The sequence below is a fragment of the Episyrphus balteatus genome, chromosome 3 (genome assembly GCF_945859705.1).
Source record: "Episyrphus balteatus chromosome 3, idEpiBalt1.1, whole genome shotgun sequence".
Taxonomy (NCBI): domain Eukaryota; kingdom Metazoa; phylum Arthropoda; class Insecta; order Diptera; family Syrphidae; genus Episyrphus; species Episyrphus balteatus.
In genome coordinates, this window is record NC_079136.1 from 84,194,385 (window position 1) to 84,266,473 (window position 72,089).

Below are 72,089 nucleotides of genomic sequence, written 5' to 3' on the forward strand. Positions count from 1 at the left end.
ACAAATGCATTACAAAAAAAATAATTTTTTACAACTCTGACTGTAATTAAGTTGATAAGCTTTCTTTGAAAAAGAAAAGTTAAAAAAAATATTTAACTTATAAACCAAACATAGTTTGAATTTATAAAAATCAAAATCAATTTCATATGTGTCCAAAAAGGCAAGGTTCAGCATTAGTGATTCTGCACAGTTATGCCTTACCAAAAACATCTTCAATAATCATAAATGCTCCAATTATTATAAGCATTATATGTACATTTTAAAAGATGGCAGATCAATAAAACCTTGAAGCAAGTGGCCCATAGTTTCTTCGAAGCATACATATAAGCTTAACACTGAATATTTATTTTGAACAAAAATTTCAAATGTCCTGCATCAGTAGACTCAATGGAGAAAATCGAAATTATTGTTTTCATTAAACTCTGCCAACAGATGTGGCCAATGTCGATGTCGATGTCTACGATGACGATGTTAATGATAATTCCAAGAACTTTAAGGAGCACGTACACAAACACACAAAATTTGGAAAACATGTAAATTGGCTTTAATTTGGTATTTTGTGAGATAGGGGGAAACATTTAATACATTACTGTGAATAAGTAGACATTTTTTTTATTATTCAACGTTCAAAGCTTCGGAAAAAAAATCAAAAGGGTATGATGTCATTTAATTTAATGATATTTTTTAGCTCTCTCTCCCCATCATTTTTAAAACAGATAATTATTATTGGTGGTTACAGACTTCGACAAACAAAAAACATAGAAATACATTTCCTTATTTAGAATATAAACCATTATTTTGTCTCTCTTTAAGACAATTAAAACAATGAAAAACATTAATAGAAATTAAATTTTGCACAGCACAGAACTGAAATGAAATGTCCTCATACCTACTTTGATTTCTGCATCTAATAAAATACCTAACTTATAAACATAGATACAACAAATATCAGAGTAAAAGTAAATATACTGTTTGTATTTCAGCAATGTTTGAAAATTATATGACTCGTTCACTTGGATGCCAAGGGTAAACATTTGAAAATACTCTTAACCCAAGGGGAATTGGGTTTGTTTTAAGTGGCAAAGGTATACTTCAAACCAATTACTCTATAAAGGATCAGTGGAAAATTTAAATCATGGAAAGAGAGCAATACCTATTGAATAAAATTATGATTCTTGGAACAACTGTTTTTCTTCAAGAACCTGGAGTAACTATTTGGAAATGCTTTGCATGAAAAAGTATTTAATTTCTAAGAAAAAGTGAGGAAGAATTTTTCTTATAATCTTAAACTAAAAGAACTATTTAATATTTAAATTTAATATTAAAAATTTTTGAACATAATCGAATTGGATTGAGAAATGAAATTGTTGAAATATTCTTTTACCAACTTCTAGTGAATCAAAAAGGTTTTTAACAAATGCAACTAAATTTTTAATTAACCTTTTAACGTTTTTTCCTATTCCAATAAAAAAAAAACTTTTTCGACTTCAAGCTCAGCTTGAATTCAATAAACTTATCCTTAATGTATGTATGTAATCGTTTCAATTCTACATTTTGGGAGCAAGGATGTTAAGCTGGAAATATTTATTAAAGAAGCTGAAGGTTATTTTGTCTGCAAAACATCTAAGTGGATATATCGCAGACAAAATGGAACCCTGGAGCTAATTAGCTATTATGAAGTAAATATTAGATTTAAAATCATCCAAAACAACTTATATTGAACGAATACAAATGAAATTTTTTATAAAATGAAAAAAAAGATATCAATTAAAAGAACATGTTGCTAGACTCTATTAATCTTTTTCCAAAGCAGTACCTACCTATTCGAATTGATTTCACTTTTAGTGAGATATTTATGTCTCGAGCAGAGGCGGATTTACCAGAAGGCTGAGTAGGCTGGAGGCTAGGGCGGCAAATTTGGGGACCGATCTGTTCACCTCATAGAAGTCAAAATAATTTTTCCATGACGACTTTCTGATGTCTTGCAGATAGAATTCTGTAAAAAAAATTTGCAATGACTCTTTTCTCCCATTAGTCATTGCACATTCCATATTCTAGACTAAAACAACAAGTTCGCCGCCCCTCAACTAGTAATCAGCATCAGCGCATTTTTCTCATACTTTGTATGAGAAAATTCCCCCTTTTACGTAAGTCGTTTGTACGACTTGCTCTGGGAGCTACAATTTGTCTTAAATACGAAATTTATCTTGGCAGTCCCCTTCTCTCTTCGCCCCTCCTTCCAATGACACGATAATTGCTTTACTTAAGCCTCAATTTTGGCGTTCAGAGCGAGTCGTTTTTTGTATCGTTTTAGTACAAACGACTTAAGTAATAGGGGTGAATGTATTCCCCTTTTCCCACTAACACCCTATACATGCCAGTCCAACTACTAGTTGGAGGCTACGAACTGGCTAGTTTATATATAATTTTATGATTTTTTTGTGTGATTTTTAACCGTGATTTCAATTGTTTTTGTTTTTTTTTTATGAAAATCTAAAAAAATACGCTAAAATAATAAAACAATTACACGCAACAAACCATATTTTAACCTTCGTGTTTTTTTTTTAATAATCACGTTCCTTACGAGTTTTCACGTGAGAATGAGAAGGACTAATGAAGCTATCATATATGTAATATGTATGTACAATTGTACATATTCGAAAAAGTTGAGGTGAAACCCATGGTTGTACAAAAAAACCAGCGATTTACCAAACCTATCCGTGTTTTACTGGCGAAAATACACCATAGATTCGTGTAGAAACCGTGACTTTTAAAGAGGAATCTCGAGATTTTAAGGGGGCAACCAAATCATTAATTTAACCGAACTAACCCTATCCTTGGTTTTAGTGGCCAACTTTTGCTTTAAACGACACGTTCCATTATTTCTGTTTTTCCCGGCTACCGAAGATTTTGCCAAAGCATTACGTGATTAGAAGATGATTTTAGCAAAAACAATAACACAATCGTACAGCAGCGACCCATTCTGAAAGTGTAGAGATATGTAATTTTTCCAAAGTAATTCGGGATGTTTTCGGAGTGATCCGTTTACCGGGGAAACCCGTGATTTTACTGACGCGACATTGTGATTTTAGGGTTCGACATATTGCCCGTACATAGGGCAATATGGTTTTTTGGGACTATTTTTAATTTAATTTATTTTTTGTTAAAAATCTTGAATTTTTACTCTTAAATAATGAATTTATGTTACGTTTTTATAAAATTAAATAAAAATCAATGATTAGTTAAAATTGTTGTCCGTATTAAAGTTATTTGAGTTTGTGCTTAGGTATGCCATAATGCCCTAATTAACCTACTTGTAAAATACAAAAATTATTAGAAAATAACCTCCGTGGGTTCAATTCTAATCTTGTATGATTTTTAACATCGCTGTATTAGATTTTAATTTTTTTGTGATACATTTTAATATATTGTATTACAGTTTAATATAATTGTATTACATTTTAATATAATTGTATAACATTTTAATATAATAATTGTAGATATTACATTTTAATATAATTGTATTTAAATATAATACAAATTTATTTCAAACTAATATAAAAAGTATTAGATTGTATTACAAGAATATTAAATTTTTTTTTTATTTTCAGTAATGAAGTTTGGAAAAAGAATACATTTTATTAACTTTCAATACATTTGGTATTGAATTGAAATATTTTTGAATTATCTTTTAATAAAATTCTTATTAGAAATTAATATAAAAAGATTAAATTTTAATATGGAATACTTGAAATTTAATACATTTGGTATTAAATTCTAATATGAACTGAATTATTTTTAAATACAACTATATTAAGTTTTAATACATTTTGTATTAACTAAAAAATTTTAATATTTGTCATGTATTAAATTTTCAATACATTTTTGGTGTAGTGTAGACCTATATGTAACCCAAAAAGAATTATAAAATACTCCAGAATTTTTAACCGTGTATATTAGTTTGTTTGTAGATTTTAAGAGCTGTTTCTATATAAATTTAAAAAAATTCTTGATGTTGGGGAAGAGCCGACATTTAGGATAAAATTTTATAAAATGAAAATTTTTTTTTGTTATTTGACTTTTTTGAGATTGCTTTGAGTATTACGTCTGCCGTTTTCGAGTAATTTGCTATAATGTGAAAAATTTGTATGAGAGGTTCACTTTCTAAGCGAGATATAAATTTAAAAAAAAATTAAGGGACAAGATCAGCAAAAACTGAAAAGCCTAAACCTTGAAAATTTGTAAATCCGCCTCTGGTCTCGAGCTACAGTGCAAACGGCTTAAGTGTTTTGTTTTAAATTTGCTAGTTAAGGATCTTAGTTGATTCCCTAGAAGAGAAATTTAATATGTATTAAGGAATAAAAGATACTTGCAATATGACCAAAATTGAAAAAGTTTTTTTTTTATAAACAGAACTGAAACGATGTTGATTAAAATAGTACGTCCACTCTAAAAAATAACATACTATGTACTTTTGAAATAAAAAATATTCGTTTTCTTGATTTCTGACTTTCGAGTGAACTGCATAAGATTTCAAAAAATATTTTTTTTTTATAAACGTTTAAGTCCCCTTAAATTAAAATAAAAAAATTAAAAAAAAAAACTGTTAATATGTTTAGATCTGCTAAAAAAATCAACTTTTGTTTTATTTTGATAAGCCACTCTTTTTCGCTTATACCACATTACTAAAATTCTTTAAAAAATTCTATTTAATTCTGGATATAGGTATTTTATTTCAATAAGAATAAAGAAAGACTAATTTAGCTTGAAGTTGTAAGAATTAAAAGAGACTACGCTTTCGCAAGTGGGTTTTGTAGGTGGCCTCGAGGGGAGTGTCCATTGAGATGGCAAATTTAAAAACAAAATCTCGAAAAATTTCATTTTTGATTAATAAATTTAAAAATAAAAGTTCGCCGTGAATCTTGGCCATACTTTGTCCACAAAAAAAGTTTATAGCGGGACTCGGTACGATAGATAAGGATAGTTTTCTGGATAAAGATTTTAGACCAGTGACAATATTTTTTGATTTTGAAAAAACTATTAGCTGCATATGGGTGGTGGTAAAATTTAGGATAAATGGTACATGAAAATGGAAAAATAAATTGCCCACAAACAAGTTGGGGGAAAGGGGGTGGGTCTCAAAAATAGTGTTTTTTTACAATTTCTGTCAAAAGTAGACCTCCTATCGAAAAAAGATAAATCCAAAGGTTGTAAATAGTAAAAATGTCTGCAACTTTTACTCAAACCATTTTTTTATACAACCTCAAAAATATTGAGAAAAATGCAGAATTACGATTTTAATTTTAAAGATCAATTTTTCCATAAATTACAGTAATATTGGCGAGAAATATTTTTCTCTAGAAACCAAATTATTCTTTTCTAATGGCCTTGGATCTTATGAATTAGAATCTAGCATTTGAATTGCTCTAACGTGCTACGTTTTTGAGATATTAAATTTTGAACTTCCAAAACACTATTTTTGTGATGTTTTGGCATGGTAATATCCCAAAAATGTGATGTGGTAGAATTTTTGATTTCGGATTCGAGTTCAGCGCACAAAAAACCATTAGAAAAATATACCTTGATTTCTATAAAAAAAAAAAACGTTTTAACTATTGAAATCGAACAGTGCTAAACTAGAATCCAAAGTCAGAAAAATTCTATCACATCACGCTTTTGGGATATTACCATGCCAAAACATCAGAAAAGTAGTGTTTGCGAGCTTGTATATATTTCCGTGTACGGTTACACGACCGACGCACACTGGGGTCAAATGCATGAATTCTTGGCAGAAATTATTTTATGTTATTAAACTGTTGGAAAATGAATAAAAAGCACATAATAATATTTTATGTTTAAATGCGTGTTTTTGAAATGAATTCCTTGAAATTTGAAGATTGAATTGTTAGCATGACATCGCCTGAATGCCTCGCATATGAATTCAATAAGTATTTTATGCAAAAAATGTGGATAACAAAGTCCATACTTTACAATTTTTCAAGTAAAAGTATTAACTATTTTTAGTGCATATGACCCAATGTTCGCATCGTAATAAAAATCACTTGAACCTGATCCTACAAAAGAAAAAAACATAGAAACACATATGTCTGAAGACCTAAGAAATTCTCATGGTATTGGAAAAAATTAACAAAAAATTGAATTGTCCTTTAGTTTCAAAAAACATAAGATCTCTTAAAAATATAATCTTATGTAGGTGCATATACGTATGTTTTCACTTGTTGTCCCTAAAAAAGGTGTCCTGACAATATTGTATATTTGTGTATCGAAACAATTTTAAATAGATACTACCAAACTATGTTTGTATTGCTACAAAAGGTGAAGGACATTCCATTTTATAATAAAAAAAAAACTTATCCTCTCACCATTAACATACACATCACACCAAATTTCAAAGAAAACCATATTCACAATGGATACTCATACTGCCAGTAGTGTAGTTTATGTTTTTTCGCCCGAGGCATCCTCCCAAATTTAGACCAAATATCCTAAATAACAGTACATATTTACAAGATTTGATGTTAAAAATCAAAACAAACAAAATCGTAACATTTAGATCCTTTTAATATAAAGAAACACATATTGATAAAAATATTTTCTTAATTCAAAATTTTCCGTCCTTTACCCAGAGGCAATATCTTTCCTTAAGGGCCTCTTGCTACGTCACTGGATAATTTTTATTCTTCGTCATCCTTCAGTATACAGCTAAGCTTCTGATGGAAAATTCCTTTTGGAGAATCTGTAAAAACATGCATAGGTAAGTTAGAAATGGGTAAATATCTAACAGCGCTTCAAAGAATGCCAAACTAAAATGAAATTCGTTGATGAAAAACATACACATACCATCAGCAGGTTCTAAACCAAGACCAGAAAGGAAGATTCTCTATATATATATAGAACTCTAAAGAGACGAACGCAAGTGTATATGAATGTATCTATCTATGCGGAGGCTATTCAAGAGAAATTAATTATTACAGAAATTTTCTATCCCCTTCTTAAACCAACCCACACACTACACACACACACACAAAAGATAAAATGATGTAGATGTAGACACTCTATTATGGGTACAACATGGACGCAAAAGAAATATTCATTAAAGAGTCCAAACGATGATAGCGAGGACGAAATGGTTCAAAGGTTTTAATATGGCCGAAGGCGGGTGACAAGGGCATCCAAGGGCTGTCGTCAAACTGAAGATTGATAGCTTTACAAAAAAAAAAGGGTTGTCGTTCGAGAGAATAGGTGGCTGGAAATTAATTTACAGAAATCTCTGGATCCCTCTGCATACTTTGGTTTGACCGAAGACATTTTTCTTCTCGTATATTGTTATACCTACCTACGAGAATGAGTAGGTTTTTTGAGAAGAAAAGTGCGGCTTTTTCCGGTTCCCTTGAGTTTGAGACATAATGTGAATTTATTACAAGGATCCATATAGTAATTAGAGTGTCAACGGATATTTACAGTTAATTTTTTTCGTTGTTCATAGTCTTGGGGGTCATATATTGTTTTTCTTGTTTTTTTTTTTTTTTTTTTTGAGTGAACTTTACGATTGAAAATTTGTTAAGACGATGAATGGGGTTGTGGCAATTGAGAATTATTTATTGGTTTAATGAGTTCACTTTATGACAGAAGCTTATCGTCCGATGTACATTCATGCAATTGAATAGAATTAGACACCTTGCAGTTGCAAAATTCTGATCTTCTTTATCAGTGGACTATTTCAGGAGAAGTTCTAAAAATGGGTAAAATTCATCTAGGGATATACGCATTAGTTGAATTTTGATGAAACACAGGCGAAAATTAGTGGTAGCGCACCCAGCAAGGTAGCTCCTTCAAGCAAGATGTCTCCGAATCTTACGGACTAGGAAAAAACGTTGTGACTTTTAAATACCTAACCTAACCTAACCTAACCTAACCTAACCTAACCTAACCTAACCTAACCTAACCTAACCTAACCTAACCTAACCTAACCTAACCTAACCTAACCTAACCTAACCTAACCTAACCTAACCTAACCTAACCTAACCTAACCTAACCTAACCTAACCTAACCTAACCTAACCTAACCTAACCTAACCTAACCTAACCTAACCTAACCTAACCTAACCTAACCTAACCTAACCTAACCTAACCTAACCTAACCTAACCTAACCTAACCTAACCTAACCTAACCTAACCTAACCTAACCTAACCTAACCTAACCTAACCTAACCTAACCTAACCTAACCTAACCTAACCTAACCTAACCTAACCTAACCTAACCTAACCTAACCTAACCTAACCTAACCTAACCTAACCTAACCTAACCTAACCTAACCTAACCTAACCTAACCTAACCTAACCTAACCTAACCTAACCTAACCTAACCTAACCTAACCTAACCTAACCTAACCTAACCTAACCTAACCTAACCTAACCTAACCTAACCTAACCTAACTACCCATGGTAATATAATAAGTGAGATATCATTGAAAGTGTGTTGATTGCCCGCGGATTCTAGGTCAGGCTAGTGACTTCACTTTAAATTAGAACCCCTTTTTTAAAAAACTTAATTTTCTTTAAAATTCATTCTTAACATTTTTTCTTTAACAAAAAAAAATCAACAATTTTTGTTACTAAGTTAAGTGTAATTTGACATTTCAAGAGTTAATAAACTTTCATAATGCCAGAAGGACAATGTCTCATCCAAGATAGTTAGTTACCTATGTAGGTATACGGCTACCATTTAAAAACAACCCGTAAATAACCTATACCGTTTCCATATCAAAATGTATTAAAACGAGATTTTCATATGTAGGTTGTCGTAAGTTCACAACATGTGAGAGAGTTTGTATACGTTCATACGAGTATATCCATGAACAAAAAAGAAACCTCAAGTCTGCCTACTAACTCATACTCAACTTTCTCTTCTTTCGGAACGTTATACAAAAGCCATTGCCATGCCCATAACCCCCAAACCAAACTCAATATCACAGAATATTGCCCATAGGTTTATTTACCAACGTGAAAAATAAATTCATTTCGCCGAATATTCCGCGTCACTGAATAAACTCGCAGTAAATACTACCTACCTACCCGATATGTGCTTGTGCAGGCTGAAAACGTTGGATGACGTCGATGACGATATGACGATACAGGGCAATATACAGTTAACCCAGTATGCACCCACCGTGATGTCCGTGTCCATGTCCGTGTCCACTGCATCATATCGCTTCAATATCGATCATCAATGTGAGTGAAGCAAATAAACCACCATCATCATCAGCTACCGTATAGAGGTAAGGTACATTGATGTTGCATCTGGTAACCGACCCAAAAGGATGTCGAACTCGTATTAATAAACCCTATACCAAAGTTGTTGCCCTTCCATGCTCACGGCTCACCAGTCTTTTCTCTAGCACACCTGCACCCTTAGAACACATCATATGGAGTTGAAAGAGCCTTTATCATTTATCCTTTCCATGTATGCATAAAGGTACATAATAGTATGCATATATGTATAAGTTGTGCACTTGGTTAATGCTACAAAATTTGTGGGGAATATTTTTCCTATAGGGACTTTTGCTATATAAGACCAAATCCGTCCTTCCGTCATCGTCATCATCAACATCCAAACACTTATATGCCAAAAACGACACACGGATTATGTCCAAGAATCCAACTTTTGCGACAATAGTAACGACAACTCTATGCACAGTGCCTGATGATTGCACCTGGACGACAGTCATCACTTCAATTATTTCTGACCTTCCAACAAATTCCAACCTTTCTCTACTACTTCTACTACCTATACGTTTCCAACCTTAAACCAAAACCAAACGAAAATGCCAGCCAACTCCCCTCTGGCTTATAAAGGACGTTAAGTCTCCTTGGTTTATTTGAATGTGTGTTGTGTTGCGCAAAATTGAATTGGCATCGGTCGGACAACTGATTGATTTTGGGAAAAAAAATTTCGTTCGACATGGCCAAACGGTGCGAATGGGTTAAACTTAAAGTAGGCCAATCAATATAACGTGCCATGAATGTTGAATGGATTCGCTCTTCATGATAACTGATGGATGGAATATTATTGGCAATTCAAGTTCTGGGTATAGTTTTTTTTTTTTTTTTGTATGTGTGCCAACTACCTTATGATTTTTTTATTAAGGGTAAACTCAAGAGGATGAGATTTTATTATGGATTTTTAGATTTACGATTATAGTTTCCACATTTTGAACTTTTGTTTTTTTTTTATAAAATTTAATGTTTTAATGATTAGGCATTGGTTTTTATATACAATACATATATAATAAAGGTTGGTGAAGAAGTGCCTATTCAATAATTTGAGTGGATGATTGATTGATGTTTTGGTATGAAATACAAATCTGTCATATTTAAGTATGACGTTGTAAAGTTGTCAATGGAAGCTTGAAATTTATAGATATTTAAATTTTAGAACCAAATTTAAAAAAATAATAAACACAAAAATAAACATTTTTTAAGCATTACAAAAATATGAAAATAGTTCATTCTTTTTGCCACAGAGGGCGCCAAATTCAATTTATTATAACCTATGACCAGCGTACAACCAACACGTTTCTAAGGATACCCCACTTGATAAATTACGATAGGTGGTTTAGAAATAACGATGGAATGGGTGAACTTGCCTACGAAAAAAATTTATAACTCTCCTTTGTGCTGAACATAAAAGAAAATGTTTGTTTTGCCATAAATATTATAGAATAAAAATTATAAATTGTAAATTGTAAATTGTAAATTGTAAATTGTAAATTGTAAATTGTAAATTGTAAATTGTAAATTGTAAATTGTAAATTGTAAATTGTAAATTGTAAATTGTAAATTGTAAATTGTAAATTGTAAATTGTAAATTGTAAATTGTAAATTGTAAATTGTAAATTGTAAATTGTAAATTGTAAATTGTAAATTGTAAATTGTAAATTGTAAATTGTAAATTGTAAATTGTAAATTGTAAATTGTAAATTGTAAATTGTAAATTGTAAATTGTAAATTGTAAATTGTAAATTGTAAATTGTAAATTGTAAATTGTAAATTGTAAATTGTAAATTGTAAATTGTAAATTGTAAATTGTAAATTGTAAATTGTAAATTGTAAATTGTAAATTGTAAATTGTAAATTGTAAATTGTAAATTGTAAATTGTAAATTGTAAATTGTAAATTGTAAATTGTAAATTGTAAATTGTAAATTGTAAATTGTAAATTGTAAATTGTAAATTGTAAATTGTAAATTGTAAATTGTAAATTGTAAATTGTAAATTGTAAATTGTAAATTGTAAATTGTAAATTGTAAATTGTAAATTGTAAATTGTAAATTGTAAATTGTAAATTGTAAATTGTAAATTGTAAATTGTAAATTGTAAATTGTAAATTGTAAATTGTAAATTGTAAATTGTAAATTGTAAATTGTAAATTGTAAATTGTAAATTGTAAATTGTAAATTGTAAATTGTAAATTGTAAATTGTAAATTGTAAATTGTAAATTGTAAATTGTAAATTGTAAATTGTAAATTGTAAATTGTAAATTGTAAATTGTAAATTGTAAATTGTAAATTGTAAATTGTAAATTGTAAATTGTAAATTGTAAATTGTAAATTGTAAATTGTAAATTGTAAATTGTAAATTGTAAATTGTAAATTGTAAATTGTAAATTGTAAATTGTAAATTGTAAATTGTAAATTGTAAATTGTAAATTGTAAATTGTAAATTGTAAATTGTAAATTGTAAATTGTAAATTGTAAATTGTAAATTGTAAATTGTAAATTGTAAATTGTAAATTGTAAATTGTAAATTGTAAATTGTAAATTGTAAATTGTAAATTGTAAATTGTAAATTGTAAATTGTAAATTGTAAATTGTAAATTGTAAATTGTAAATTGTAAATTGTAAATTGTAAATTGTAAATTGTAAATTGTAAATTGTAAATTGTAAATTGTAAATTGTAAATTGTAAATTGTAAATTGTAAATTGTAAATTGTAAATTATAAAAAAAGTGAAATAAGTGAAATTTTCAATTAAAATGAAAATATGTATGTTCCTAATTACATAGGTAGGTACTTTGACATTTTTGACATGATTATAAAATTTCCATGACAAACTCTCTTGGCTTTCATTTTTACTCATAAAAACCACTTAAATATATTTTAATACATCAAAGAAATTAATTTAAATACATAGAAAACAATATAAACACAAATTTCAATTTCAAAATGTGTGTGTAACTTTTCAGAGCCAAATAACGTTCAATTGCATCCAAGGAATTTTGAAAACTTTCTCCTCTTTTTCAACTTCTCTTCATTTCTATTATCTCAACATCCCACATAAGCTTCAAAACAAAATACATTTATTGTGTCTTTTTGTCTTATAAAGTACAAAAAAAAGGAAGAAAAAACAAAAATTTGGTCAATTTGTTTACGTTTGGGAGACTATACCATTCGGTTTAGAGAAGGCTTCAAGAACAAAATTGAATTTGATCCTGAATCCTTAAACAGAAGGTACTTTATATTACCTTTTTTTGTGGGCACAATTGAAATTTATGTACAGAGAGAGAGAAAGAGAGAGTGAACGGACAAAGGCAAAACTTTTAAACAAGCTTTGCCTCTTCGTCTTCATATACATAGATATCCTGAGATGAAAAACTAATTTTGATGTGTAGACGGTTTTAGCTCTTTTTCAAACTAAAAGCATATCAAGCCAACCATCGAAGTTTAAAGAGTTTCTATATACACATAGAACACCTAAAACGTTGTCCATTCAGCCTGTGAATCCCCAAATGGATACCGAAGTATTTTTGAATAAATATACTCGATATGTGAATTCTATATGAGAACAATCCTCGGAATACCCAAAGCTTGTGGCCTTATAGTCTGTTTTTCGTTTGTTCAAGTTGTTCATTGATGATGGCCGTTGTCATCATTGAAAATGGTCAAATAGTTTGGAATGAGTTACAAATACTTTTTGAAACCAATGAAATGGCATCAATTTGTCGTGTTTCTTTATTTAGAAAGTATTGTTGCTTCAAACTAAATATATTTGTATATGGAATGGGATGGAATTGGATGGAATGGCAGAAATGTGGATAACCTTAAACAATCTCTAATACATGCTCTTGGGACCCTTTGAGCAAGGACTTTTCCCAAAATGCTATTGTTTGAGATGTTTAGATGAGATATTGTTTAGGAAGATAACATTTTTTTTTTTTTTTTCAACTTGAGTTGAGGAATGAAGTCAACAGTTATAACAACAGGCTACAGGTACAGCATACCAGCGTTACACATATTTAAGTGACAGTGAAAGTGACACATTTTGATAGAAGGTCATTGTCAATATAATTTTGTAATATTTCATTTCTTGAAAGAGTTGATTTAAATAAATTCCTGACTGGATACAGAATACCAGGGTTGTGAAAACTCATTTTTTTAATTTATTTGTTTTCCACTATAAAATTAAAAAAAAATATTTATTGCAAAAAAAAAAAATTTATTAAAAAATAATATTTGTTGCAACTGAAAAATTTTTTTGAAGTGAAAACTTCTTTAGTATCGTAGTGATTTGAAACAAGATGAAACGAAAACGCGACACGACTTCAACTTGTTATAACTTTTTTGTTTTAATAGATAGATGAATGAAATTTGTACTGTAGATAGGTAATTAAATAACTTATAATTTTACAAAATTTCAATTAATTTCATATTCAAAATTCGGAGATAACGGTAAAAAGATGTTCTTTCCCAACACACGTTATATCTTTTGATCTAGTGCACATACAAATTTGATTTAACTCTAATACGCATGCTGATAACATAACCTTTTATTTAATATATCACACATAACGTTACGTGCTCTACATGTTACACACAATTTAAAAATACCTCAAAACACCTGTGGAGATCTGTTGGCGATGACCAGCTACCAGTGTAGGAAGTACCGTAATCTCAGTCTGGAAATTGGACATTGTTGACTTTAAAAAATTCTAACTTCTCTTGTAGACATCTTTGAAATAAGATTTATCCATCATTAACAAGGTGAAACAATAAGCTTTCACATGGTATAAAATTTTGTATAGGTTGTCAAACAAAAAAATTTAATTAATAGCATGAGAACATAAAAATAAATGTTTTTTTTTTGCTTTTTTTGATGAAATTTCATCGAGTTTAAAAAATTTTAGCTCTTTTTGTAGATGTCTCATAGACTTGATCAATATATATATTTTGAGCTAAGACAATAAGCTTTTAGATGGTGTAGGTTGTTATAAGTTGTTAAGGAAGAAAATGGATTTAATAGCGTGAGAAGATAAAAATACGTGTTTTTCGCTTTTCTTGATGAAAATTGATCGAGTTCAAAAAATTCTAGCTCTTTTTGTAGATGTCTCATAGACCTGATCGATATTAAACAATAAGCTTTCAGATAATATAAAATTTATATAGGTTGTCATATAAAAAACATGGATTTGAAGGTGATAGAATAAAAATAGGTAGATTTTTTCTATTTTTTTTTTTTTTTTGCAAGAAATATGATTTTTTAAGGTTTCACTTCTACCACGTGTGAATTGCACACATGATTTTTTTTTATTGCAACTGAAAAATATTTGCATTAAAAAAAATATTTATTTCAAATAACAAAAATTGTACTTAAAAACAAAATGTCATTGTAACTGGAAAATGTTTGCATTGAAAATTAAATTTTTATTGCAAATAAAAAGATTTTGCATTAAAAATAATTAAGTGCAAACAAAAAATTCTCTTCATTGAAAAAAAAAAAAAAAAATCAATGCAAAATGTGTGCATTAAATATATTTTTTTAAAGCTATTTGACCATACATTAGCTATTTCAAATAGAATACATAATATCGAATCTAATGTACGGTCAAATAGCCAAAATTGTAAGAATTTCCACGACTATCTATTAAAAAAATATATTAAATCATTTTGCATTGTTTATTTTTTTTTTTTTGTTTCAATGCAGAAAGAGTGTTTTATTTGCAATAAGCTTTTTGTTGATGCAAATTTTTTTCCAATAAAAAATTTGTTTATATAATAAATATTTTTTTTATGCAATTTTTTTTTTATTTGCAATAAATATTTTTTTTTTTATTTCGAATGCATTTTTTTCAATTGTTATTTTTACAACATTGCAGAATGCACATAATATATCTATCCAAGGAGAAACATTTCTTCATTACTTTAAATTGTATCATTTTTTACATTAACAAATTAATTTTAAAGTGATTTTATTAATCGGCTACATTTTTAATTCGTCAAGAATCTTTCTCCCAGTTTCATAAAAATAAACCTTTGATAGGAAAATAAAATTAAATTTGATGTCAACATTTAATGATAGAGGTACATTCGCCATTTTTTTTTTTCAAGTCAAGTAAGTAGGTAAATGTGTATCAACTTTGAGTACTTCCACTTTATTTTAATTTTTTTTTTTTAATAAAACCGCCCCTGAAATGCAATTATTTTTTCGCTTAAATGTGGACACTTAAAAAGCCGCTCATGAGTCTTTTATCTCCATTATTATTTCCATACACTTACACTCTAAAGCTTACACAAAGTTGCATCAGAGGAAAATCTAGAGTCTCCAATCTCCATATATACTACCTCAGTATTAATAGCATTAAAACTTTAATTATACAATAAAGAGCAGCAAGAGAAGAGCTCTGTAAATTGTAGTAGGTACTATATAGTATTTACTATCGAGCATATAATATGTTACTAGTATACCCTACCGATGACCACTTAAATGTACATTCAAAAGCATTTGTGCATGAAGCCATTGCACTTAATGTTCAGATTATGAGGCAAGTGATTCTGAGAAAAAAATAAAAAAAAAAAAATAGTCCTTCATGTTCATAGGTATGCTTTTGGTCAGAAAATTTGCAAAGAGTGCCGAGCCGCGTTGTCCAAAGTAAGCCAAAGTTCTGACCCGTATGTGGTTGTGTGGAAGCCCAAATAGCTTTTAAGTTGCATTAATTATTTACCAAAGGTATGTGCGGTTGCATTATCCATTGTTTCCAGTTTGAAATAAAAAAAAATAAAATACCAAAGATCCTTAGAATTCCTGGAGTCAGATTTATGGTTTGAATCGAGAATATAAATTTTTAAACTAAAGGCAAACAAACTCAAATTTTTTTTTTGCAAATTGGAAATGTGTAAATTTTAATTAATTAAAATTAATTTTAACTGCGGGTCACTGTGGTGTATGTGTAACTTTTTTTATATTGAAATATGTATCTTAGTGGTTAATACATATTGAAAAAAATGTAAAATGTGGCAATTAATTTTTGTGATTATTAGTGGAGTAACTAAAGCACAAAAATTGGCAATATTAGGGAACCCGGCCGAACAGCTTAGATTTTGATGATCTTTTTTTTTAAACGTCAGTAATTAAAAATACTTTAAAGTCTATAGATTAAAAATTGCCGGTGTTGCTTTTTTTTTTGATTTTTTAAATTTAATTGAAGATTTTTGTGAACAAAAAAATTTTTTTTTCAAAAATTTTTCTTAAATTTCATAAATTTAATAAAGCCAAAAGATTGTCTAATCAATTCAAGGAAAAAAAATATATGGGAGTGAGAGACAATCTTCCATCGTACAAGCGATAGATGCACTTTTCTTATTAATTGACTTCAAACACAAAAAAAAATATTTGAACAAAACGGCAACACCTACAATATTAAAATATACATTTTTAAAAAGCTAGAAGCCTAGTCATATTTGTAAAATTAAAATTAAGTTAATTGAATTGAGGGCTTTTAAAAGAATGGTAACTGAAGTCAGATTTTATTTTAACATGTCGTTTTTTAAACTTGTTCGTAACATAAAATGCATTTATTTTCAATTTTTTTTGGCCACATTTATTATGATTTGAAATTAACAAAGGAAATGTCAATATGTATTACGGTTTATGAAAAATATTAAAAAGTATTTCATTTTCGAAGAACTTTTTTTAATAAAAGTTTTGAAAAAAAATTTAACTTATTTTTTTTTTAATGTTCAACATAAACACAAAAAAATTATTTTTTATTCATTTAATAACTCTTACTGTTGAAAGTTAAAAGCAAAAATTTAAAGTTCCTATTTACCAAAATCTTTGAGAAAATTAATTATTTTTTCAGTTCTTATTAAAAAAAAACCCATTGAAATTGAAGTAATTTTTAATTTTTTTTTTAAAAGTGTGATATATATTACCTTTTCTGCTTCGAAATTCAACTGATAGTATTTATTCCCAAAATTTTTTTTTAAATTAATTTACATTTTTTTAGAAAAAGTTTGGAAAAAACTCATTTTAAATTTTTGTATTAACATTTTTTTTTTTAATTCTGAGTTTGAGGACCATTTTTTCAAAAAACTCTTAATTATATTCAGTAGATTTAAATTTAAGAGATAAGAATGAGCTTCTGCCTTTTTAGAAATGTATTTTAAAATATTGTAGGTTTTGCCGTTGTTTTCAAAATATTTTTTTTGTGTTTGAAGTCAGAATGTTAGAAAATTGCACTTATCGCTTAAACGATGGAAGATTGTCCCTTACTACTTTATATTTTTTTTCCTTAAATTCCCTAGAGAATCTTTTGCCATCATTTGTTTTATGAAATTTAAGCAAAAAAAATGGTTTTGTTGAAAAAAAATTTAATTTTAATTTTTAAAAACAATACGGCAACATCGGCAATTTTTAATCTATAGACTTTAAAGTATTTTTAATTACCTACGTTTGAAAAAAAAAATCGTTAAAATCAGAGCTGTTCGGCCGGGTTCCCTAATAATTTGCTTTAGTTACTCTACTATATTAATTACACTTTTTAAGAAAACTATTTTTTTAAATACCAACAAATAATTCTGATCACCTTTTTGGGTAAAATCTATGTACATACGTCTGTGCTTTCATCTGCAGTTTCGAGTATTTGAAATTTTCTCGAAATCGGCTGTAACAGCTTCATTAAATTTAGTAAAAAAAAGTGTTATTATCAACAATTACAAAAAAAAAAAAAGATATTGGTGTCAATTTAAAAGTAATAACATCTTCAGAACAACTCAATTCGGAAAGTCTAGTTCACCAATTTTGACTTCTGTTTACCAGTTTTGGTAGAGATTTGCTAGTTTCCCGTATTGATATCACTTAAAATTTTAACAACTAGTGAAAAAAAACACACAGCTTTCTATTTTTAATGGGATCTTTTCAGCAGAATAAACCTTTTATAATTTGCAGACCATACACGTTTCTGTGAATAGACGACCCATCTACCTCCTACAAGTTCAAAGACCTGAACAAGTTACTGTAAAATTATTATTTTTTTAACGTAACCAAAGTTAAGTATGAGTAAGTACTCAAGTAATTGCAAACAAAATATAATATAATAACAACAACTTTTTCTACACACACACTCACAACAGTTTCTTTCTTTTTTTTTTCCAAATCCTATCGTACAGTGCAAAATAGAACTGCTGTCCTCGTTTCTAGGAAATATCAAATCAACTTCTTCGCCATTGAGTTTACCTACACACGAATGAAGCAGAAACTGCGCCGTCCGCCACCGCGGCGCTGCCGCCACTCTGTCTACCCACAGCCTGTAATGTAATTATTGTAACATCGTGAAACAATTATTACATGACACTTGGCTGATACTTGAACAATTTGCTGCCGGAGAAACGATGAACGACTTTTTTTTAGAGAACACTTGACTTCACCCATGCAATTGGAGCAGTAAAACAGTCCCAGACCCTCTGCCATGTCTTCAATCGACGACGACGACCGACGACGCCTCCTTAGAGCACAATTAGAGGCCATGTCCCTGTCTCCTATCGACCTGCCTTGCCATGACTATGATGTGATGTTGTCACATCATAAAGTCAGTAGAGAGTAACAAAGCTTTGATGTTTTTTTTTTTTTTGTATTGTTCCTTTTATTGTTTTCTGAAGTGCGGTGCAGTACGGTACATTAATTCACACCTATCTAATACAAACTTGTTCGCATAGGGGCCACATCCGTCCGCCATTATTTGCCACCCATATAATAGAGGCGGACAACAAACATTTCGCGAATAATAATGCAGAATGCACCACAGTTGGCCACTGTTTTGTGGAATCATAGTCATTACATTGGAGCTATGGTGTAGTAAGTGTCAGCGCGCTCTATTATCCTCTTCGTCCTTTCTCTATTACGACGATGGGTGAAATCAGACCGAGTTGTTTGCGACATCATTACTGTGTGATGTATGTTGTTCGCCCAATGCGCACTATGATGCGACCTCACATTGTTCTGTTTGTTAAAGTACTTCAAGCCCTTCTTTTTCTTTCTCTCTTGATGCCTCTGTTTTCTGCCAGTCTTTCTACAATCTACATTTTACATACAATACTTATGAAGTGTCGTTAGAATTAATTTTTGTTTCCCTAATCTTGGTGACAAAACTGTCGACATTTGGAATATACGAAGGTATGTCAGTGACAACAAAAAACAAGCTTAAGATACCAGCACACAGTCGTCGTCATCAGTCGTATGAAAATATGCTCACGCATGGGGAAGCTTTTCAATTTTCTGCCTGTGTCTAGACAGGATATGTAATTTACCAAAGATTAAGGATTTCGCGTGTGATGGTGGTGCTGCAAGAGTGTTAAACGGTATGTTGGAACTTTGAGATTGAAAAATTAAAATGCGTAGGGCCGTAAGTACAGCAATTAAAATTGCCGTTCTTTAGCAATGACGAAGCGAGACGGCCGAAGGCGGTGTATTTATTTATATGAATGCATTCGCGGGACAAGTAGGTATGCATTTTTCCAAAGCTTTGTGAATGCATTATACCTCCTCCAGATGTTCGCAAACCTTTAGCAAGGAGTGCAAGCGTAAATGATACGCGTGTTTTGAGAATTCATCTCAAGTGGACATACGGTATATGCACATAAACTTTGATGTCCCACAGAAGTGTGTATACGCACGAATGGATAAACAAACATTTACGAGTAGCTTAGACCTAAACTTTCTATCAAAGAAAAATGCCAAGATTTTTGCTTAAAGCTAGAGCAAAAAGTGTTATGTACATTGTAGGTCCATGTTGTTTGTCTTCAAGAACTTAGTTTGTAAGAAAATATGATTGAAAAATGCAATCCAGATTTTCCCAAGTATTTAAAAACTGCCTCTCAAGAAAATTGTTATTTTTTTGAAACTCTTCAAGTAGAACTTTTGGAAAGTTCCAATAAAATACAAAATTTCTGCTGAAAAAATGAACATAAATCTTCCTCAAAAAGAGGAAGACTAAAAATGTTTTAAGAAATAATCAAAATTAATTATAATCTTCCGCCTCAAGTTAGACCCGAAGGCTTTGAGAAAAATTTTAAAATGTTGTATTTTTAGAAAAGAAAATTTGGCCACGCTAACGCCTTAATTTTTTAATATAATAGCTTTAGACAACTATTTTATGAACTAAATATTAAGTAGAAAAAAAAAATTGTTCAAATTGTGTAAGGACTTCCGAATTTTTGGCGTTTTGAAACTTGTGGAAATTCCTATTTTTACGAAAGGAGTTTGAATATTTTTCATTCTCCTCGCCGCACAGTGGTGCATTTGGAGCTTTATAGCGTCGAAAATCATTTGCATCGCCATTTCTTGACGAAAAGTCATACAATTTAGGAGACTGAAGCATATTAGTATGAAATGTACGAACAAATTTCCAACTTTTACTTATTAAAATGGTGGTCAGAATAAGCGTCTATAGAATTTTCTCTTCCAAAACTTTATAATATAAGGTAGAAATTTAGCTTAATTTAGCTCTTAGATTTATGCATAGCTAATTATTCATATTCAATGAAAAAAATTGTTTCAACTGTAAAACAAAGTAGTAAAACACAATTTTGGACCTTTTTTAATGCTTAAGTATGAAATTTTTAGTAAATCCTCTGCTGAGTCAAAAAAAAAAAGAAAAAACCAAGTGGATTTCAAATTTAACTAAGCAGATTTCTGCATGGTTTCTTGCCAAGATGACTTCCATCTTAAATTAAGCGGATAAATCTTTTAATTTCTTAAATGCGAAATTTAAAAGAAATCCCCTTAATTTAAGCGGAAAATCATTGTATTTTAACGTGGAAATATTTTAATCAAATTGGCAGCCAAACTAGGCGAGTGCTTTACCATCAGACTATCTCACTGTTGGATAATATAATAAACTGTAAATAAATCTTAAGTCTGAGCATAATTTTAAAAAAAATTGTTGGATTAAAATTAAAATTAAAATGAAGTTCATCTTTAAATTTACAAAATTTAACGAATTCCACTTATTTTAAACGGATATCGCATTGTTTTAAGACGGTGACATTTAAGGTGGCCATCATATTATTTTCATCGTGCACTAGATATTGAGTATTTCTCATTATTTTAACAATTTGGTTACAAGCATAAGCCTCAAGTCTTTTGAATTTCCACTAATTCTCATGACCTAAATACTTAACTATTATACTGAATCATAATTCGGAAATATTTTTTTTCTCTGTTACATATTTTGAACTATGACATTTTCTATGAGAAAAAATAAATAGATTTCGTTTAAAATAAAGAGAACTGAAAATTAGTCAGCTATTCAATTACTTATTAACCACAAGCAGTCCTGTTACTTTACTAGGATCATGGGTGTTCTAGTTTGAAAATCAACATTTTGAAAGCAATTCGTGGAACTATAGTATTATAGCTCTTGGGGCTTATATTGGGTATGGTTATGGGTTCAGTAATAGAACAAGGATAATGATAGGAAGTAGTTAAAAAACATTCTATGTGGAGAAACGCTATGAGAGAAATAATTAATTCGAAACCGAATGCAAAATCGTTTGCCTATTAAAACTGTCCCTGCATTCAAGCCACTGCACTGGATTCCCTTTGACTAATGTTAATACCCATCATGGTCAGTGCATTTTAATTAGTATTTTAGCTTCCGGCAATTATAATAGCGATTTCAGTCTTGCGTTGGCATAAGTACATACCTACCTAACTAAAACGACCGACGACGACAACGACGGGATATGGCAATACCTGAGGGCACACAAATACATATACATCCTACGCAATGCATATATCGCGTTTCTCCTATTACATTATTTGTTGTCAAGGTTCTAATTCACTAACCGATAATGGTAATGGAGCTATCTCAAATATTAACAAACGTCTTTTTTTTTGCGTGTGGTGGAATGAGATATATTCCACCATCAGATGTCTATTAAAAACTATCTGAATGCAGGAAGGTATTATACCACGGTAAAACGTATAGGGGACACAAATTATACAATTCTGTTTTGTTTATGTAACAATGTTATGTGTTGAAAACTAGAAAAGGAAACTAATAGAAATAAAGTTTATAAAGGTTTTTACTTGAACAAAATTCAATAGTTTTGAAACTAAGAGATGTATTGTGTGATGGTTGCAGAGTCTTGGAGTCTTATTTGGGATATGGAGAAATAATATTGCAAATCTGCACAGTTAAAAGTAACAGCCATAAAATTAAAAAAAAAAAATTAATGGGAGATTGGGACTAAAAAAGAATAATTTCACTCCTTGGTCTTCAACGGTTGTTTTTATTTCAGTACAAATTTTGAACGAGGCCTTATCATTTTCTGTTGTACTTCAATATTATACAAATTTCATAAAAAAGAACTTAGTAGAAACCGCGGCTGCGTAGGTAAATACTACAATTTTTTGCAATATGTCTATAGATTCTACCTGTGCGAGATAATGATAATATTATCCTTCCATCAATGAACTTAATTTATTATCATCAACATTGTATACGTTAAAAACTCTTTTAAATTCTGCGGTTTGTGGCAGCTGTGCTCGTGCACAGCCTCAGGCAACTTGCATCAAGTTGTTGATGGTAGGTGTATGTCGGTGTACTATAAACATAAGAGACTTCAATCGTTATGCTATCGTCACTATTACCATCATCATCATCATCATCATCCCCATCAGCCAAGCAGCACAAGTATTCAAAATTAATAATGAAACAAAAGTTTTCCGGGTTTCACCACATGCCAGTCAGCGTCACCAAACAGTGCCAATGCTGCTGCTGCTACTACTGCCACCGCCGCCGCCGCTGCTACTGTGCAATGCAGTGACAATAACCGACGACGTCATCGTCAGCGACCCATGCTGCCAACCAACTGATCCGACGACAACGAACGATAGGAAAATCTACATTTTCCATCCAGTTAATTTGCATTAGAAAGCAATTTTCGTCACGTCAAAAAGAACTTTGAAAGTTGATAAGCCGCTTTGATGCCATAAAAATATCTAAGCCATCCCTTACTAACCTAACCACATCTGCTGGATTTATTCTTCTGTTTTTTCTTCTTCTTCTTCTTGTGTTAGTTCTCTTTTATTTTTTTAGTAAGAAGAAGGTTTCTTTTTTCTATCTCTTGTTACTGCAGCAGTCACCAAAGAATAGTGTGAATATGTACCTTGTGGGTATAGGTTTCAATGTCTTTTGGAAGCTACAAGTTTTTTTTTTTTAGTTTTTGTGGCTCCTGTTCTGTATACCTAGCTACTATTCGATAGGAATGTCAATTGAACATAACCATAAGCTTTAATATGTTGTACGAGTATAATAAACTATTTTTCAATTTTAAGTTAGATCAATTCAAGTCAAACTAAAATACAAATTTCGTCTTTGCGTCTTTTTCCTGAGACTAAGTTTTTGTCGATTCAGATTACTTCTATGTGGTGGCATTTACTTACCATATAAGTATATTCACTTAATAAAAGTCGTTGAGAGAAAGGGTCAGAAATATAAAATAATATAATTTAAAAAAAATTACACATACACCGTAGTGACCTTTCGAAACAATAATGAAAAATATTAACGGCTTGGTCAAACGTACGTTCTTCGTATTAAAAATATTGTTATTGTAGAAGTTGCTTAGAATGTTAAGTTATTTATGCAAAATTTCATTCCTAAAAAATTAAAATTTATTATTACATATTAATCCTTTAAGAAGTACAAACAATACATAAAATAATGTCATTTAGAGACTACAAAAACAAAATTTTCGGAGGTTCTGACTTCTAAACTAAGTATTAGAGTCATTCTTATATGGTCGAAAAAATGGGAAAAAATGGTCGATTTTTTAATGGGACACCCCTGCATTATGTTCTACCATAAGCATAGCATATGGTATTTTTTTCCGATTTTAATATTAAAATTTAGGGGCGCTACCATTCACTAAAGATTTAAGTAAAAAAAAAGATCAATTTCAACAAAAACTTTTTTGTTACAATACAAAGTATCTACGCTTAAGACCCGATTTTTCAATCTTTTAATAAACAGTCATCTAACTGTCCGACGAATAAAGATATTAGGCTCATAAACAATCAGATAAAAACATTGAATTTTTCAATTAAGAAAGATCACTTAGTTATAGCTACTAGCCGACCCCGCCCTCGAAATTCGAGCGCCAATTTCTTTATTTTTTTTTTATTTGCAACACAATTATACCAAAATAGTTTCATTATTTTGAGTATTTGTTGTTGCGATTAACTACACTTTTTGAAGACAAAATACACAGGTATATATAATATACCTACTTTTTGATATTTTTTAAACCTGATTTAGATATTGTTGAACTACGTTTTAACTGCACTCAACTACGTAAAAAAAGTATCGAAAAAGAAAATGCAAAGTGTATTCGCCTTAATGCATTGTGTTTGCACCTTGCATTTGCGATTCAATTCAACCTGTTTCATGTTCCATTCATTCAAAGTCCATCATTCAATCATTCAACTTCCACCAACTTCACTCAAATTTGTCATTCACATCATTGTATACTTTGTAGGTTCTCGTCTTAGCTTAGCTTGTAGAAGTTTAAATTTCCGGAAGGGAGAGGGAGTTATTTATCGCACTTCCAGTTTGGAATGATATTTGTGGTAAGGTTTCCATTAAAATTTTAATGAATGCGTTCAGATACTTATTAATGATTAAAGATAGGTTCACATTTATTAAAGGTGCGTTCACAACAACTTCGCTCAACAACGTTTTTTTCATGTTAAAGCCATAACTACCATGACCTAAAAAGTGAAAAAGTGGGAAATTTACAAAATTAAATTCTAGCAATATTTGTTTTTGTAAAAATTTTTGGAAAAAACTATCAAAAATTTTTTTGGAAACCAAAAAATAAGCTTTTTGCATCATTATTTTTTATTTTGTCGTCGTAAAAACTGTCATAAAATGAGTTTGAAATCTATCACTTTTTGACTTTTCGCAAAAAGTTGCCGTTGTAGTTATACTTTTAAAGCCTTAAGGCTTAACAATGACCTAAAAGGTGAAAAAGTGGGAAATTTACAAAAGTTAAAAAAATTTATTTCTTTCAAACTCCATTTGTTTTTGAAAAAAACTACAAAAATTGTTTTTCAAACGAAAAAATAAGCTTTCTGCTGGAAGGTATAAGGAAGAAAAAAGACGTTTTTGTTAGTTTTCCCTGAACCTCATAAGAAAAACGCTTTGCCATGCGGCGATAAAATATTAGTGACTTTTATTCAAAAATGTAAACGTCTAGAAGTGAAAACTTGGTAAAATGGTAAAGGAACTGTCAAAGTCAGCTATTACATTAAGCCTCAAGAGGCTTGACTCTTTTTTCGAAAAAAAATAAAAGTTCTGACCTGGAGTTGAGACTAAGTTTTTCATATAGTTTTTCAGTTTTTGGGTCGCTGAAACCGAATCCGGAGTCCGTTTTTCCCAGTGCCGGATTAACCATGTCATGGGCCTCTAGGCAAAATAATTCTTGGGCCCTTTTCCTATGCTTTTTCAATATCATAAGCTATTTTTAAGTTAGGTTAGAAATTTGTGCAGGTAACTTACTAGAGACTAATCGGATATAATCTGGTGTCCTATCATGTCATTTTATAAATGTAAACTAAAAGTTTTGAAATAACTATAATAAATATTGTAGTGATATCTCAACAAAAAAATTTAAGAAACTTGATGGTTCACAGATAATTTTTATTAACGATAAGTTATTAGAAAATATATTAGATTCAAAGGGTATAAGTAGGTATACCTATCCCGACTTTTCACGAGTCGATTTTAACCACATGATATGTCTCACGGCTTAAGTCGACTAGGACTCTAGTATGGGGATTGTCACTTTAGTCGCGTGAGGCTTACGTTCACACGACTCGACTGAAGCCAAAAAGCTTCACCGCACGGCGAAAATCGACTCGTTATAAGTCGGCATTACGGTTTCATTATAAAACTGGAAAGAGAAATCATACGAAAAAGTTTCAATTTTGATTTTATTATTATTATAGACAAGGCAAATTACACAAAACAGAGATCCGCAAAACAGTTCCAAAGCCGGAACGAACATGGAACGGTTCTTTTTTCGTCCACAACGCGTATGAAACGCGTCCATGCGTCTGAAACGCGTCCGAAACGCGTCTGAAACGCGTCTGAAACGCGTCCAAAACGCGTCTGAAACGCGTCAGAAACGCGTCTGAAACGCGTCTGAAACGCGTCCGAAACGCGTCCAAAACGCGTCCAAAACGCATCTGAAACGCGTCTGAAACGCGTCTGAAACGCGTCCAAAACGCATCTGAAACGCGTCTGAAACGCGTCTGAAACGCGTCAGAAACGCGTCCGAAACGCGTCCGAAACGCGTCCAAAACGCGTCCAAAACGCGTCTGAAACGCGTCCAAAACGCATCTGAAACGCGTCTGAAACGCGTCCGAAACGCGTCCAAAACGCGTCTGAAACGCGTCCAAAACGCGTCCAAAACGCGTCTGAAACTCGTCCAAAACGCGTCTGAAACGCGTCCGAAACGCGTCTGAAACGGGTCCGAAACGCATCCAAAACGCTTCTGAAACGCGTCCAAAACGCGTCCGAAACGCGTCCAAAACGCGTCTGAAACGCGTCTTAAACGCGTCCGAAACGCGTCCAAAACGCGTCTGAAACGCGTCCAAAACGGGTCCGAAACGCAGCCAAAACGCATCTGAAACGCGTCCGAAACGCTTCTGAAACGCGTCCAAAACGCGTCCAAAATGCGTCTGAAACGCGTCCAAAACGCGTCTGAAACGCATCTGAAACGTGTCCAAAACGCGACTGAAACGCGTCCAAAACGCATCTGAAACGCGTCCAAAACGCATCTGAAACGCGTCCAAAACGCATCTGAAACGCGTCTGAAACGGGTCTGAAACGCGTCCAAAACGCGTCTGAAACTTGTCCAAAACGCGTCTGAAACGCGTCTAAAACGCGTCCAAAACGCGTCTGAAACGCGTCTGAAACGCGTCCGAAACGCGTCCAAAACGCGTCTGAAACGCGTCTGAAACGCTTCCAAAACGTCTCTGAAACGCGTCCAAAACGCGTCTGAAACGCGTCCAAAACGCATCTGAAACGCGTCCAAAACGCGTCTGAAACGGGTCTGAAACGCGTCTGAAACACGTCTGAAACGCGTCCAAAACGCATCTGAAACGCGCCCAAAACGCGTCTGAAACGCGTCCAAAACGCATCTGAAACGCGCCCAAAACGCGTCTGAAACGCTTCCAAAACGTCTCTGAAACGCGCCCAAAACGTGTCCAAAACGCGTGTGAATCGCGTCCGAAACGCGTCCAAAACGCATCTGAAACGCGTCCGAAACGCGTCCAAAACGCGTCTGAAACGCGTCCAAAACGCGTCTGAAACGCTTCCAAAACGTCTCTGAAACGCGTCCAAAACGCGTCTGAAACGCGTCCAAAACGCATCTGAAACTTGTCCAAAACGCGTCCAAAACGCGTCTGAAACGCATCCGAAACGCGTCCAAAACGCGCCTGAAACGCGTCCGAAACGCGTCTGAAACGCGTCCGAAACGCGTCTGAAACGCATCTTAAACGCGTCCAAAATGCGTGTGAATCGCGTCCCAAACGCGTCTAAAACGCGTCTGAAACGCGTCTAAAACGCGTCTGAAACGCGTCCAAAACGCGTCATAAACGCGTCCAAAACGCATTTGAAACGCGCCCAAAACGCGTCTGAAACGCATCCGAAACGCGTCCAAAACTCGTGTGAATCGCGTCCGAAACGCGTCTAAAACGCGTCTGAAACGCGTCCAAAACGCGTCCAAAACGCATTTGAAACGCGTCCAAAACGCGTCTGAAACGCGTCCAAAATGAGCCTGAAACGCGTCCGAAACAAGTCTGAAACACATCTTAAACGCGCCCAAAACATGTCCAAAACGCGTGTGAATCACGTCCGAAACGCGTCTAAAACGCGTCTGAAACGCGTCTGAAACGCGTCCAAAACGCATTTGAAACGCGTCCAAAACGCGTCTGAAACGCGTCCAAAACGCATCTGAAACGCGTCCAAAACGCGTCTGAAACGCATCCGAAACGCGTCCAAAACGCGTCTGAAACGCGTCCAAAACGCGTTTGAAACGCGTCTGAAACACGTCTGAAACGCGTCCAAAACGCGTCTGAAACGCGTCCAAAACGCATCTGAAACGCGCCCAAAACGCATCTGAAACGCGTCCAAAACGCAACTGAAACGCGTCCAAAACGCGTCTGAAACGGGTCCGAAACGCGTCTGAAACGCTTCCAAAACGCGTCTGAAACGGGTCCGAAACGCGTCCAAAACGCGTCTGAAACGCGTCCAAAACGCGTCCAAAACGCGTCCAAAACGCGTCTGAAACGCGTCCGAAACACTTGCAAAACACATCTGAAACGCGTCCGAAACGCTATTTGTTATATGTGAAAACTATTTTCTCTAAACAATATCTACCACACAAATTCTTCGGCACTCCACAAAAAAACGCGTCCGAAACGCGTCTGAAACGCATCTTAAACGCGTCCAAAACGCGTGTTAATCGCGTCCCAAACGCGTCTAAAACGCGTCTGAAACGCGTCCAAAACGCGTCCAAAACGCGTCCAAAACGCGTCCAAAACGCATTTGAAACGCGCCCAAAACGCGTCTGAAACGCATCCGAAACGCGTCCAAAACGCGACTGAAACGCGTCCGAAACGCGTCTGAAACGCATCTTAAACGCGCCCAAAACGCGTCCAAAACTCGTGTGAATCGCGTCCGAAACGCGTCTAAAACGCGTCTGAAACGCGTCCAAAACGCATCTGAAACGCGTCCAAAACGCGTCTGAAACGCATCCGAAAGGCGTCCAAAACGCGTCTGAAACGCGTCCAAAACGCGTTTGAAACGCGTCTGAAACACGTCTGAAACGCGTCCAAAACGCGTCTGAAACGCGTCCAAAACGCATCTGAAACGCGCCCAAAACGCATCTGAAACGCGTCCAAAACGCAACTGAAACGCGTCCAAAACGCGTCTGAAACGGGTCCGAAACGCGTCTGAAACGCTTCCAAAACGCGTCTGAAACGGGTCCGAAACGCGTCCAAAACGCGTCTGAAACGCGTCCAAAACGCGTCTGAAACGCGTCCAAAACGCGTCTGAAACGGGTCCGAAACGCGTCTGAAACACGTCTGAAACGCGTGCAAAACGCATCTGAAACGCGTCCAAAAAGCGCCCAAAACGCGTCTTAAAAGCTTCCGAAACGCGTCCAAATCGCGTCTGAAACGCGTCCAAAACGCGTCCAAAACGCGTCTGAAACGCGTCCGAAACACTTGCAAAACACATCTGTGGGTGGTTTAGTTTTTTTTTAATTGATAACACTGGTCAACAAGGTTTTTGCCACAAGAACCAAAATATACTTTCCTAGTAGTGTTGGATGTGTTGAACTCGAATCTGAAGTCAAATTTTTTTTATTGGCATCCGTTTTTGAAATATTACCGTTAGAAAATGCCAAAAAAACGTCATTTTGGCTGTTTTCGAAGTTATGTTTTTATTTGGGGTAATTCATTATGAATAAATTTGTAACGGTGCCTATATTAACTTCTAACTTCTCTGCATGCACAATCTCAGATTTTTCTGACATATTATCTGATTGCAACATGAAGAGCTTTAATGGCACCATCTCGTTACTAAACTCTGGTTCGATGTCGTTGGAATAATATTCGAATAGACCAGTATTTGTCTTGGTATTTAAACGTGATATATTTTGAGCTGACTGTTCTGGGTTGATTTTCCATTTTTCCCTAATTAAAAATACCGAAAAAAAAAAACAGGAAAAAATCCCTCAATCTGGCATCGCTGGGTTGGGCCCTTCAGGATGGGATGGGAGTCATAATTCATTATAAACACATGTATATTAAGGGTACCCAAAACCCCTTTAGTGCGCGCTCATTATAAAAAAAAAAAAAAAAAAAAAATAGAAGATCAGTGGTAGAAGTAGAAGATCATGTGGTAATTATAGTACTAGATCAACTCATGAGTAAACTACCACCTCCAATGGAACGGGGCTAATGTTTAATGATTTGCAAACGTTTTTTTTATTCTTCTTTTTTCTTATTTTTACAAATACAAATGTAATGCTGTTTTTTATTGAAGGTACAACTAAAAAAAATTTTGTTTGTTCGTAGTCGGGGCGAGGGGTCCCTAGCTGAAGTGGGGGCCTAGGCAGCTGCCTAGTTTGCCTTGAGGCTAATCCGGCACTGGTTTTTCCCCATCACGTCAGGTTTTCGAGATAACCTCAAAAAATGTCACGAAAACAAAAAAATTTTTTTCTGATCTGGATGTGCAAATATGTTAAGCATATAGTTTTTGGACCGTTGAATCCAGATTCGAAGTCAATTTTGCCCTATCCCGTCAGGTTTCTGAGATATCCTAAAAAAAATGTCAAAACCAAAAAAACTAAATTTCTTATCTGGGGTTGTGTCTAGGTTTTTCATATAGTTTTTGTGTTGCTAAAACCGAATTCAAACTCTATTTTTCCGTATCACGTCAGGTTTTTGAGATATCCTCAAAAAATGTCAGATTTTTTGAGTTTAGACATTTTTTGAGGATATTTAAAAACCTGACGTGATACGCCAAAATAGACTTTGGATTCGGTTTCAGCGACCCAAAAACTATATGAAAAATTGAGTCGCAACCCCAGGTAAAAACTTTTGTTTTTTTGGTTTTGACATTTTTTTGAGGATATCCCAGAAACCTGACGTGATATGGCGAAATTGACTTCGAATCTGGATTCAGTGATCCAAAAACTATATGATTAACATATTCGCACATCCAGATCAGAGAAACAAATGTTTTGTTTTCGTGACATTTTATGAGGTTATCTCGAAAACCTGACGTGATGGAGCAAAACGGACTTCGGATTCGGTTTCAGCGACCCAAAAACTATATGAAAAATTTAGTCGCAATCCCAGGTCAGAACTTTTATATTTTTTTGTGTGGCTGCCCTACTAACAATTTTGCTTCTATAATGCTTTAAAGAAGCAACAATTGCATCTGTAAAGCTTTATAGAACCAAAATTGTTTGTCGGGTGTGTAATCATTCTGTGAGGCGCGTACTATTACACGATGCCTCTTGAGTCAAGGACTCAAATTTGACATTTATCTTTTGAATTAAAATTTGTTGTTGTTGTATTGCACCAAGAAGCAAAAAGAAATGTGAGGGAATGTTGAAAAAAGAAAAAGTGGAAAAAGAAACGTCAAAAAAGAGTCTCGGACTCACGACCCACGACTCTCCGGTCGGAGAATTTTTTCTTTCATCTTTTTTCTCTTTTGCACTCATTATGTTTAAAAAGAGTCGCGCTTCTTGAGGTTTCATGTAATTGCTGACAAATTCTTATGTTCTTTCAAGAGAGAAAAGGACGAAAATAGATTTCATTGGTATCAAAAGTGTTTACAAAAGATTTGACCTTAGTAATAGACTCTATTTTAATAGAATTCGATTTTAACAAAAAAAATTCATGGTAATAAAACAAACATCTTACTTCTAAACTTAGATAACTAAAACAATGAAAGTTAACCATAGTTTACATGTGATCTTAAAACAACGCACCAATGTGAACCCACCTTAATGTTTTTTGATTTTCGCTGAATGCTTTCATTCATTCATTCAGTCATGAATGACATTTCATTCCAGTCGATTGGAAATTTTCCAATAGAATTCCAGTTGTTTTTGTTTTTGTTTTTGTTTTTTTATATTTTTTATCGAATTTTAATTTGTTTAATTTCGTTATTTCGGTTAATAAAAAGTAAAAAAAAATGTGATTCTGCACATCTACGCGTCATTCTCTTTCGTTCCGTGTATAATTTATGCCCCTTCGGTTTTTGGGGGCCCGGTAATTTGTACCACAAAAACTATGCTCGCCGTTTAATTATATGATTCTACAGAATAACACAAAAAAAATGTCGAATTCAAAAATATTCAAACATTTTTATTCCGCTGTTTTTTTTATCAAAATTTCTTTCAAAACAGCTAAAGATTTAATATAAAGTACTTAATTCTGATAACAAATTTTCAAATTTTGGGAAAAAAAACAAAATTTGGTGTATTTTTCAAAACTTTGAATTGTGGTAGCGACCCCTAGAACGTGTGTAAACTGGCCCAAATTTTACCCAATTTATATTTAAGGCAGGAAGAACAAAATGAAAGTGTGTAGCATTAAAATTTCGAAAATTGATTTTTAAGAAGCACCCTGCTAAGTATGTATGACATTTAATTTAATTTATAACGCAGAATTTAAAAAAAAAAATTAAAAATTGTTAAAACTTTAGGTATTTCATAAAAAATCTATTTTAGAATTCGTAGCCATAAAGCAAAAGTGTTCTAAGTCACAAAAAGCAAATGTTACAGGGGATTTTTAAGTTTAAAATTGGTTTAAAGCGACAATTTTCTGCTCAATTGCCATTCAGGTTATGTTTTTTATAACGTTTGTTCTTTTCTCTTGAATAAAATATACAAGTTTACCACATTAGAAAGTGCATACTACTTTTAAATATTTCTTAAAACTAAAAACCCAAAATTGGACATAGAACAATAATTCCTATACAAGTACGTTTTTGTCTTGAATAAAAAGTGGACTTAGAACTTTGACAAAAACGCTTTTCAAATTCGGAAAGAGCACCCTCAAATTAGTAAAACTGTATCATTAACTCATTTTCGGTAAAAAGTGGATTTAGAACAATATTGCTTTACGCCGACGAATTATAAATGTTCAAACATTAAAAAATTAGTCTTTCATGCATAGAAAAAATTACTACCTGAAACTTAGAAATAAAGCTTAAACTCGTCAATCTGTTTTCAAAAAAAGAATGTTTTTTTTTTAAATAAAAATGACATTTTTTAACGAAATCCAAAAATGTTTGCTAATTTTATGTTCTACGATTACTAAAAAAATTATGTAAAATAAGGGGTTTTGTACAGAGGCGTACGTTGAGTTGCCGGGGCCCAGGGGCAAGACTAAATTTTCGGGCCCCATGATGTTTGAGGCCCCCATTAAATACATATCAAATAAGAAAAAAAAGTAGATACGTATACGCCTTTATTTTTTGGGGCCCCCATATATCATACTTTTCTCTGTGTAGATTTAAAGTATCACACAGCGACGTCAGTTTTAAGTGGTTTTTACTCATCAATAAACCTAAGTTTTTGAAGTTATACTTCTTATTAGAGGGTGAGTATGAAAATTTACTTTTTGACAAGAATGTCAAAGGGATTATGACGCGATCACCCTGGGTAGCAGGGCTGTCGTTTCACTTTTAGAGTAGGCAGTACTTTAGTATTTAAAAATGCAGTACGCCGCAGTACGGCAAACATAAAACACACAACACGTTGCAAGTTACATGTTTCATGTGGCAAGTAGCATGTGGCAAGTTGTATGTTGCAAGTTGCATGTGGCAAGTTGTATGTGGCAAGTTGCATGTGGCAAGTTGCATGTGGCAAGTTTTATGCGGCAAGCTGCATGTGGCAAGTTGTATGTGGCAAGTTGCATGTGGCAAGTTGCATGTGGCAAGTTGTATGCGGCAAGTTGCGTGTGGCAAGGTGCATGTTACAAGCTGCATGTGGCAAGTTGCATGTGGTAATTTCCATGTGGCAAGTTGCCAGGGTTGCAAAAAGCTCACATTTCAGCTCATCTCACAGCTCAGCTCAAATTTGAGCTAGCTCACTTTTGAGCTAGGTACCATAGCTCAGCTCATTTGAGCTGAGCTGAAAGTGAGCTGAGCTGAAAGTGAGCGCCCCCAACTTCCAACGCCTATATCTCGGAATTTTGAAGAAAATGAAAAAAAAACTTTTTGATGCCAAAAGGTAGCGGGGACTCTAACCTACATTTGGGTACAACTCTCATCCCTGTAGGTCCACGCGTTCTCAAACCGGGAGAACTTAAAAGTAAAAAAAAAATAGGCACGATTCTGAAAAAATAGGTATGATGTGGCGGTTTAACATGAAAGGCGATTTTTTAAAAATCTGACAATGTGCAAAGCGTAGGCCCATGACACAAGCTATCATTTGCCATCACTCCCAAAAATTGCTCTCAAGCGGTATAGCTTCTAGGAGCGTTCAAAGATTCGGGGATTTTTCGAAAAAAAAATTTACCCCAACTTTCAAAGGCGATTTTCTCGGAATTTTGAAAAAAAATCGAAAAACCGGATTATACCACTATCGAGTAGCTGAGAATATAGGCTTTCATATGGCACCACTCCCCTGTCTCTAGATCAAAGCGTTTAGCTCCCAGAAGTTTTTTCGCGCCCCCAACTTCCAACGCCTATATCGCGGAATTTTGAAGAAAATGAAAATAAAATTTTTGATGCCAAAAGGTAGCGGGGACTCTAACCTACATTTGGGTAGGGAATTTTGAAAAAAGTCGAAAAACCGGATTGTACCGGAATTTTTTTTATGATAAAAAAAGAAATATTTTACAAAGAAAATAGAAATATATTTACTATTAAAAAAACCAAGAAAAAAGATCACGAAAAATTATCTGTTTTATTTATAAAAATATCCATGTGTTAAAATAATTAAATTAATAACTAGAACCAAACTTCTTAAGCTATAGTGTTTTATAAAAGTTTAAAATATCTTCATATTTCATTATACTTTCCAAATAAAAATCAATGTATCCTCTCACCCATCACAGCTCAGCTCACTTTACCTTAGCTCACCCAACAGCTCAGCTCAACCATCAGCTCAGCTCACTTTCAGCTCAGCTCAAATGAGCTGAGCTATGGTATACATAGCTCAAAAGTGAGCTAGCTCAAAATTTGAGCTGGGCTGTGAACTGAGCTCAGCTAACTTTTGAGCTTTGTAGCAACCCTGCAAGTTCCATATTGCTACTACTAGTGCTGAGCACACACAATTCTCATAAAATTACCATATCGCACATTTTATGCGCAATTCATTTACTTGCGTTAACCATATACCGTACGGTCTGAACCGCACAACATGAGTAAATTTTACAGAATAAATTGAAAACTACATGGACTCAAGGAGGATGAAAGAATTAATTTATTGTTCACTTGATAAAAATGTAAAAAAACTAAGTGTGGATTAATTAATTTAATAATAGAAATTAAAAATATCAAATGAAATTCATTTAGGTACTTATACTGAATGAGAAGTACCTATAACTTCAGTCGCGTGTACATGTGTACACACACTCATTTTTTTCAACTTTGATAAGAAAGAACAAGTCAAAAAAATTGAAGAATCACCATATCATCCATCAAGAATGGAAGGGACTCATAATTTTTCTCCCGAGGTCAAACGTCAGAGGTGAGATTCACCAAAAACCGAGAACCTCTGAGAAACATTACAGTCCGTCGCACTTACCATTGAGCTACAGGTAGGTACTTTACTTTTCATAAGGTCCCCTAAATTAGAATTATGTGACTTTTTTCAGATAGAATTTTTACTTTTCACATCTTTTCAATAAATTGAAGTTAATCTTACAAAAGATCTCTTCAATTTCCATTTAAGTCGTTACAGATCGATGTATTGGAGTAAAGATAATTTTTAATAGCAATTTTCAGTTATTATTACATTTTTATTGCCGTCTATAGCCTAAAGGGATGTATTAACATGCAAAACTGATTAAATCTCATCTGCTTAAATAAACATTTCGAATCGAACTACAATATAGGCTTAAGGTAGGTACCAAAAAAGAGATAAAAAAAAAACAACAACATTTGAACCCTTAAAATGTTTGTTGTTCAAGTCAAAACATTGGGGGAGCATTAAAACAATACTATACGAGTATACATAGTATATATGGATAAAACACACCACCACCACCGTGTACAACCTCGTGTTTTATTTAAATCTCGACAGTAACCAGAACTGAAAACACTCGACCCTTGCTGAACCACGTCAGGCCTAAATTATGCAAAAACAGACGACCCGATACCATACTATGCGCCTGGCCTGGTCTAAGTGCATTTGAAAATCGTGACCCAGACCGAAAGGATGCCCAAATGAACTTTTATTGTGTGGACATTTGGTTTGGTTTTGGTTTTTCGGATGTCTCGAATGGGAATTTATCGAGTCGCATTAATTTGCAATTAACTGCATAAATACGATTTGAACCATCATCGACATAGGAATGGAGCATGGACACTACACACACACACATACATAGGTTTACTTTAAGGACGATGAGAATAAGCAAATGCAATGGTTCACTCGCGTCCCCAAGTCAGAGATTCTCCGGTTTTTGGGTACAAAATGCAGCACCGCAAAAATATCGACCGATTTACCGCAGCCACCTACAACTACTTTTGCATATGTGTAGGTATGGTTGTATGGGTATGACTGTTGGCATTGTTTTACAACCATTTGTGCTCCACTTTACTATGCTGCCTTTGGTCCTTGAAGTCCTTCGAGAACAATTATCCAGAAATTGTAAATACAGATGCTACTCAGCTAGAGTTGTGTTCATCAGGATTTAAATTTCCAGGAAAATGCAGAGGTGAAGTTTTAAGTTTTAGGTTGAGTGTATTGAAATGAAAAAAATGTTACAAAATCAATTTGTTTGACATTTTTTGTAAATTAAATCTGTAAAATAAATAAATAAATAAAAAAATATATACCTCAGTCCTCTTGTGTGAATAATCCTCGTTCCAAGGCCAAAACGCAACTGTGTTTTTTTTAACTAGAAATTCTGCGAGACTATTAAAATAAAAAAAAATAGAAACAAATTATGACAAATGATCTATTTTGAGGAATTTTTGATTAAAAATTGCTTTGAATTTAGAATTGATAGTCCGGTCAATTTAGACATCCGAGGTTACATTAATTCCCAGCAAGCTGAAAATTGGTAGGATTGTTGGAAACACCATCATAAATTAAATTTAAAAAGTCCTCATCGATCCGAGGTGTGGAAAAAAATTTACGGGGGGTCAAAGGTCACAAAAACTGGTTTTTCACGATTTTCAGCAAAACGGTAAGTCTCATCAAAAAAATTTCAATGCAAGAATTGTAGACCAGGTTATTATATATAAAAAGTGTCTTGACACTTTTTTCCTAAGACCCACCGTTTCTTAGGTATAACGATTCAAAAAGTTGAAGTTGAGTTGTAATCGTCATAATCAGGCCTATTTTGAAAAAAACTCCTAACTTAAAAGTTCTGGAAATTTCATTATTTTTTAAGCTTGAATTTCGTTCTTCAACGGTTAAGAATATGGGAAAGCAAAAAAAAAATGGAATTTTTCGCCATTTTTCCGATTGGGGCCCTTCTCCCGAAACCATTTCCCTGGGAATTTTTGTTTATAATATGTCTGAATATATACAGGGTGTGCAATAGAGAATGGACAACCCTAAAACGGCTGATAGCTACACTTATGATTGTTCTAAAAACAGATAGAAAAAAGTTCTATCGCAACCAGTTCATAAAATATTGGCTTTTTTTCGTTCAGTGTATTTTAAATTTTATCATCTTGTGTTTTTGTTCACTACAACCACGAATGAATGAATTTTATTTATTTCTTTTTTTTATAATTTTCTACAATAATTGTATGAGTACATTAATGCTTAAAAAACTGCATAGTTATTGCACATTTTTGTAAAAAAAATTTTGAAATCTGTTTTTTGATGCAAAATGTAAAAAAATTATTTTATGAAAAATTTTAAACACCTGTGGTATAAAATAAATCTATAGAAACCTAGGTGGCCAACTTTCTTAAACATATTCCCCTTAAACGAGAATATTTTTAAGAAAGTTGAAAGTTTTTGTGACCTTTGACCCCCCGTAAATTTTTTTCCACACCTCGGATCGATGAGAACTTTTTAAATTTAATTTATGATGGTGTTTCCAACAATCCTACCAATTTTCAGCTTGCTGGGAATTAATGTAACCTCACCCCCTTATTTTAGTCTAATTTGACCGGACTATGAGTGATTTTTAGAAAATAGAAACAAATTGACAAATGTCACTTTAATTCAAAAATTGGAAGTACCATGGCTAATTTCATGAACTCAAAGTCCAAAAGCTCTACACTGAATGCAAACAACCAGTTACAGAGTATATTTTTACTGAAATTTACGACAAAAAATGTACATACATTAAAACCAAGAAGACAGGTCAAAAAATTTTTATTTTTTATTTGTGGTTTTGCCTTCAGAGGGCGCAATGTGTCACATACCAGGAGACAAGCAAGACGCTTCCATCAATTTTTGATTTATCAAATTGGGACAAGTATTTTAAGAGTTATGATGTCATAGACGAACATACACACATACAAACTAATATGAACATAAACAAACATACACTGAGGGAAAAGCCACCATAAAACAACGTGAAATCAATGAAAACCACATTGATTTAACTATTACTCGGAATGATTTTGCGTTGAAGATGAACATTTTAAAATCAACGTGGAAAAAAGGTTGATTTTTGATGGTTTCGTTTCTTAAAGTCACATAAATCAAAGTAGTTCATCTTTGAAACAACGACGTTTTAACTTCAATCTTAAAACGGGAATATCTTATTTCTGTGTTTTTTTTTTTTTTTAATTTAGACTGTCTATAGCCACTTAGTTGTGAGCAAGTACACAAGCATTCACTTGAGAATTCCCTAAATTCACAATTTTAAAAAAAAACCTTAAGAAAAATCTTTGGTTTTCTTCACAAAAGTTTAATTAAGTAATTTAATCGAGGTTTTTTGTTTTATTTTTAAATGACAACTTTTCTAATTTTTTATTAAAATATAAAATGCCCAAGGGAAGTTAAAAACTCGACGTGAGATGGAACAATTTTAAATATAGATTTATATTCAATTGCTAAAAATTTGTGCATGAAATGTGTTTCAAAAAAGTTACCATAATATTTTAAAATTCTGTTATAAAAATGGTGTCAAGGATCAAGGAACTTATAGAAAATTTTAAAAATTATTTTCCAAAGTAGATGCAACCCAACCCACTCGCATAAATGAAAAATGTATTGTTAAAAGTGATATGATACGAGAGTTCCCAATGGTCTATATTAAGGACAAATTTTCATTTTTTAGGTTAGTGTATTGAATGTCTACAGTTGGTTACCATACCACACATATTTAGACCGACAGTTATTATAGCAGTTTTAAATTTTCTGACAGAAACGCCTTAACCAGAGTTTACTACATACAACATTCGTATATTAGCAGTAAGTACAATCCTTGTGCGGACGGCATGTTTGAATTTGAAACTATTCCCTAGAGTGTTTCCCTAACGGTGTCTTCTGGATCTTAAAATGTCAGGTTCAAGTTTATTTTGTTAGAAAATGTATGTCTATTTAATGTGAAAGTAATTGAATAGTTAGTTCGTGTTTATTGGATCGCTTTAGCTATTTCATGTGGATGTGGAAGTTTATTGATTTTTAAGTCAGCTAATATAAGGTCTCAATGATTTTCGGAAAGAATTTATCATTGCTGTTATGCTTTGAAGTCTCCTTAAAAAAATTAAGATTAAAAAATATAATAAATATTTATGGAAGGACATTTAAATTTTATTCCATCATCATTATTTCAATTTTATCTTTTTGATCAGTTTATCATTTTGTCTCAATCACACAGCGACAACAATACCTACTTCATTTACTAACACAATTCAATATTTTTTTTTTATTTATTTCCCAACTGTCTTGGTTAATTGCATCAAATGAGAAGAACAAAACAAACAAAATCGAACTCACTTAAGTGTATTTCCCAGACCCCTAGAGATTTATTATATTTGGTTCCCTTATTGCCTTCAAGTTCTAACACCACGCAATTTACAAAAGAACACCTGTCGAAAATCTGGCAACTCAATTTGATAAGAAAATTCCGATTGGCACGATCTCATGCCACCTAATGTCAGACGCAAAATGTGTCTCAATTTATAAGCCAACCATTTCACCCACCCGTCAGCATCGCTTACTGTGATTCGTTGAGAAAAAAAAAACCAACAACAACCACACTAAGGAGAATTTTCCGACTCTCTGCAACCTAGCTTACACCCTAGCTCCAGTTAACGAAGAAAAATTAAAGAATTTTTGACAGCACTCCTGCGAACACCACCATCATTTCCGCCACAATGGTCTGACAAACAAACGGTAGCATGCACACACAACAAAAAAAAAATAAAATAAAGACATTCACTCCTTGCTCCTACTCTTCTTCTAATAAATCACAGATTTTTTTTTCTGTTTTCCTTACTTTTTTTTCCAATATTACTTCAAAAACAAGAGCACAGTAAAAACTAAATAAGGCTCTTTATGGGGGTAGGGGTGTTACAAATTACAAAGTGTATTTTTTTTTTGCATTGTAAGAGTAACACACAAATTGATTATTTATTGGGAATTAGGAACGATTTTTTTGGTGTCATATAATAAAAAAAATTATTATTTATTTATTTTTGTGTTTTTTATAATTAAATTTATTTTAAGACTTTAATACTATAAAAAATGGTGTTAAAAATTAAAAATATATCATATTTTTTATATTTTTTTGTACATAAAATGGAAAAACAGATGGAAAGAGTGAGAGGAATATTTGATTTAACGCATATAACAAGTTCAATTTTTTTTTAGCTAAAATGGATATACATCCGAGAACAAGTGTTATTACCGCCGCACAGTGGTGCCTCTGTTGTTTTTTTGAGTAAAAATAATTTGCACGGCCATTTCTTGACAAAAAAGCCATTTAATTTGGTACGCTGAAGGATATAACTTTTTTTATAATCAAAATGGCGGCTAAAAAATGGCGCCCAGAAAAAGTGTTTAATTATAATATAATTTTTTTAACAGTATTAAGGCTAGAAATTTCGCTTAGTTTTTTTTAACAGTAGGTATGTATGTAGGCTAGAAATTTCGCTAAATTCATGTCAAAAAGGTGTTTGGACCTATCTTATCTTTATATTTTTGTTGTAACTACATTAAAAAATTGATTTTATTGTTGCCAACAATATTTAATAGAAAATATTAAACAACATAATAAATAATGAAAAATTACAATGTTCTATAAAACTTAATATTTTAATATTTTAAATTCAAATCCAAAGTAAAAAAAACTCTATGACATCACATTTCGAAGATTAAAAAAAACACATTTTCAACTTCCTAAAATCTCAAAAACGTAACGTCATAGATTTTTTCTTGCTTCAAATTTGAATTTAAACTATTAAAATCTATTAGAAAATTATATTTTGAATCACTAAGTTTTATTGAACATTTCCTATAATTTTTCATTAATATTTAATATTTTAATATTTATTTATTCGTATAGTCTTACACAATAAGATAATTTATCTTTTAAATTAGTATAAGATTAATTAGTTAATAAATTGATGTATTAAAAAACATTACAAATTTAACAATTTAAATAAAAAATTATGAAAAGAGATGCAAATGCAGATAACATTATTAATTCATTATGTTGTATCATAGAAAAACTTTAAATTTAAATATGTTACTATTATTACAAAGAATTCATTGTTATAATACCTAAATATAAATTAAATCATATTATCAAAGTCGGTAAGGCAAAAAAGGTAAGAATTTCATCGTCAAAATGTCTCAAAATACTCTCTGAGTTTTATCCTGAAAAGGGAGGTACAGCCTATCATCCCAATAGATCGGGGAAGAGAGTTCCACAGACGTATAGCATTTACAAAAAATTGGCGTTCGGATACTAAGAAAATGTAACGGGTTGGCACAAGATTAAAAGATCTAAGAGAGCGCGTTTGATTGATCTTATTATAAAGGTACGGTGGCTGCTGTGATTGTATTACATTGTGAAGCAATGTCAAGGTTCTTAATTTGAAAAGGTTTTCTAATGTTATGCCGTAAATTGATTTAGAAAATTGAGAAATATGGTCATACTTCCTTAACCCATAAACATATCTTGCTACACTATTGTAAGCAACATTTAGCTTCCGTTTGTGTTCATAGTCACAATTGTTGAAAAGTTCGCAGCCATAAAGCATAATAGGGATAAGAAGAGTTTTTGCTAATACTAATCTTGTTTTTAATGGTGTAATTTTATGGTTAGTCCACAATAAACGAAGCCTTCCATAAACTTTCCCAATTGTTGATCTGATATGATCATTCCACGAAAGAGTTTTTGTAAAAATTATGCCTAAGTTTTTAGCTGAATCGACAAACTGAATTTCCTTATTATCTAGGTATATTTTAGGGTAGTAAGATGTATCAGCAGACTTTCTTGAAATGACCAAACATTTCGACTTAAGTGGGTTAACGCAAAGCCCATTTTTCTGGGACCAATTATGAACTCTGTCCAATTCCTCATTTACCTCAACTACTGCATTTTCAAGAAGACCAAGAGGGAAGCTTTTCCGTATCTGAACATCATCTGCGTACATATCTACGTCTGAATTCCGCAGGCACAAAGGTAAATCGTTTATGTACATAGAGAACAAAAGTGGGCCCAATATTGAGCCTTGTGGGACGCCACTCCTCAGCATGAGAAGTTCAGATACGGAGCCACTAGCCTCAACAGCCTGAGATCTGCAGTAAAGGTATGACTGAACTAACTTCGCAGAAGAAAAAGAGAAATTGAATTGATTTATCAGCTTGTTATATATGACGTTATGATTTACTGTGTCAAACGCCTTGGAAAAATCCAGAAGAATAAGAAAAGTTATGTTATCCTTTTCAACGGCTTGTCTAATGTTTTCAACAACATTGATTAGAGCTGTGGTGCAGCTATGTTTGGGACGGAAACCAGATTGATTAATACATAACATGTTGTGGTTGTTTAAATATTTCTGTATCTGTGAATTCATTAACCTTTCCAGTACCTTTGAAAGAAATGGAAGGATGGCGATTGGTCTAAACTCGTTTCGATTTTTCGGAATTGGTATAATTTTAGCTTTTTTCCAGATAAAAGGAAAATCGCTCGACATAAAAATCGTGTTAAAGACATGCGTTATGTATTTAAGAACATATGGAAGAATGGCTTTCACAAAGACGGGATGGATTTCATCAAGTCCTACTGAGTTTGTTTTTATACTTATACAGCTCTCTAACACATCCGTTTCATCAACTGGTGTAAAGTTAAAACTGGGAGAGGAAAACATGTTGTTCTCGATCGGGGTACTGTTTGTTTCAGGAAAGACTTCTGGACCTAAATGAGAAGTAAACTGCCTGTTAAGCTCGTTGCAGTCGATAGCACCAGTTGTAATATTTTTTTGTTTTCCGATGCCAATATCCCGAAGATTTTTCCATAAATTATGTCTTGCTTGTGAGGGGTCTAGTCGAGGAGCAAAATAACGTCTCTTTGACTCACGTATCTCAGTTGTTACTTTATTTCTAAGCCTTTTAAAATCATTAAACAGCACACCCAGTCGAAAACGCTTCCAACTTTTATATGCTTGGTCACGGGCTTGTATTAAGTTCCTTATTCTATTATTAAACCAAGGTGTGTTTTTTGTTGTGAGATTTTTAGTAACAAGTGGAACGTGTAAGTCAAAGAGACTTTTAATATTACCTTGGATAAAATCCACCTGATCATCAACGGATGGCATTCCATAAATCCGATACCATTCAATTCGCTTCAAATCTTCTTCCAGATTACTCATATTTATATGCTTAAAGTCACGGAAAGTTATAGATTTTTTTACTGCCAAAGGTTTACTTTGAAAAGTTAAACAAATTAGATCGTGACGAGAAAAACCAGGTATTGAAATTTGATCGAAATGGAGAGCTTTGTACAAATGACTGACGAAAAATACGTCAAGCAATGTACTACTATGATTGGTAAAATGCGTTGGTACAGATGTATTTACCGGAAAAAGATTTAAAGTTTTCATGTTATTTGCAAATGACGAGTCTTCAAGCATATTGCTGTTGAAGTCACCAGCAACAATAATGTAGGGCGAAATGTAGGACAATTCATCCAAGACTCTTATAAGAAGAGAAATGTCGATGTTTCGGTTTGGCCTATATACTGAACCTAGCAAAATTTTGTTTTGATTACATATTATTTCAATAAAAATAAAATCAATCTCACTCCCAAGTGGGGCTATGCGTATAAGTTTACAATTAAGTTCACTGCGAACGTAAATAGCAACTCCTCCACCAACTCTTCCAACCCTATCACACCTAAAAGGCTTATGAAAGCCGCTCAAAGAACAAAGATCATTGTTTTGGTTGCTTGATAACCACGTCTCTGAAACACAAATCACATCAACCATAGAACCTTCAAATAAAAACCTAAATTCATCAAGTTTCGGATATATGCTTTGTGCGTTTAAATGACAAATATGCAATCCAGTATGCCGACTACACATTACATTAACCATTGTACGTACTGTATGATTTGAACCTAAAACATCTGTTGAGTCTCTGTACTGCTGTTCGTTGAAATTAACCATTCTCAAAAATAAAGAATAGGAGATCCCAAATCAACCTCCTTTCATATAGAAAGTATAAACTGTAACACCCAGCCAGGAATAACAAAAAATAATTTTTCATTATATTTAAATTTATATTTTGAATCACTAAGTTTTATTGAAGATTATAAAATATAGTTGCCAACAATATAACCCCAAAATAGTCAATTTTTTAATGAAAATATATAGGAGAGATATCAAAATTGGCTGTGTTTTGAGTCAAAACATAAAAATATGAAAGACCTGGGGATGTGACTATGTTAATACTTAGTTATTTTGATCGCTGTAGTTTCACTCGATCTCTATCGGTTTTCTAGATAAACTTAAAAACTGTTCACAGACAAACTGAAACGAACAACTTTTTTGAGGTTCTCAATAATCATTTTTATCAAAAAAACAAAACCGACTTCCATGGCTAAAAATGGGTTTTCTAATAGTTCCTATGACCAGAACTGAACGAAATGGTACCACATTGCAGCCACCAGCTTTCCAACACAAAAAGAATTATCAAAATTGGTTCACTCAGTCCAAAGTTATAAGGTAACAAACACAAAACAAAAAAAAAGCTATCTTGAAAACCTGAAGTGATGGGGTACCTAAAATTGATTTCAGTTTCAGCGACATATAATTTATCTATTTGCACCCCCAGGTCAGAATTTTTTTGACGTGATAACGTCTTATAAATCGATGAACCATGGCATAGCCACCACAAAAAAGTGACGCCATTTTCTAACGTTACACTCTCGCACTTTCGCAGAGCGCAAAAAATTTCAATTAAAAATTAAAAATAAACTATTAGAAATATAAAAATCTTCTATAGCTTATTTTAAAGATAATAACCTAAAGCTTAATCCAAATGAAGGATTTTCAAAAATTCCGTCATATAATAGGGTAAACAGGGGTAAAACGGAAAGATGAAATTTGGGCTAAAATCTAAACGCGAAGTTGTAGAGAATTGATTTTTTTAACTAAGCTATAACGTTTTGTTTGAACGTTGCGCACGTGTTGGGGCTATCACAAAATGATGATTTTGGATAGAGGAAATTTTTTTTGACAAATCTAAAGATGCCAGGTGAAAGATGAGGGAAAAAAAATTAGGCGTTTTGAAATATGAGCTTTTGAAAAACACCTTGTTTTTTAGGGGTATTTTTGGGTAATTTTTGATTTTTAGCTTTTTTTTGGAGCATTCAAAAAATCAAACTTATAGATAATGTAGGTTTTAGCCTTATGCATACATGTGCAAAAACTTGGAATCGTTTAGTGAGTTCTGACTGAATAACGGAAGAAACAAGTTTTAAAAAAACACGTTTTTTAACCTTTTTTTAACCGATTTTCAACGTTTTTTACTTTTATCTTTTTTTCTTTAATAGATACAGGAATAAAGTAATGATAGACCATGACTAAGACTATATGTGTGCGAAGTTTTAATCATTTTCGTAAACACAATTTTGAGATAACGGTAAAATTAAATTTTAGAATTTAACAGGTTATAACTTTTGACCAAGAGCAGATAAAAACTTGATTAAACTTTTATGAGCATCCTGATATAATTACCTTTCATTTATTATATCACACTTAACTAACTACTAACACTGACTAACTACAAGCTACACAATGTTAAATCAAGAAACTTGTGAAAAACCTCAAAACACCGGTGCACCGGTGGAGATCTGTTGCCCCCCGAACAGCCACCAGTGTAGTTGTAGCTAAGACAATAAGCTTTCAGATGGTATAAAATTTTGTATAGGTTGTTAGGGAAAAAAATGGAATTAATGACGTGAGAAGATAAAAATTCATGTTTTCTTTGTTTTTTTTTTGATGAAAATTGTTGTCAATAAATTATTTTTATACTTTTTGCGCATTATAAAAATTTAAGTATGGCTTTATGAAATGAAAGGTGAAATATAACACATGATATAAAATTTTTTATAGGTTGTCATTGAAAAAATTGATTCAATAGCGTGATAAAAAGATAAAATTATATGTTTTTTTGCCTTTTGTTGTTGAAAATTGATCGAGTTCAAAAAATTCTAGCTCTTTTTGGAGATGCCTAATAGACATGATCGATATATATATATATATTTGGAGCTGAAGCAATAAGCTTTCAGGTCGTATAAAATTTATTATAGGTTGTTGTATCAAAAAAATGAATTTTTGGGTGATGGAATGATTTTTTCACTTTTTTCATAAGAAATGATTGTTTTTAATAAATTATTTTATTAATTTTTGAGCATTGTAAAAATTCAAAAATGGTTTTATTATTTAGAAGAAATTTTTAATTTTTTTTAGCTTTTTCTTGTAAATTATGATTGTTTGAAATAAATAAACGCTTCAATTGACTCATTTTAAAAGCACACAACATGTTTTCTTACGACGTTATCACGTAAAATCATCGTCCGTTAAACCGGCTTTACAGACAACCTCTCTTTTTTTTTATTTTCTTGTGACTGTGTTTTGACATCAAAAAGCACAAAAAACACCACTGTACGCAAAAGTACAAATTTTTAGAGGTTATGTTTCTAAGAGTAGGTAAGTATAACTTTTGTCCGAAATATATCAAAACTAAAAATGGAGTTTGGAGATTTTGTTAAGAAAGAGTAATCATGTTGTGCATATCAGTCCAGCTTTACAGTGGAGGCAGTAGTTTCAGGCGACAATTTTTTAAGCGTAAATCAAATAAAAAAAAATGCCATAAACTGACATATTGAGGTGTTGTCAATCGGTCCAGTTGGTGTTAGGAGTTCAAAGTTATAGACGCCAATTTTTCCGGCGAATTTTGGCAGAAACTCCATTATAACGATAATTTACCTATAACTGATTGCTTTTTTTTTTTTTTTGGAAATCGGTTCAGACGGTAGTTATTCAATGGCATTTCTTACTCTTTTGGCAGTTATTTAAGGGTATTTTTTACTCTCTTTTTGGTATCGAGATTTTGTCGAGATCGCCGTAACATCAAAATCAACCCAAAAATGGGTGTGTTTTCAATCATTTTCCCAAAATCATTTACTCATCGTTTTTAAAGGAAAGTCCGGTAGGTATGTAACGGATGTCCACAATTCCATTTCTTATTTACCCCCATAATAATTCTGACTAATTTTTGACAAATACTCAAAATATTCCTTTTACGATGAAATCACTCTTCTTATAATAGCCTCTAGAGAGCTTATACAATTGTCATAAAAACCTTTAAATAAGTATGTACCTAGGTATTTAATTTGTTTAATGCTTCACTTTCTCACAATATTTACTTCATTAACTAAGCCACATTTTTCCCCATCTGTCATCATAAATATATAGTAGATAGATACATCGTTGATGACAATCCCTTATGATAATTTAATAACATCATAAGCAGAGAGATTTATTACCACCAATCATTTCGCATTCCATTTCATATAAATACAACAACAAAAACAAAAAAAAAATTCTTAATGTGAACATCAGATTTCGCAGCATTCAATGTCAATAATAATATCACTTTACAGACTTCCCTCTCATCATATCCACCATCACCCCCCCCCCAACAACGACTCTTCTTTGATTCAAATTCAATTACAATTCTGCGAAAGGGAAGCGCCCAAATAAAATTGTACAAACAGAGCAGGAGCTTTGCTCTTCTGTACAAAAAAAAAAAAAGTAAAAAAAAACTTGACAAGCAGTGAGTGTACTGTATAGAGCTTGAGCCTTCCTACCACATTATACACAAACCCACGCGAACGAAACCCACTGGGCCCCCAGGGCTAAGTGGAAATCATCACAGCCATTTGCGCCATTTGTGTGCGAAGAAGCATAATAAAACTTTGTCCTTTCACGCACAATATGTCGCTTCAACTCGTATACAACTCCCTTAGTGCCTCCAGACACAATTTGATATTCCATAGAGAAGCAACAACAACAACAAAAAAGTTAAAAAAAAAAGAATCCTTCCACTCATCTTTTATATATATGTATTCATACAAACCTACCTAGTATATATATGTGTTAAAAATATAAATAAAGACAAACACATTGATATTCCCCAATGTATGATTGTATATGTAATTCATACCCCCCAATCATTATTCATCCCTTACAAATTCCTTTAATGGAGCATTTATCTTTCAATATGTCACCAGGGCATTTTTTGGGCTACGACAACGACACCAACGAACGCCAACACCATAACCAACCGATGCAAAAAAGCCAAAAGAATTTTGATATCACACGCACACACACAGCACTTTACCTTAACTACCGAATCCCGGTTACTAAATGGAAATGGCATAGGTACAAAAAAAATATATCTCAAAAACTTATCCCTGATGCTCTCTCTTTTATCATATCGAACAAAGCCTCATTATCCATCCATTTTTGCAGTGGCGTATCCAGAAAAAAATTTGGAGGGGGCTAGAAAATTTTTCAAACATTTTTTAGAGGGGTACGAAAAATTTTTCTCTCTATTTTATTCACCTTTGATCGAGAGTGAAGCGCTGTGCTGCGATACTGAAAGTGGTATAGTAGCATTTAACTGCTCTCGACGTCGACAGCTTCGTACTGCTGTCTCCTGTTTTTAAAGTTCTTGTTCCGCAATTCGACCGAAAGTGAATTGAAATCACTTTTAGATTTCACGTGAAATAAAATATCATATTCTTCATTTGGATCAATTTCAAAAACTTCGAAATTGCTTCGAACTGTCATAGCTGAAGGATCATCCTTTTTAATTTTGTTTCTGAAGTTAAATTATTACTGCTGGATGCAATTTTATCGGCAATTTTAATGAAAAAAAAAGAAGAATTCAAGAGAAAAAATAAGGAGACACAAATAAGTTATGATAATATTTTGTCTAAAAATTATAGATTCATTAAAAAAGGCACCAAATTTACAAACAGAAATAATGTGAATTGAATTCGATCAGAAAATCTAAATGAGTGAAAAATGCAGAAAGTGAAAGCCTAGAAACTAATTTTCCATTAAATTATTTTAGATGTTTAATTCGAAATATATATTTTTTCGTAATATGTTGCTTTTATAATCCGAATTCGAAGTCCAAACTGGCATTTGCTGAAAGAAACCATTAGTTACATATGTTGACCACTAAGATTTTGAGATATCAAATATTTCTATTTCCAATAGCTTTGAGAAGTATATAATTTTTGAAAAAAGTGTTTATCGAGATTGCATAAGAACTTTTGCAAAATTACACGGTGATGATATTCGACGTACGTATTATATTAAAAAGTGATCTGAAGAATTTCGAATTGGACTTAAATCCGAAAAAAACCACCCAACCCCCAGCTACAGCTAAGGCTCTTACTCAAACAAACACAAATAGCCGTTTCAGAACTTGGAGGGGGCTCGAGCATGTGAGCTGCCTCTAAGGCCCATTTGCTGAAACGAGTCTTAAATATTTAAGTAAATCATAAAGGCCTAAGTTTCACATACCGGTTTGCACGAACTTAAAAGTAACCCCTAAATCTGACTAAGTTTAACATAATTTAGGATAAGGAAATAGTAGATCATAAGGGTTTTATGTTATACTTAAGCAATTTTAACTGCGAAAAAAAGAAAAAGACACCTCTTAAAAATGATTTTGGGTGTAAAGTGAACAATAATTATAAGTTTAAGAACGGTTAACTTACTTTATACGTGTTAACCATAAGCAGATGGTATAATTTGCCGCACAAATTCGTATACAATTTTTAACAATTTGTTGTCAAAATTTTCACACACAATATAAACAAACATAATGACACACAAATACATACACAAAAATAATCTTTCAAATTAATAATTTATTATTATTGAATTAAACACCATTTATTTTACCGCTTTCACTATTATTCATTTTTTCTTCAATAAAAATAGATAAAATAACAAAATTTCTTAAATTATTTTCCGTAAATTGTTCAAAAACAATTTAAATTAACTGACGTTTGTGTCGATTTGACAATTTGATTAGAAGCTCTCAGCAATTTCTTGCATGAAAGTAAATCATTGCTAGGTTTAACATTAATATTTTTTAGCAACTTGGAATAAACTAAGTAAAACATAAGTGCTATGTTCGACCTAGTTAAGATTTAAATTTATGATCCGTATGAGCAAATGGGCCTAAATCTATAAGATTTACGAACAAGTTTCAGTGAAGCATATACATTACAATGAAATTATGTAAAAAATAACATGATCTGGAAGGCTTGGGGGGGGCTTGAGCCCCCTGAGCCCCCCCCTCAATACGCCACTGCATTTTTGTCATCCATATGCCTGGCTTTTGCCTAGATGGCAAAAGGTTTGAAGTAAACAAAAATTGGAAACATTTTTACATTTTGATGACAAATTATTCATAATATGTAGTAGTAGCATGCATGCAAAATATGTGTTCAATTAAAATAAATCATTTGAACAAACTTTAAGGTTAGGTACCTACTGCAAGTTGGGTGAAATTTTTTAAATAAAATTTGTGTTTGGAATGCAGTCTTACAAACTTATTCCATGGATTATTTCGGGTTTGCAGGGGCGTATACAGGTTTACTTCTTGGGGGGGGTCATGCCAAAATTTTTGGCACAACAATTTTGATAGGTGGAAAATGTGATAGTTGAATCGAACAAAAACGGAATGTGATTCGTTTGCTTCCATTGAATAATTTGCCTAAAGTAATTTTAAAAGTTACAATAAAAAATTAAATCTTTTTTTATGTAATAAACAGTGGTAACTTTTGAATTAAAAGTCTTCTTAACCTCAGGCAAACGAATCGCATTTGAAAATAATTTTGTTTTTTAATTTTGTTTTAAAATTGAATGATAAAAATTTAGTTTGGAGTTTGATACACCAAATCGAGCTAAGAAAAACCTTAAAAGAAAATAAAGTTTCTTCTTTGTTTTATGTAGGTACTGATGAAAATGACACTCGGTTTTGTGTCTATACGGTGCTATTACACCTTAAAGATAATTTTTGAATAAATTACCTCAGTACAGACAAAATTAAAAATTAATTGTCTAATTTTTGTTTTAAATAATTTTTTGTTGTATTGTTTTCGTATTAGAAGTGACACAAAAATGTAAAATTTTCGGGGTGGTTGTGAATTTTTTCTCGTTATAACTTAAACAGTTTTGGGCGTGCAAAAAAAAACATAATGTAAATGTAAATTTAGATTTGTACAAAAATTATGATAAGATTTTTTCGGTTAGATGAACCTTAATCGAGAAAAAAATGTAATATTGACGACTATCTCCGAAAATTTTACCTACATTTTTTCGTTGAAAACTTTTTATACGGAAACATTACAAAAAAAAAAGTTTTTTAATTAAAAAAAAATAGAGAATGAGTTTTTCTACAAAACAAGAAAAACAAATCTTTTCTACAACAAACGGAAGCCGAGAAAATCACAAAAACGCATTTTTCAAAATGGCGGCCAAAAATTTTTTTGTAAAAATGTACTTATTTATGAAATATCAATGCTTTCCGAATATTCTCAGATGATTCAATTAGCTATGTAGTTATAGTAAAAACTGAGATTTTTGCCAAAAATTGAACAAACCTCAAAAAACTTCAGTTCTGCAAGATTTCAGCCTGTCCCTATTTTTTCCATTTGCTTCATAGTAAAATGTCTCTATTCACTGGACTAAAATTATAGTTTGCCTTAAAACGCGATTGAAGATTGAGTAATGTATGAAAATCGATGAGTTCTTGAGGATTAATCCGTTTATTTTTATAGGGAAAGTTGCTCCAATGGTGATTTTTTTTTTACATACCCAATTCAATTTTTTTTTAAAGCTCTAAATATGTATTCTTGTTCGGATTTTAAATCTACACAAAACTCTACAGCAGAACTCAACTTAGTGTCTGTCAATTTGTAATATTATCGAACTAATGAAAATAATCCTAATCCAGCATAGCATTCGCTAAAAATATCATCGCATCCCCAAAAAATGGTAAAATAGGTTGTTTGAATACCAAAAATTTTTTTCACTTTTCATTTTCGTTCATGTTCTAAAACTTCAATATTTTTAAAACGGTCTTTCTTAAAGGAATTGAGTATAACATAACAATTTCTTGTTTAAGTTTTGAGTTCTTGGGGGGGGGGGGGGTCATGACCCCGTGACCCCCCCCTTGTATACGCCGTTGCGGGTTTGACGGATATTTATGAAACTGTTACAAATTCAATTTAAAAAAAAAAATAAGTAAACGCTAAAAAATAACCCTGAAAACTGGTAAAAAGCGGCATTTTCGATTTTCTAACATGAATATCTCAAAAACGTGATGTGATCGAATTTTTCTGACTTCGGTTTCGAGCTCAGCACACAAAAAACCTATAGAAGAGTATACCCTGGTTTCTGTAATTCACTTCACTTTGAAATTTAACAATAAACTGAAATTGTTTAATTTTATAATTTGAAACAAAAGAATAACGAAATGTTGTAAATACAGTGCTTTGCAAAAGTATAATCGCACCATATAAAAATGCCATTTATATAAAACCGAGTATTGCAGTGACACTCTACTATTTTTTTATTAAAGGGGATCAAAAAACAAGAATATTGAGAAGAACAAAATGTCCCGTTACTTTCTCTTATAATTTTTAGAAATAAAAACAAGTTTTTCTTCCATTGCAAAAGTATAATCGCATTTTTTTTATTTTGAGTATGGCCAACAAGGTTTTTGTTACAGAAACCAAGATATACTTTTCTAAAGGTTTTTTATGTGCTGAGCTCGAATCCGAACTCAGAAAAATTCTATCACATCGCGTTTTTGAGATATTCCCGTTAGAAAATCGAAAATCCCGCTTTTTGCCAGTTTTCGAGGTTATTTCCTAGCGTTGGTAGGTACTACAGTCTCTGAATAAATCGATACATTTATTTTCGCTTACATACTGGATTTAAGGTTAACATAGAACAAAAGTGGGTAATAAGCAACTGAAGATATCTCGGACAGTAGAAGAGATGTCTGAAAGATTTAAATAGATTTAAGGGTAATATTTCAAAAACGAGATGTGATCGAATAAGTCCGTCTTTGGATTCGAGTTCGGCCACCTAAACCCTTTGAAAAAGCATAGTTTAGTACCGGCACCAAAAACCCTGCATAAGTACTTGTGGTATTTAAAGGGTTCTTAAAAGAGCATTTTAAGGTGTTAACATAGTGCTTAAGGAAATGGTCAAAGAGATAAAAACTCTTTGTAATGGACCAAACAATTTTTGTTTTCCTTTATACAAACTTCATCGACAGCTTCTGCAACGATGCAAAATTGGTAGTGATTTTAAGGGAGATTTTCATATAGGTAATCAAATCACTAAAATACAAAAACAAATCATTTAGTGCTGCATATATTAGACTTGTATATGTTTATAATATAGGTATCTTTTGATTTTCTGAAAAAAAATTTCGGGGGGGGGGGGGTTTGGGTGTTTAACCCTAACCCTAAATACGGCTATGAAGGGGACCACTGGGAGCTTAAAAAATTGAGCTACTGCCAAAACCGCTTAAAGGACCCAAATCCGATTGATTGAGACTTCGAACGACAGGTTAAAAATAGTTATTTGAGAAACATTTTTGTATTAACAACCAAATATATTAGGTGTTGCAGCTATTAAATACCTTAGATACTTAGTGAATAATACACAAGGGACAAAAAATTAAGTAACACTGTCACACCCGTTACAATGGAAATACAACAAAAAAAAAATTAATAATAACAGGTATAAAATTAACTTTTTTGAGTGACAAAAGTTGTCCAACAATTAAAATATCAATTTTGATAAGATTTATCATATCATATGACATTTTTACTTGCGATATAGGTACTATATATCAAGTTATGCATTCGTACAAAAAAAAAAAAAGTTGAGATAACATTTTTCCATGACATTATGGTAGAGAATGCCAAAAAAGTGGGTCCCGGAAGTCCGTCTGTCTGTCTGTCTGTCAGTCTGTCTGTCTGTCAGTCTGTCAGTCTGTCAGTCTGTCTGTCAGTCTGTCTGTCTGTCTGTATAAGGAGCTACAGCCTAAACGGATTCACCGATTAATGTCAAACTAGGTATGTAGCGTTATTTGGCGACTCTCCAGAGGGGTTTTTGGAATTAATATTTTTGGACCAAAAATAACGGTACTTGTCATATACCGATTTTAGTAAAATTGAAATATCTCGAAAACGGCTCTAACGATTTTGTTTAAAAAATTCAAATATTAGTTTTAAACTAATGTCTATCTTTTAATGAAAAATTTTTTTTTGAAAATCATTATTACCGTTACCTGCCATAGAACCGTTTTTTTTCAAATCCGATTATCTCCGAAACTGCTTATTCGATTTCAACGAAACTTTTTGTGAAGAAGCATTTATGTAATTTAAATATAAGCCAAAAATAAAACTTCCAAAAAGATAATTTTTGAGTTTTTAAAAAAATTTTCAAAACGGGTCATTGAAATTTTTTTGAAATTTTGTTTTTAGATGTCGATTAGTGATTTCTACAAAATGGCATTCCAAAAAATTATTTATAAAAAATTAGTTTTTTTAAAAAACGGCTCTAACGATTTTGAAATTTTTTTTTCTAAAAATGCATCTTAGTATATCAATCAAAAATTTTATTTTAAAACTTTTTTAAAAAAAAATTATTTATAAGAAATTAATTTTTTAAAAAACGGCTCTAACGATTTTGAAATTTTTTTTTCTAAAAATGCATCTTAGTATATCAATCAAAACTGCATATTTGTTAGTTAGTTCAATATAAGAGAATTACGCTTACTTCTTGCAGAAAGCCTAGTCGCAGGAACCCCCAATGAATGATTCCAAGGACATGAAGTTTTAAAGACTCTAAATAAGTCTAAAGAAAGGTGTACGCCAAGTTGTTTAGCCTCACTGAAATGGTGACGCTACTGTCGTTACCGTTAGTAGCAGGTAACAGCATCTTACTTCATTTTTGAAATATGTAGATATAGTTTTTGGCCATATCTGTCTTTTAAATATAACCATCTGGTTATCTGGTACCACCTTTATTGTTCTTGATAGAAAAATACTGAATCAAACGAAAGTCAAGTCTCTAAGCCTTACTTTAAAATAGACAAAAACTAGATCAAACATTATATTAGTATATGTATTATTTCATTGTAGCTTTTGATTCTGCCGTAGGACTTCAAAGGATTTCTTTTAAAATTAATAGAAAAAAAAAATTGGAACTAAAACACAAAAAAAAACCAACAAAAATTCCTAAAAGCACGAAATTGGAGGGAAAATAACAATCATCGGCAATTTCTATATAATTTCACAATCTTTGTCCTTTTCTTTTGCACCATCCGCATCTCAGTATATATATGATGCCTTGCCCTGCCTGTCTCACATTTTGTCATCTCAATTCCGTTTAATTTTCTTGAGTGGGATGAACCACCATCCACCAAGACAGAACCTGCCTTGTTATCTGTCCAGGGAATAATATACGAGATTTTCCAAAAAGGATAAAACTTTTGGTCGTGTCGTGTCGTCGTCGTGTGTGCTTTCAAAATTGAATCCCAAAATGATTTTCATTGAAATGTGATAAATTAATTTCCAACAAATTTCAGAAGAGAAGGTAAGAAATTGTGGTGGAAGTATAATATAATACCTTATATATGAAGGATATCTAAAAAGAAAATATTTGTCAAATGTAGGTTTCTTACCGACAAATACATATATGATGTACATTCTTTGTTGAATTTAAATTTTTTAAGGAACTGACTTAAAAAAAAATAAAACTTTCATCAGGTGTTTGAGGCATTCAGGATATTTTTTTTTTTTTTTGAAATCATGCCTAGTAAAATATTTTTTGTTTGGATTTATGATGGGTTTCATGAAAGCAATATTTTAATTAATTAAATTACAAGTTCTTATCCAGAAACAAAATTTAAGATAAAATTAAAAATATCAGACTTTAATATATGTGGAATTCCACTGAACCATCGTCACATGGTTTTTTGAGATCCAGACCACTACTAAGCCACTGCCGCACCTAATCAAAAATTGCTTACTAACCAAACTACGCTAAACGGCTGTGGTTCGGGTGTGCTGCGGCACACAGTGGTGCCATTGGTCGTTTTTGGTGTCAAAATTCATTCGCACATCCATTTCTGGACGAAAAATTATGAAATTTGGTACACTGAATGATAATAGTATGGAGAATAAGAAAAATCTGCCAACTTTTTTTTATTCAAAATTTCGGTTCCAAAATGGCGGAAAGAATGGGCGTTAAAATAGAATTTTCAAAACAGTATATAAGCTAGAAATTGTGCTTAATTCATGACAAAAAGGTGTTAGGTCTTAGATCTTAGATTTAGGATTCATAGATTTATATTCTTAAAAAAAAATCAAAAATTTAAAAAAAAAGTCAAAAAAATGACAAATTAGTAAAACAAATTTTAAGACCCCTTATTACGCTATTTCATGGATTTTATTTTAAATTAGCACAATTTTGAGATCTCTTCCATTTATGTTTCATAAGACAATTGAAAATATTGCAGTTATATGGTCGCCAACTATGTTTTTAAGTAAATATTAGAAAACATGATGTAATGTAAAAAACTGAGAATTTATTTTTTATTATTGTACGAGCCAGCTTTTCGTTGAATCTTCTTTTATAATTTCCACCAATTCGCTATTTTTCTCTGAAAGCTAGAAAGCAACTTTCGGCTATAAAGGACGACCAGTCTTGGCTTAAAAAACCTGATATCAAATAAAGATATCCATACCTATCAAATTCACCTTTGCTGGGTGCCGCGGCCAACGCCAAAACCGCGAATCTGCAAAATTGTAGTTTTGAGAAAAACTGCTTCAAAGTTTTGGAAACTCATGCAAACTTATGGAAACTCGTGCAACGGAAATTGATAGTTTAGGCTTCTGGGCAACAGATAGAGGATTGGGGTCGCCGTAAAGCAAATTGGGGATTGGGGTCGCCGTAAAGCAAAATTGTTCTAGGTCACAAAAAGCAAATTTTACAGGGGACGATTTTTAAGTTTCAAATTGGTTTAAAAGTGACAATTTTCTTCTCGTTTGCCATTCAATTTATGCTTTTTATAATGTTTGTTCTTTTCTCTTGAATAAAATATAAAAGTTTACTTCATTTGTAGGTGCATAATATTTTTAAATATTTTTTAAAACTAAAAACCCAAAATTGGACATAGAACAATTCCTATACAAGTTCGTTTTTTCCTTAAATAAAAAGTGGACTCAGAACAAAATATAATGGGACTTAGAACAATCAAGAACACTCGGGCTCATTTTAAAAAGGCTACTTCCCTGTTTTTATTCTTCTTCTTCTTCTTCTTCCTTTTTTCTCGGCGCTGTTATGATCTCGATGTCGAGGGGATCATAACCTTCCCACGTTACTGCTTCACACTAGTGATCCGCCTGTGGGGTTCGCCGGGTTGACCTCAGAAATCGGCGGCAAGCCTCCCGGTTTTGTATTGTTCCGTTTCTGAGGCCAACTGAATGCTGGTGTTTTTGCATTTGCTTGTACCAGGAGTTTTTAGGCCTACCTTTCTTTTTATTTCGTGTTGGAACGTTATATGATATTGCTTTTTTGACGGGGTTCTCAGGATCTCTCCTTTGAACATGGCAATACCAACTGAGTCGGTCGTGTTCAATTTTTTGGGAGATGGTATTTTTAACATGAAGGCTTCCTCGGATCTTCGTACTTCTAATTCTATCAAGCTTTGTTACTCCTGCTGTCATGCGAAGCATCTTCATCTCAGCTGCCGTTAACTTACTCTCATACTTTTTGTACATTGTCCAACATTGTGAACCGTATGTGAGTGCTGGACGCACAACTGCGGTGTAGAGCCTTCCTTTCAGCTTAGGGGGCATTTTTCGATCACAGAAGATAGCAGAATTTTCCCGCCACTTCATCCACCCTACGCTTACGCGATGATTGATATCGTCATCACAAGTACCTTCGTTATTTATCATAGACCCCAGATATTTAAACTTTTCACACTTGGGAAGCACTACACCATTCAAATAAATGTCAGGAATAGGCCTGTGTGGATCAGAAAATGGGCAGCATAGGTATTCTGTCTTTTTCGCGCTTATGCGGTACCCACTACCTTCTAGAACATCCACCCATACATCAAGTGCTCGTTGCAGGGATATCGGGTCTTCACTTATGATGGCTCCATCGTCAGCAAAGAATAACTGATGCACTTTTGGGTCCGTCACTTTGCCTTGAAGCAGGTAATCAAGAACGGTAATAAAGAGCAGAGGACTCAAGACGCTTCCCTGGTGTACACCTACTGTGATTTCGAATTCTTCGGTGACTCCAGCTGCACATCTTACTTTAGTAACTGCTCCATCATACATGTCCATAATTATCCGCACATAGGTTTCCGGAACTCCTCGTTGTCTGAGGGCCACCCATATCAGATCTAGTGGTTGTCGATCGAATGCTCTTTCAAAATCAACCAATACCACATGCAAATCCTCCAAGGAATCTCGATGTTTTTCCATAATGATTCTGATACTCTGGATTGCATCTGTGGTTGATTTACCCGCAACAAACCCGCACTGGTCATCAGATAGCCTTATTATTTTTCGCAGTCGGCTACCCAAGACTCGCTCAACGATCTTCATGGTGTGTGACATCAGCTTAATCGAACGGTAATTATCACAGCTTCGAGTATCACCCTTCCCTTTGTATATTGGAAGAAGATAACTTTCCCTCCATTGATTAGGCATTCGATCACCTCGTATAAGCTTGGAAACAAGAACCATGAGCCATCTAGACCCGATGTCTCCCATCTTTTTCCAAAACTCTGAGGGTATTTCGTCTGGCCCAACAGCTTTTCCCTTTTTGGAGTATTTTACAGCCTCACTAACTTCTTCGACTGTGACATCGGATACTTCGCTTAAGTTAGGTGAAGCTATTGGAAAGTGTAGCCTTGGAAATTGTTCATTTAGAAGTTCGTCACAATACTGTCGCCACCTGTGGAGGATTTCTTCGTTTTCCACAAGTAGTTGGCCTTGAGCATTGTTAATAAACTTTGGCGAACAGATCTCCTGAGCATTTCTTCTTCTTTGAGCGGCTATTTTGAAGATGGTTGCGCCCTTATTCACGTTTTGTCGTAGCTCTTGAATAGCACCAGCAGTCGGGGAAGAAATTTCATCTAGCTCCCGATACAGGTCTTCCGTATTCTTGGCTTGAATTTGGGCACATATCTTCTTCGCTTCTTTCTTGCAGTTTCTGTATTCCACTTCGAGGCGTGACTTTTGCTCTGTATTATTAGAGGGGCACTTCGACCAAGCTTTGAAAGCCATTTTCTTTTTACTTACAACTGCTTTAGCTTCATCATTCCACCACCATGTTTCTTTGCCTTGTTGGTTGTGTCCTTTTGAAACCCCTAACAGTGTTTTGGCTTTTTCTATGCAAGTTCGCTGTAGGAGGTCCCACATACTTTGTGCTGTACTCTCTTCATTTCGAAATATATTGGTGTTGTTATACAGATAGTTTTGCATATTCGAAATAAAAGCTTCGCCTTTTCCTTATCCAGATCATACCATTTGATCTTCCCAAAAGTCTTTGTCTTTTTGTTGTCGTTCACTGTCTCCATAAAAAATTCTGTCAGTAGGAGACGGTGTTGGTGGGCGATCGCTTCTCCCAGTATCACTTTACAATCCTTGACCCGAGGTTTCATGAAACTAGATACCAAATGGTAATCAATCTGAGTCTCATTTCCACCACTGCTGTAAGTGACCAGGTGTCGGCTTTGTTTGATGAACATGGTATTAAGTACGATAAGACCATATGTTTTGCACGAGCTCAGGATGTCTTCACCAGGAGAGTTCCTGATGCCGTATCCGAGGCCTCCATGGCAATCTTCATAGTCTTCGTTTGTTTTCCCGACATGTCCATTTAAATCTCCGCCCACGAACAAAAACTCTTCCTTTGGGATGTCCTTAAGTAGGTTGTGAAAATCTAGCCAAAATGCATCTTTTTCCACCTGCTCACATCCAATTTGGGGAGCATATGCAGTGACAATATTCCACAACTTTCCTTTAATCACCAATTTAAGGGACATCAAACGGTCACTGAATTTCGAAATGGACAATATGCTGCCTAAGAGGTCTTTTGCAAGGATGATTCCGATTCCGTTCTTACCCTTTTCCGTTCCATAGTAGAACATCTTGTAATTTTTTGTCCTTGTATCCAAGAAACGGGCCCTATTTCCCGTGTTACGCCATTTCGTTTCTTGGACACACAAGATGTCTACTCGCCTTCTTATCATCATCTCTTCCAGCTCGAAGCTTCGACCTGTCATACTCCCAACGTTCCAACTCGCAACTCTCAGATTTTGTATAATCTGTGGCATTACTTTGCTAGCCCCCGGAATCCGTCTAGCTCTGACCCGAGCATTGCTACTCGGTCCAGGATCAGTACCATTAGTAATGGTAGTGCCTGGCGGGGTAGTGTCATTTCTTTGGACGAGTACTTCCATAATGCTTCAGTTCACAAAATCTTGCGAAACGTTGTTGTTGTTGTTGTTTTTTCGACGCGTGCATACTCCAGTTTTGTATTTGATCTCTCTTTAACAGCACCGGTGATCTCCAGTCGTGCCAACCCAGGGACTGGCATGCACACTTTTGGGAAAGTTTACAGGTGTTAAGTGTCGCTAGGTTCACCTTGGTGTTTGTGACCTAGATAAATTTGCTCCTTTAGTCGCCTTTTACGACAAGCGGGGAGGCGCTGCAGGAATATTCTAACCCGTCCCTGCACAGGGACCTGTTTTTATTCTTCTATGTCCCATTAAATTTTATTATCTGCGGAATGAAATTTTTTTGACAAAAACGGTTTTCAAATTTGGAAAGAGCAACCTCAAATTAATAAAACTGCATCATTAACTCATTTTCGGTAAAAAGTGGATTTAGAAAAATTTTGCTTTACGCCGACGAAATATCAAGTCAAATTAAAGTGAAAGTTTCCAAAAATGCAGATTCGCGGTTTTGGCTTTGTGCCGACGACGATACGATCACATACAATTTTCAAGTCGATGGGTCGATGGTACACACTACCTTAATTTTTTTTATTTCTTACTAAATCATCTAACGTGGTTTTATGCCCCAGAGCTTGAAACTTGTTTCCCGTGCCTTAACCATAGGTTCAATTTCTTTTTTTTTTTTTTCCTTTTTCTTCTGTTTAGAAGTTGGCCTCACTCTGTTCTTTTATCCACGTAGAACTCATGGACTAAAGAAGAGCTTTGTTTTGTTTTATGACACCCAACATATAATTGTTGCAACTTGTAATCATCCATTGGCATCGCCTTAACTGGAAATTATGTGCTAGTAATAAGGGTACTACAGTTAAAAACAAATGAAGTCAGAAAAATCTTTGGTAAGCCCGAAGCCAAATATTTTTAAAATATCCGGTCTTCTTATGACACTGTGGAAATGTGCATCCACTACATCCAGACTCTATAAGTAATAACAGATAATAATTCTAAGCTTTGTTGGTTTGTTTCTTGGGAAAACCTACTGGCAGAATGGTTTTTCTAATTGGTTGACTCTGTCCTCTGATTGCTAAACGAAAGCCTTATATCTCAATTCTTGGATCTGATTTGACACTAACGCTATATTTACTATTAAAAAAATCCCTAAAATTTATTTCAGTATTGATTCTGTATGTTTGTATGTACTTTTATTAAAAAAAAATAATTGTTTTTAGTTTTTTTTTTTAACAATTTGAACCAGCAATTTCTTACAATTTTTTTGTTTTCTCTAACTACTCCCAAAATACCCTTATTAAATAATATTAATCTTAGGAACTCCAAACACATTATATACCTATACAAAAAAAAAATGCTTAACAAAGTCTTCTTCTGCTTCTTGTCGAGTTAAATTGGGGAGAAAAAAAAAAACGAACCAAACCAAACCATCATCAGAACCAGAGAGAAGAGAATTCGAATTACTACGTTGGAGCAAGCTAATAAAGATTTAAGATGGAATTATCCTTGCATATAAATCGATGCATTAAGAGAGGTACCTTACACATAGTATAGTATACGGGATGATAGTATTTCGCAGCCATGTTTTTCGTGTGTAATGAAGATGTATTCAACGTAATGAATTTCTTAATAGTCCAAGTTTATTAATTAAATTTTTCACTGAACGAACGCTTAAAAGAACAGAACAAAGAATATCTCTTTTTGGGATTATCGCAATGGACCATCATTGCAGAAGAAAGAGATAGAAAGTGTGGGATAGCAGCTAAAAAGGAACTTAAATTTATTAACATAAGTCTTATGAGATGAGATGAGGATGCCATGCCGCACAGTATATATTGTAGAATGAGCAGCCAAAGCAGCTAAAATCTACTCAAGATGTATTGTATTAATCTTCGCAGTCCCTAACTCAAATAACCTAAGCCTAAAATGAAGAATAATTGCGTTTTAAGAAAAAGAAATGATCTAAAATAAGATATGGCGGAAAGGTAATGAAGGCAATCAGGACTTTGTGAGAAGTGTATTAATGGACGTAGTAGTGATTTATTTTCTGTGTCTATATATAGCTACGTTCCTTAAATTGGAATGGTATAGAAACACCTTTAGGGTCTTGAGAGAAAAAACAAAAACCATCTGTACATTTTTGCTAACCACATTTTAAAACCATTAATCTTTGTGGAAAAATCCAAGAACGAGCAGTTATAACTTATCACTTTGCTAAGTCAATTGCGGTGTCATCTATTTAACTGTAAGCACAAAAATATTCCATAACAAATAAGTGTAAAATATTTTGTTTAAAACAGATTTGTTTAACACAAACAATTCTGTTGGAATTTTGTATTGGAATACAATACAATATTTCTTATTTTTGAAAAAAGCTGCGAAAAAGTATGCCGTTTTGACTTAACTATAACAAAGATAAAATTTTTATGTCTTAAGGTTGGATCAAAACAACAATGATTTGAAATTTGGCCTGCATTTCAATCCTCATCCACCTATAGTGACAAAAATTTATGAAAATTCAGTACAAGTGGACAATTCACACGACAAAAATTGAATTTTATTAGCTTCAAAATGGAGAATTGATTGCATAGAACAACGGTTCTCAACCTTTCAGAGTATGCGGACCCCTAACAAAAAAATTGTCAGTTGGCGGACCCCTTTCAATAATAAATTTAATTTATTATTATGTGTAAGAAAAGAATCATTAAATAACAATTATACACTGTTGCTGACTGTAAATCTTGCCCATTGGGCTGGAGGAGCGAAATTGAATGGTGATAACATTAAATTGAAAAATAAAAAAAAAAACATACCCCGCGCAATAGTTGCATTGGATCCAAAAACGTATAAAAGATTTTTTTTTAATTTTTAAAATGACCACTAAGGGCCAGTTGTACAAACGTGGTTCAGCCTCGGATCAGGAATTTAACCCACCGATTTCGGCGGATTAGCTGCGGGTCAACTTCGGGTCAACTTCGGTTCAAGCATGGATGTGGCTATTTTTACATATGTGGACCTTGCACCATTGCTAAACCGGAAACTTACCACCGATTTCAGAAGATAAAAGTTGCTGAACCACGGATTAAATATTTGTACAGTTTTGGGGTCAAAATTCTGCCGGGGTCAAAATTCTTTTGTCAAAATTCTGCTTTCAAAATTCTGCTTTACAAAATTCTGCTTTCAAAATTCTCCTATTCAAAATTCTGTTTTTCAAAATTCTGTTTTTCAAAATTCTGCTTTTCATAATTCTGCTTTTCAAAATTCTGCACAAAAATAAAAAAGGGTTTGGAAAATGTTAAAAAGCGCGCGCTTTTTAACATTTTCCAAACCTTTTTTTAATTTTTTGCAGAATTCTGTAAAATCATCTTTTTGAAAAATTATCTGCTTATTTGATTACTTACCTACATAATTTGTCATTTTTTAAATGCGAATTAATTTTTGTTTTATAAATGAATAAATTTGGAAATATTAAGAAAAGGTTTTTAATATTAAACATTTCCGAAAATAACTAAAAATTTATTAATTTATCAAATAAAGATGAATATTCAAAAATTTGAATAAGAAAAGGAATACACAACATCGGTTCCAATTAGCATACATATTTTATTTGAAAGAAAGTCAGTATATGCATTTCAAAAAATATTTGGGACACTTAAATAAAAAAATTTAGGAAAGTACCAATGTTGAATTACATTAATGAGGTGTATTTTTCTTTAGCCAGCGCATATGCTATAAAAAAAAAAAAAACAGAATTAGCAGAATTTTTTTGTTCAAATATAATGCTGGCAGAATTTTGAAAAGCAGAATTTTAAAAAGCAGAATTTTGAAAAACAGAATAGAAAAAAAGCAGAATTTTCGCTGAAAAAGCAGAATTTTGAAAAGCAGAATTTTGAAGCCAGAATTTTGACCCGATCCCATTTGTACAACTGGCCCTAAGGGTCGAGGTCACGCATTCGCTTTAAAAATTGAAAAAAAAAAAAAACAAATTGGCTTATAAAACACATACTTGCATTTTGTTTTTTTTTTTATTTAACGAATTTTGTATTTTGTTTTTTTTTTTTTTTTTTATTAATTTATGCATTTATTCTTCTCTAAAAAGAATCCATTAGTTATTCCTTATTGGAATTGAAACCTGAAAAAATGAGCCTAGAAAACAAACGATAGGTCAGGGCTTACGGAGTAAAAATATTTTTTAATTATTATTTTTCAATTTAAAACTTTAGTTTACTTCCTTAATATATTTTATATAACTCTAAAGTGAAACATTTGTTTTTTTAAATACAATGCAAGAAAACACACATTTTTGCATTGCAATGCGCGACCCCTAGCGGTGGGAAAATATATTTGAAAAAATCATTGAATTTAGCAGGGGGTAGAATTTTGAATTTGCAGAAAATTAGTTTTCGCTCCGGCACTAGGCAGGCAGCAAGCCCATGTCATTATACATATAGAAAAGCACTTCGTGATCCTTAATTAAAATTAAATTCATTTATCTATTATTGAGAGGGTTAAGAAAATGCAATACGATTAAATTGGTTGAAACCCCCCAGGGGTCCGCGGACCACAGGTTGAGAACCGATGGCATAGAAGATGCATTTTATGGCATGGCAGAATGGTGAAAGACTCTAATAAACAAGATTTTATGAGATGTACCATAAGTACAGATTTTAAACAGTTGTTTGGCCAAGATGTATAGTATAGATTTTTTTTATATAAGCCGAAATATCGATTTATAGACCCCTATAGAATATACTCAAGAAATATGAGCTCTTTATATTAATAGGAAAGTCTTCCGCTTCGCAATTTTCCATTTTTACATCAATCTTCTGCAAAAAAAATCATTTTTTCATAAATCGACTTTTAAGGAAATTTCTTAACATATTCTTGTAGGAAATTAAAAGCTCTACAAAAAAGGCCTTGTATACTTTTTTCGTTTATTTAACCGGTTAAAAGATATTTCAGGTCCAAAAATTGAGAAAATCTTTAAAAATTCGTTTTTTGTTCTTAATTTTGTAACAAATTGAAAAATTATAATAAAATCAAACGGGCAAGACATGTTCTTGTAGGAAACAGATTGCTCCACAAAAAAGGTCTTGCAAACATAATGACTTTTATGAACTTAATGGACTTTAATGAAGTAAGAAAGTTTTTATATTTTTTTTTTAAATATGAGAAGTAATTAGGCATATTGTCTGTACGTGACGGTAGCTTTGTCTGTATGTGAACGTAGAATTCACCAACAGTTTTTGTACGTATACAAATACAGCAGCAAATTGACAAAGTTGAATTAAAACAAGGCTACTGGGTACGAGGTGCAACCCGCACTGGTTAATTACGATTGTTGTCTATGAAAATTTTTTGTCATTTAAAAGTTTGGAATATAATTTGGTTTTTCCTTAAGGATTGGATGTAACGTAACGGGTGTGATGTTAGAAAATCGATTCAGTTGTTTCAGTGACTTTTAGATGCATTATTGTATATTTTTCAATGAAAAGTTGTGAAAATCTTATTCACTGTGAAAAAAACTGTGTTGTTATAACAATTCAAAAATGTTACGGGTGTGACACCCCCGGTTTTTGTACCAATAATTGGCATCCTTCATGCAATAAAGCATTTCACAAAAACTACTATGCCCAGGAACAAAAATCATGTTTTTTTTTTATAATCTGTATTAATTCTCTACAATTATGCATATTTATTTAGGCTTATTTCATTCTCAGTTCCTTTTAATTAGTAAAAAAATAAAGCCGTTTTAAGTTCATGAAAAAAGTGCAAAAAATACAGTGTTGCCGCTAAGGACACTGAATTTTGTAATTGTCCGTTTTTGATTATTTTTTGAGTTTTTCGATGAAGATTTATTTTTTTAGCTTAACAATATAATAAATTAAATGTTTTTAATTGTTTTTTATATAAAAAATATGTTCAAATTAATTAAAAAGGGGTGTCAATAATTGGTCCCATATAAAGTAGTGGTTTTATTATTGGCAGGGGGGGTGCCAATAATGCGTGCTTTGGGACATCAATCGTTGGCACTGCCAATAATTGTACCTTTAAGACTGCCAATAATTATACCGTGTATCCGTTATAAGTTTATTTTTGAAAAATGGGGAAAAAAGAGCTCAAAAGGTTTGATAGATTTGCCAAAAACTCGTTACAGACGATTTGTACGTGATTTCTAAGACCCGTTTTTATTTTATTTTAATATCTCGTTCTTAACGGATATCTCCTATATAAAGTTTTCTAGATATTGCAATTTTATCGAAAACGGCTCCAACAGCTGAAATATGACGTTTCTCTTTTTTGCGAAAATGACATAATTTTTAGTTAAATTTAAACTTAAAAAAAGATTTAACTTTCAAAAATTATCTAAGATAAAGGTATGTAATTTGAAATGCAAGAGCTAGTACATACGATACCTAGTCTTACCTACATTTTATTTACTTTTTTTTTAATTGCTTTAAATGAAGATTTTTTGCTATATTAAACTGTTTTTAACTAAACTTTGATAAAAACTATTATGAAAAATACTTGTATTTCTTTAAATTTTGAGGGTGCCAATAATTGTACCCTTGGGTGCCAACAATTGTACCTGGGTGCCAATGATCGTACCTTTTGGGTAGCTTTTCCTATTTTATAATTTTAAAAATAGCCTTTGTTTTTTAAACATTTTTTTCTAAAAAAAATTCAAGTCAGAAATTGTTTGAACTTTAATTTGACATATAAAACATATTCCTAACTCTTTAAATGCGAGAGTAATTCGCAATTCAAAGTAAAAAAAATTCTTAGGGGTGCCAACCATTGTACCCGTTACGGTGTTTTTGTTTATGTTGAATCGAGCTTTTTTGGTCGCTTCCGTCTATTTGCAAATAAAAATTTTTATTTCATATTTTTTCCTACGTTTTGTCATAATTTCTCGCCTACATCAGCGGTATTTCATTAAATCTATTAAAATAATTTATTATTATCAAATTATCATTAATTCAAATATTTATTTTACTAATTATAAGGCTCAGAATCTGAGTAGGTAAACGTTAAAATAATTGACTCAAATTTTTTTTTGAACAAATTATTTCAATTTTAAATACAAATAAGCGCCTACCAAAAATACAGTTTATTATACCTACGGTTTTTGAAATAATGCTTGTTTTTTTTTTTAAATTTTAATAGTGTTAATTTTTCGCACTCAAAAACTCCTCATTTTTTAAATTTTTAGATTAAGGTATTGATATATACAAACAATTTAAACTAACATGAAATTATGAAAGTAAAAATGCCATAACTAACTTGAGCGGAATTACCATAACGTGGAATTTTTAGTACTAAAGAATAATAAAAGAGTGAGGTTGTTTGACCCTTAACAACCTGATTAGATTATTTATAGGTACATAGCACAGAATTACTTAAGGGACATGTAACTTTAAAAAATGCTACAAGTTTAAAATACTTTTCGGACCTCTATCAAATTTTAAGACCAAGCACGTGCAGCATAATACCAAACATTATAAAATTTTATTCTGTAGAACCTTCCTCATTGTACCCATACAACTCATCTTTAAACTGTTTCTATTTGATATTCCCTTCCGAAAAAACAACTTAATCAAATAACTGACATTTTTATTTTTCTTGTCAAACAAGAAACAGTGACTACCTACCTGCCTGGCATTGTCATTTCACAATAAAACAAAAACCCAAAATACACTTCACCTCAAAAATCCACATCCGACGTGCTCCAAACACAGGAACACATAGCTACTGTTACCGTCACACAATCCAACAGCGATTAGTCTTCGTCAATTGTAAAGCAAAACTGTCCATCGAGTTTGGAGCAAAAAGATATCTGCATTACCACCCACCAAATAACCTCAGGACTAAAAAGAGAGAGAGAGAGAGAGAGAGAGAGAGTACCTACAACACGTTTATCGTGTACCTATTCTAGTAGAAGTTTTAAGTACTCGCCCGAACACATTTATTCTCAAGGCTATTTGGAAGTTAGTTTACCTTAAACTTTAACGTAAAGTTGACACTCTCTGTGTTCGAACAAGAATGCACAATTCCAAATATAGATACAACACACCATCAACAAAGACAAAGACTAAAACTCTTGTTATTGACTGATAACAGGAAGGATGCGGTGAGAGATTTGTTTCTGAATTCGATAAGGAGTCTCGTCTCTCGTTTTTCGATCCTAGTGTATAGATGGGGACATGTTACTATTTTCATTTTCAAACTACTCCCCCGAACCACGCATCCCAGTCCAAAGAGTGTTAATATTTCACACATACACATTTACTTCTTAACGAAGTCAAAATAAAGTTTATTTTGCAAGGACATATTCTTTTTATCGGTCGTTCTCGTTAGTATATTTGAAGAATTGAAATGTCAATCAAAGTTTCAGCTTTACAAAATGAATTGCTGTATATTTGTTAAACTTCTTCTTCGTTTGCTTTTGACACTCTATATTATCTAGCAGCTAGACGAGCTCCATTGAATAATACAAATACAACCACCATCAGACATGAAGAAGTCAAGCAAACAATATAGTCAATAGCAGCTGAAAACCTGTTTGTGATTAATCCCAGTTCACTTGGTGAACTGTGTTAGTTTTATCGACTTTCAAAAATTTGTCATTTTACCTACTTAAATTGTTCGTGTGAAATGGTGAAAAGGACACTCACCCGCATTTAATGGACACCATTATCCACTTTGTATAGTCCAATCCATCTGATCTGAATTTGGAAATGTCGGTCGTCGTCGTCGTCGTCCTGCGGTTAATGATTCAGAAAACTGTGACAGACATTTATACGATCAAGATCCTGACCTTAACTTTTTTTTTTCATGACGATATGATTACAAGTCTAATACCTGGCTAGGCTATTGATAAATCAAAGATGGCAGAGGGCGGCAGCGCCAGCAGTGGCGTCAATGGCAAGTTAAATTACAATTCTAGCAGTTTCCAATTCATTCTTTTACTGATTATAGTCCACAGTTCGCACACACAAATAATAGCAGTAATAAAAATATCCTTGAAACTTCCGGGTCTAGGGTTGTTTGGTCTTTGTTTACTGTTGAGGAGCTGTCAACTTGTGTCCAATTGAGGAACATAATTCAATAAGAGGTCATTTGTCATTTGTGCGACATTGAAGGAATTTTTGCTACCGACGTTTCCAGTTCCGTTCGGAACCTTGTTTTAGTTCGAGTTTTGAGTCTAAAAATATCAACAAAAATGGAAAGAAAAGGCAACGGTTGTGTGAGTATTGCGCAAGTAAAGTGCGGGGACTACAACTCTGTGCATTGGGTGTATACTGTATAGTCTCACGTTCATTGTTCCAGTTGAGGTTTTATTTTTTGAAAATTATTTGACATTCAAGTGGTTGGAGAAAGGTTGGGTTGTGTTGGTGTGGTGGTTTGAGTGGTTGAGTGGTTTTGGTTGAAGAATATTGGAATGGGAATTTTTTTTTTTTTTATGATTAATTGAAAGCGTCTTGTAGGATGTGACATTTTGTTTTTCTTTTTGGAAATGGTCTTGTTATTCCTTTGATGTTTTTTTTTTTTTTTTTTTTGAAGAGTGTTTTCGTGTGAATGGTGTTTTGAATTCGAAATTTATCAAGGTTGACAGCGGGAATATATATATTTTTTTGGTGAAAGAACTGGGACGTTGTTATTAATAAAATAAATTGTTGTGAATGAAATGAAAAAAAAAAAAATTATAACTTGTCCAAAATTGTTGCCTGTTTGGTCTGGTAGATTCACAACTTTTATTTTCTTTGAGGTTTTTTTTTTATGAAAATTAAATATATATAAATTGTTCATTGAATTGATTGGTTTGACAGAAAAGTATTTTATGTAACTACAAATCGATAAGGGCAAAAACCAACTGCTCAACTCACACCTTTTGTATTTTATACAGTCTACTGAATTTGAAACAAAATGTTTTCTTGTTCTGGAAACCTTTAACCCAATCGTTTATTATCAAATACATTTCCCAAATTGTAGGACAAGCTTTAGCTTTGATGTTATTATTTACGTTTTATTAGACTTTTTATGTAGGTAATTAGGAGTTCAAATTGGTCAATTTTGGAAATTTGGATTTGGTCTATATATGCAATTATCCAACTTGAAAGGCTCAATTGGTTTACCTCGTGAGCTTGATTTTTCTCTTGCGGTCTGTGCTTGCTTTGTCTCATATATGAGTCTGGGATTTTCAGACCGGTTGACTATACTCGACAGTTTTGCCAAAACCCTTACCAAAATCAACAACGATATGGGAGCCCTTCAAGAAGATAATAGATGTGAAGAATTGAGTGAGAAAAAAAGGTGAAAATTTGCGACATTTTTACTGTGGAAATGCCAACTCAATGGGTGAATCCCATGTGGATTCGGGTTCAAAGAAAGACTAAATGATAGAGTTTTGAGCTTCTACGCCAGCGAAAGAATTTTGACAGTCCACATTGAGGTTAGGAAGAAATTTTTTTGAAATGACAGCTCGTCCATTCCATAGTAACTTAGAGATTTATAGATTAATCTCGTTGAAGAAGCAATCTTTTTTCTTGAAACTTGATGAGTATTATAATTGCTTATGATAAAATTGATGTTCTAGAAGTTCCACGAAAAACTATTAAAACGTAGCTAAATTATTTAGACACAAAGACGGTAACGGAGAAAACAAATACGCGTCTTCTCCATTACCGTCTTTATCTGGGAATAATTTGGATACCTACGTTTAATTAGTTTTTTCGTAAAACTTCAATAACATCGACTTTATGTTGAGCTCTCACCAAGTTTTAAGAAAATGGATTGATTCTCCAACAAAAACTTTGGAATGGCGCGCACGACATCACTTTGACAAATTTCAGGCTTATTTACTTCTTACTTGGGAAGAACATTGTTCTAATTAGCACTAGATAGCCCTGTCCTAATATTTATTAAGGCACTTTAGACTTTACTGCTAAAAAAATTTGCGCAGAACCATCATCGATACAAAATTTGGTTCGAAT

General features: G+C 32.7%; 1 long non-coding RNA gene across 1 annotated transcript; it reads right to left on the reverse strand.

The window, feature by feature from the left end:
• Window positions 1-6,564: 6,564 nt before the first annotated feature.
• On the reverse strand, window positions 6,565-37,014 carry LOC129914654 (uncharacterized). The gene is made up of 2 exons (XR_008772221.1): window positions 36,897-37,014; window positions 6,565-6,757 (listed from the first exon to the last, which is right to left on the reverse strand). It is a non-coding gene; the product is annotated as an uncharacterized LOC129914654 (long non-coding RNA).
• Window positions 37,015-72,089: the final 35,075 nt, after the last annotated feature.